This window comes from Equus caballus, chromosome 2, assembly GCF_041296265.1.
Source record: "Equus caballus isolate H_3958 breed thoroughbred chromosome 2, TB-T2T, whole genome shotgun sequence".
NCBI classification, from domain to species: domain Eukaryota; kingdom Metazoa; phylum Chordata; class Mammalia; order Perissodactyla; family Equidae; genus Equus; species Equus caballus.
The window spans coordinates 30,917,436-30,987,629 of NC_091685.1; the positions used below are offsets into that span (position 1 = coordinate 30,917,436).

General features: G+C 52.0%; 1 protein-coding gene and 1 long non-coding RNA gene across 3 annotated transcripts; one reads left to right on the forward strand and one right to left on the reverse strand.

The window, feature by feature from the left end:
• The first annotated feature begins 1,406 nt into the window (after positions 1–1,406).
• Positions 1,407–50,499, forward strand: MYOM3 (myomesin 3). The gene is made up of 37 exons (XM_001501292.6): positions 1,407–1,780; positions 5,146–5,324; positions 5,590–5,670; positions 6,377–6,536; positions 7,281–7,438; positions 11,413–11,508; positions 13,157–13,245; positions 15,201–15,245; positions 15,716–15,856; positions 17,311–17,472; positions 18,115–18,256; positions 19,369–19,568; positions 20,308–20,361; positions 20,762–20,889; positions 23,361–23,544; positions 26,318–26,492; positions 28,853–28,974; positions 29,376–29,563; positions 29,828–29,954; positions 31,078–31,256; positions 34,193–34,307; positions 35,302–35,458; positions 36,149–36,258; positions 37,217–37,261; positions 37,897–38,033; positions 39,635–39,779; positions 39,910–39,969; positions 40,300–40,367; positions 41,443–41,553; positions 43,515–43,602; positions 44,130–44,168; positions 44,415–44,523; positions 45,655–45,818; positions 45,998–46,034; positions 46,226–46,248; positions 47,931–47,986; positions 48,985–50,499. The coding sequence occupies exons 2-37, from the start codon at positions 5,164–5,166 to the stop codon at positions 49,243–49,245; spliced, it is 4,317 nt and encodes a 1,438-aa protein (XP_001501342.3). The 5' UTR covers positions 1,407–1,780; positions 5,146–5,163; the 3' UTR covers positions 49,246–50,499.
• A 240-nt stretch (positions 50,500–50,739) lies between these two features.
• Positions 50,740–53,795, reverse strand: LOC111772414 (uncharacterized). Of its 2 annotated transcripts, none has more exons than XR_002806259.2 (3): positions 53,602–53,795; positions 53,181–53,342; positions 50,740–50,826 (listed from the first exon to the last, which is right to left on the reverse strand). It is a non-coding gene; the product is annotated as an uncharacterized lncRNA (long non-coding RNA). The 2 variants fall into 2 exon arrangements; XR_002806260.2 differs by having other exon boundaries at positions 53,448–53,768.
• Positions 53,796–70,194: the final 16,399 nt, after the last annotated feature.

The following is a 70,194-nucleotide window of genomic DNA, read 5'->3' on the forward strand; positions in this document are numbered from 1 at the left end:
GTTGGGATTTAAGCCAAGGTTTGGATAGTTCCAAGTCATCTACCCTCTGCTCGGCCTCACGACCTGAGGTTGGCTGCATTCCCATTAAGGCGGGACAGGACCTCCCTGAGGAGAGGTCCTAGAGGGGAGTGAGGGCATCATGGGGGTTTGGTCAGCAAATGAGTGCATGGGGATCCCACACCCAGAAGGAGGGGTGAGAGGAAGCTCTCAGGTTCCCAGGGTCGTGCAGTTATCAGTGGCGCTCTCATTTAGCAAACGTCTGTTAGGCGCCAGGCTTCACTTTTCCCAACTGAATCTTTTCAATCAGACTGCAAGGCAGACATCATTGACCTCACTGTACAGATAATAAAACCAGAATGGTTAAGTGACTCGCCCAAGGTCATACAGCCAGGAAGTGGTGACACCTCCACCAGGCTGCCTTGGGGGGAAGGGGACTACAGGACCAGTTTAAATGTCTGTCTCCTGCTGAATTGGAAGCCCACACCCCTCTTTGCTGTATTTGCAGATTCACACTCACCCCTCGCAGTTAATGTATAAATGCGGGTGTTGGAAGCCCTTCTTGGGATGGGTCAGTACAAGATGGGGGAGAGCCATCAAGTGTTCTCTCCCAAAAGATGCTCTGAACACTGCAGCCAGGGAGAAAAGGGGAGAAGCAGGAGAGCCTAGACAGGGGGTTCAAATAGGGCAGGAGATCAAGGCTTTGGCTGAAGAGCTCCCTTACGTGTCCTCTCTCTCTCTCGCCAGTGAGTAGTCCCCCAGCAGTAGGAAGACTGGTGGGCGCGGTGTTGCTGGCCCCCTGAGGCCCCAGTAGGAGGCCAAGGAGGGAGCCGAGCTCTCTGCCCTGGCACTGGCACACCCCCCCCAGACCTGCTCATCCCCTGAGACCTGGCGCAGGTGTACCGTCCTGATCACTCCCTGTCTAGATTAGGACTTCTTCCGTGTCAGGGGTCTTATCTTATTCCCTTCTGCATCCTCAGTGCCCACCAGGCCTGGCAAAGAGCAGACGTGAATGAGCGTAAGGGGGAGGAACTGAGATAGGGGAGAGGGGTGTAGCAAAGATTGGGAGGAAGGACCCGCAGTGGCCACTCTGGAAGCCTGAGGAATATGGCCAGTGAAGAAAGAGATGGCTTCCTCGCTCCTCCCCTGCCTGTGCCACGTCCCCGTACACACATGACCATGGCCGGGTGGGGGCTGGGTCAGTAGCTGCTGGGGGAGTTAGAGAGACCAGAAGCAACATACTTCCATTTCAGCCAGGGATTTTTAGGTCTCGTTCCTTCCACTGTCTTCGTGAAGTCTGGGTGCCCAGTCTCACCGTCTCCATTTCTCAGAAAGGCACTCGGATCAGAGAAGATGGGTGTCTTCCCCAAGGCAACAGTCAGAACTCCCAGCAGCTGGGAAAACCTCCCTTTGCCTGCTTTCCACACAACCCGGCCTGAGCTTTTCCCTTCTGTCCACTTTAATGGTGGGCTAGAGTGGGCAGAAGGGAAGCTGGGGGAGGAGCAGCCTGTAGGAGGCTGGGGTGGGGGTGGGGACAGCTCCACCTGTCACTGCCGCCTGAGCAGTGCTGGACTGACCCACGGCCCCTCCCCCCGTCCTCCCCCCATAGTTCTCATCCATTGTCATTGCACTGTCTCAGTGCTGCTATATTTAAGGCCCGTGCAGGCTCCAGGATCACATTCTTCTCCCAGTCCTCGCTGAGTCCAGGGCAAGAAGAGACCAAGGACCCTCTCATCCTCTGGAATCTTCTCCCCAGGGACACCTAAGTAAACACTGCTGCTCTGTAAGTCACCTCCAAGAATCAAGGGTGGGGAGGGACACCTCCTGAAAGTGAGACCCTCAGTTTTCCGTTGGGAAGTGAGGGGTGTGTGTGTGTGTGTGTGTGTGTGTATGTTAGGAGAGGAGCCTGGGAGATTTGGAGAGAGAAAGTAGACATGTGCTGAGGCAGCACCCCAAGTGAAAATGGGAGGGAATCCTAGAAACCCCTGCCCCATCCCTCTGTTCTGTGTGGCCCTGGGTCTTTTGAGCTGAGCCCTCTGTGATGTGAAAGCGGCAAAAAAAGGCGTCTGGGGATGGCCCGGGAAGTGGAGGCTTTCCTGCGATGGAGCAGGAATTAGCAGGGACGGGGGTGAGCTGGCAGGTCCAGCAAACCCACAGCAGTGCTGGCCGGGCCCTGCTTGGCCGACCCAGCAGGCAGGGAAAGGGAACAAGCCCTCAGGGCCCCGGTCGCTGGACCGGCAGGGCGCTCCTCCAGCCTGGGTTCCCTGGCAGGAAACGGAGGCCTGGACAGGGATGGAGTTTCCTCAGACCCTCGGTGGCAGGGTCAGAACTCCAGCCTCTCGGAAGCTGATGGAGTGCTAAGAGCACAGGCAGGCTGTCTCTGCTTCCGCCCACAGGATCCCACTCTCTGCTGTCAGGCGTCTTCGAGTCACCCAGCTCTGTGCACTTCTCTGTCCCTCCTGAGGAAGGGGAGAACCTTCTGGCCCTTCTCACTAAGGGATACCTATCAGAGGGCCAGGTGGGAAAGCAGACTGAAGCTTGGGAGGGAAGTAGAGGCAGCTTGGGAAGGCCACAGGGCAGGACCCCTGGCCCAGGGCTTTGCACCCCCAGGAGAGGGCAAGGGGGGGGCAGTCTTCCCTCCTGGGCCACACCCCGCTGACCCCTCCCCAGCAAGCATACATGGCGTTCTGGAAAAAGGACAGAGGAGGCTGCACACTCGTCACTACTTAATCCCGAGCCTCAGTCAGCGCTTTAAAAAGAATCGATGGCTCATCTGCTGAAGCCAGGGGTCTGGTTGCGGGAGGCCCAGGAGGTCAGGGATGAGCGCCAGGCCCACCCGCTGTGCTAATCAGGAACAGAGCATCCGGGGAAGGGAGCCAGCGGCTGATGCCAGGGAACGTTAACCCTCAGCTGCTGGGGCCAGGGCCACGGTGTCCCAGGAAAGTTGAGCCGCGGAGCCTCCTTTACGTAGGGTGGTACCCAGCAGCTCTCCTCTTGAGCTGTGAGGAAGGAGCAGAATGAGCAGGGCCAGTCATTCTCTGAGTGCAGGCAGGCCCTTTTCCTAGGAAGGGGCCAGATGGGAAGCCCAAGGGGTACTGTCCCATGATGTTCAGCTGAGGTCATCCACAGGAGGCCAAGGAAGCTTTGGGGGCAGCCCTGGGTCCGGGCTAACACTCTGCAGTAGTCCAGGCACTCTTGGGTGTCCTTTGAGAACACCCAAAGGGAGCAAACATTTGGGAACTAAAAGGAGTAAATGCCCACTAAGATTGACCCTCAGCAGCCTGAGCCCCTGACACGCCGCCACAGGCCTTTCCAGGCCAAGGATCTCTGATGAGGCCAGCAGGCCCGCCTCCTGTGTCACCGACTTAGAGAAATGGTCACCCAGGTGCTGTGCTCACACCCAGGTCAGAACACAATTCACACACGCACACACACACACTCCATCACAGCCAGCAGGCCCCCCAGGCGAGGCGGGCGCCAGGGCAGACCTGGACCTCGTAGAAGCAGACAGGGCAGGGCTGAGGTGGTGGTCTCCTCTTCTGCATCCTTCTCCATGCCCGGGGTCTCATCAGGTCCAAGCCGGGCAAGGACCCGCCCAGGTCAGAGGTCTGCCCCAGAACTCCCAACTGGAGGAGGCACGAAAGCCACCCCAGTGAGTCCGCCAAGCAGCCTGCAGCTTCAGCATCACAGGGGCGCTCAGAGACCCGGTGGTGACACGGGGGCCCAGAGCTGGAAAGGACTTAGTGCAAGAACCCAAAGCCAGCTGGCTCGCAGGCCCCCTACTCTCCTTACCCGCCTCTCCAGATCCACAGATTCACTCCCTGGTCCCTGAGCCGCCTCAGACCAATCGGATCTAACCCTACTGGGTACCACCTGGGGGCCAAGAGCCAAGCCTAAGGAATGCAAATGCAAGAAGAATCCTCTGTTGTGATCCCCTTCTGAGAAGAAAGGCCGTGTGGCCCACTGTGTCCCCAGCCTCAGCCAAGAACTGGCCTTGAGTAGATGTGTGACAAAGGGGTCAAGAGAGCTCGGAGTGGGCAGACCTGGGAGCCAGTCGTGGCCCCACCACCAACCAGCCAGGTGACCCTGGCAAGCAATTTCCCTCCTCCTGAGTAAAATGGGATCAAATGGTGCTGTGCCATTTGGGTTGGCACCAGGGACAGAGCATTTGAAAACTCCTAACGTGGGGCCCGGCGCGCATTGAGCACCCACTGTTGTGACCTTCAATTCATTTACCTTCTCGTCGAAGAGACAAGTGCTTGGAGATGAAATAATTAAACAGGAAGGGGAGGCATTTTCTGAATCAGAGCTAAATTGTGGAGTGAAGAAAAAAATACAAAGGGGGTTAGAGGAGAGAAAGTTCTAGGTGGCGGTAGTTTTTCGTCAGAGCTTCTTAGAAATATCACGTCTCACGCTTATATAGTACTCACTACGCACCAGGCACTCATCTCACCTTCGCGACTACCCTGGGAGGTCAATAGACCCACTTTACAGGCGAGGAAACAAGTCACAGAGTCTTGCCCGAGGTCACACAGTTGTGAAGTGGAATGAGGAGCTGGGCTCCCACCGGGGGGTTGGACCAGTCTCCACGCTCCACCACAGCACTGGCCTAGCATTCTCAGCTGGGGCTTTGAAGCCTGGGGAGAGTTAAGCAGGCCGGGAGGAGGGGGAGGGCTCTCTCCATGAGGAGAGCAGCACAAGCAGAGGCTCAGAGACAGGACTGAGTGTGGCATCTGCAGGAAGCGCGAGGACACCAGCCCACCTGGAGTCGTAGAACAGCCCTGGACATCGCTGTGTTCAATCGCTCACCGTCTGGGAAACTGAGGCCCAAGGAAGGGAAGGCCTTGCCCCCAGGTCACACGGCAAGGCCAGGGCAGGGTTGCAGCTGGAAGCCGGGGGCTGCTCCCCCGTGTGGGTCTCTGCCTGCTCAGCTGGGGAGCGTGTGAGGTGGTGGAGAAGCCAGGCTCAGAGCTGGAAGCCTGCCTCTGCCACCTCGGCCGGGTTTCTCTCCCTCTCAGGCCTCTGTCCCCTGTCTGCCCACTGGAGAGAGAAGCCCCAGCCCCACAAACCTCCCAGAGATGCTGGGAGGACCACATGGGGCGGGATGGGCAGACACCTGGTGGATTGACTGTGCATTTGGCTTGGCAGGTTGTCACTCTCGCAGCCATGACTCTGCCTCACAGCCCTGGAAGTGGGGGGGAGCCCCGGCCCCCCAAGACCGTGGAGGTCCACAGGCTGGAGCACCGCCGGGAGGAGGAGCAGAAGGAGGAGCGCCAGCATAGCCTGCACATGGGCTCCTCGATGCGGAGGCACACCTTCCGCAGCAGGTGGGAACATCAGGGACCCCAGCCCGGCCACTGCCCCGCCCTTAGGGCCCCCAGTCTAGGAGGAGGCCCAGCCCTGCCCTATAAGAGTCCTGTCTGAGGGGGGAAGAATAGCCCTTCTTTCTGGAGACCCTGGTCTGAGGAGGGAGGCACAGCCGTGCATGAGTACCCTGAGGCTGAGGCGTGTAGATGCAGTCTGATCCCAGGGAGCCCCCAGCCAGATCCCAGCTGAACCCGCGGGAGCCACTCACTCTCTTTCCCGAGACAGCGAAGAGGAGTATGAATTCAGCGCTGAAGACTACGCCCTGGCGGCTGCGCTGGCTCTGACGGCCTCCTCAGAGACGTCTTGGTAAGTCAGATGACCTTTCCAGGGAGCCCTGGGCTGAGAAGGCGCCATGGTGTCCGGTCCCCTCCTCCCTACTGGGCTCGCACACCAAGCTTAAAGAACCACATCCAGAATAAGGGGCTAGACAGAGGTTTCAGCCCAGGGCTGTCTGACCGCAAAGCCCACCACGCCACCCTCTGAATGGGTCCACAGGCAGCAGGGAGTGACCATCCCCAAGGGAGAAAGTGGGGTTCCGCACTTCATCACCAGGCTTCAGATGGTGGGGGAGGGGGCTCCTGGGGAGAGGAGGAGTGAGTAAACCAGCCCCAAATTTCGGACACAAATCCCCAGACTGGAAGGCCCCCGAGCTTGAGAGCGTCAGGAGGCCGCATCCTGGTCCTGGCCTGAGGCAAGCTGCCAAGCCTCAAGTCCCTGACCTGTAAAATAGGGAGACTGCTGCCTGTCCCCCGGTGGTAGTGAAAACAAGAGGAACAATGGTTTGTGAAAGGACCTTGAGAACTGTATCAATAGTATTTATTATGCACCTACTGTAAGCAGGACACATTCAGGGTATTTTGGAGGCGAGAGGTTTAAAAGTTGCTCTTGTCCTCAAGAAGCTTAAATTGCAGCTGGCAAAGCTAGGTGTCGGGGTGGAGCTGGCCGGGATGTCCCCCACCCCGGGCCGTTGGGCCATTGGGCCATCGGATCCCGAAGGCCTCTGTCACCACAGGGAGGCCCAGCTGAGGCGCCAGACCTCTGCCGTGGAGCTGGAGGAGCGCGGGCAGAAGCGGGTGGGCTTCGGCAACGACTGGGAGAGGACGGAGATCGCCTTCCTGCGGACCCAGTGGCTGCTGCGCCAGAGACGGGACCGGAAGGCGCTGAGACGGCAGGTGAGGGGCGGGCGGGGGAGCCCCGGGGCCCTGGGACCTGTGGCCCATCTCATGCCTCCCTGCCCCCTTCTCAAGAGGCAGCTGGACATCCAGGGAAGAGCGGGGCCCTGGACATTAACCCAGGTTTAAAGCTGGTGCCCCCAGCCTCTAGCTGTGTGACCTTGGGCAAGCAAGTGAGTCTGCCTGAGCCTCAGTTTTTTCATCTGTAAAGTAGACGTATGTGGTTGTACCAACTCTCGGTGTTGAGACGGGAATTAAGAGAGACTGGGCTTGTAAAGTGACTTTCCCAGTGCCTAGAACACAGAAGGCCCTCAGAAAACACCATTCCTGACAAATGTCAGGCATCTCCATGCCCCCTCCCCCAGGCAGGAGAGCAATAGCTAAGACTCACACAGGCTGTCTCAGCGCCCACGTTTTTCACATATTAACTCATTTAATCCTCACTACAACCCATTGTGGGGGGGGGCTATTATCATCATCCCCATTTTACAGATAAGGAATCTGAGGACTTGCCTATGGTCTCACAGCTAGTAAGCGACAGAGTTTGGCATTGACCCCAGGCCAGCTCATTCCAAAGCCCACACTCTGCCCTCTGTGCCACACTGCCTCTCAGCTGCCGTGAGGGAGGCTCCAGCCCACGTGGGTCTGACTCCAGAACCTGGGTGTCAAGGGGAAGGTGACAGCAAAGATGCAGAGGAGATGGTGCCCTGGCTCCTAGGAGTCACAGACCCCTCCCGCCTCCAGATAGAGGAGAAAGTCCGGGAGGTCAAGGAGCTGAAGGAGCTGTGTTCCGGCCGGGGGCCCTGGTTCTGGATCCCACTGCGCTCCCACGCCGTCTGGGAGCACACCACGGTCCTGCTGACCTGCACTGTCCATGCCTCGCCTCCACCGCAGGTCACCTGGTAAGGCCCGGGGCAGGGGAGCAGGGTTCTCTGAGCCTCCGGGGTTGTGTGAGGGTGAGTTCCTCCCTTCCAGGGGCCTGGGCCCTCCCCTAGAAGTTCCTGCCGCCTTAGAGAAGCTGCAGACCCACAGACCCCGAGTTCTGCCCGTCCCCCAAACAGAGCAGCAGCTGCTGGCAGCTCAGGAGAAGTTATTCTTAGCCGCCTCGAGGCCAGCCTGGGGCTGGAAGACTGGACCACCGGTGAGCCAGCGCTTGTAAAAATATGACTGGAGTGGCATGAGAAGGCAGCTGCTCCGAGCTGGGCGTCTCCAGAGTTGGAGGATGATGGCAGGAGGCCCGGCAGGGGGCAGGGAGCAGGAGAGGAGGTGGCGAGGGCTGAGGCCCGTGAAACGAGCTCAGGCCTGGGGTGGGAGCCCTGTGCTCCAAGGCCTAGCTCGCTCTCCACTAACTCAGTGTGTGCTCTCGACGATGTCTACTAACCTCCGTGGTTCTGCCTCATTCTCCTGTTCTGTAAAATGGGTCGAGACCTCCTGTCCAGCTTGCAGGTGGTGAGGATTTAATGCCACGACAACATGGAAGCCCTCAGAACTTGAAAGGTGCTGGGAAAGCAGGAGACGCTCTTCCTGGGAGAGTAACCATAACAGAACCACAGAGTCTAGGCCTTGCTGGCGGAGCAGGGAGGCGGCAGGTGTCTCCTGAACGGGCACGGTGGAGATGGGGCAGGTGTGGCCGTGTCTGGGGTCTCAGTTCTACCACAGAGGGAGGCGTGTCGTTCACGCGGCTGAGCCCACGGTTGACTCTCCCTCGGTCTAAGGCCCATTGTCAGGCACGCTAGGGGACAAGGAAGGGACAAACAGTCACCAGGAGCGCCTTCTGTCCCAGACCCTGACTCAGGCACTGAGGCGTAGAATTGATCTAGACACAACGTCACCTCAAGGAAAGCTCAGCCCAGAAGAGAACATTCATGGGTGATATCTGAGGTGAAAGGGTGGAGGCCAAAAGGGGGTGTGGCTGCCTCTGCCTGGAAGATCCAGGAAGGCTTCTCAGAGGAGGTAACATATAAGCCAGATCTTGAGGGTAAACAGACCATGGTCCAGTTGGAGAGAGAAGATAAGGGCACAAATGACCAAGATCACAAAGGAAAGAACCACATCTGATACTTGAACCCGCTTGGCACTGACCCAGCGCTTTTCTCTTATTTGAGCCTCAGACTACCCCATGAGGGAGGGACAATTATCCCCATGTCACAGGTGAGGATATCATGACTCAGAGAGGTAGTGCAACTTGTCTAAGGTCACACAGCCAGTGTGAGCCAGGATTCAAACTCAGGCCTCTCGTCTCCCAGCCCATAGCTCTTTCTAGTGGCCTGGTGCTTCAAAAGCCAGGAAATAAAAAGCACGGAGGCCAGGAGCAACCAAGAAAGGCATCTTAAGGGAGGTGGCATTGGGGCTGGTCATTGCCAGATGGCATTTGCTCAAAAACTTGTGCCAGACACCACACTGGACACTGAAATTCATGGGGACTGAGGCAGACCCTGCCTGCAAGTCACTGGCCCAGTAGGAGGACTGCTCCCGACAGCTGGCCTGGGCTAAGTGGGGGTCAGCACCTCAGCTGGCCTGGCCTGGCAGCCAACCCCTGCCCCGCCCTGGCCCTGAGGCCCACATCTAGGGCATTCCGCCGGAGCGTCTCCGGAGGAGGACTCCTTTCCACCCCTGCCAGCCAGTTGCCACAACAGGGCATAGAGCATTCCTGTCAGTGGTGGAAGCCAAGGCCAGGCCCACCTCCAGCCAGAGGGAGCCAGGTGGCCCCTGGGGCTCCTGGCTTTGGGGACCTGGTTTTCCATCATCAGCCCCTCGAGCAGGCCTCACGTGGTCCTGGGACCGGCCTCCGCAGCTCTGCCAGGCCGTGGGACAGACGCAGCCCTGGGTTAGGAGGACAATGCTGGCTCACAGGGCTTGTCAGGCAAGTCCACTCATTCAGCAATTATTAAGCACCTTCTGAATGCAGGGGCAACAACAGGACGAGGTAGGCCAGGCCCACGTTTGCCATGTTTATACTGCAGAAGCAGGCCCTGATTCCACCTGGTGTCAGAATTCATCTCCCAGGCCAAGCAGCCTTAAAAAGCAAACTCTAACACCAAAATATGGGGGTGGAAATTAGACAAATCACAAAAATCTCTCTCTTTTATGAGGGCCTCTCAGAGGCAGTCTCTGGGCTGGGCCCCTCGCCTCGTTGTCTCATTGGACGCTGTTTCGTTACTGGTCGGCGCAGCCCCCATCCTCAGGGCGGCCGCAGAGGCAGGAGCCTGCAGCCCAGAGAGCCGGCAGGACAAGCGCCCAGCTCTCGGCCGTCCAGGTCGTGCCCAGAGCTGCAGCTGCTGCTTTTTCTGGGAAAGGCAGAGGCTGGCCAGGCTGAGGTGTCTGGAATGTTCCTGACAGGTGTGGGGCGCGGGGACCTGACCTTGGCCCCCAGGCCTGGGAGAGGCGGAGAGATTGGGCGCCCAGATCAGGCACCGCCCTCCCCGTGGAAGACTTAGTTGGGCTCATTTCAGAAGAGGGCGCAGCCTGGGGGCTGTGTGATGGGCGTGGGCCTGGGCTGTTTGGTTGCCATGGAGACAAACAGGGTGTGAAGGGAGCTGGGTCCAAGGAAGGCGATGCAGTGAGTCCCAGGCGCCCTCTCTCGGCCGAGGCCTCCTCTTCAACCTCAACCACCATGGGGCAGGCTGTGCATGCAATGGCCTCATGGACACAGAGGCCCCGAGAGGGGGACTGACTTGCCCAAGGTCACTCAGCAAGCTGTTTCAAGAAGCCAGACATCCTAACTTTCAGAGACTCACTCACCAGTCCGACTCCTCAGGCCTCCCGACCCTCTAACGCGCCGTGCACAAAGGCAAGGCCACCTCACTGTCTGGTGCCCAGGGCAGGGAGAACCAGACCCCAGAGTTCACAGAAACCAAACAGCGGTCACCAGGTGCACTGGGGTGATCTGCTGAGCCACCCTAGGAATCAACTGGGGAGTTAAAAAAATAATGCCCAAGTCCCACCCCCAGAAATTCTGATTTCATTGATCCGGGACGCAGCCTGGGCGTGGAGATTTTTTTAATGGCTTAAATAAGAGAGACGCTTATTTCCCTTCCGTGTAAGTGTCTGCTGTAGACTGGGGCGGGGCGGGGCTGCTCTGGCAGCTCGGCTCAGTGGTTCCTCAGGGACGCAGGCCAGTCCTCACGGCCATACTCTTGCGGCGGCAGGACAGAGGGAAAGACAACGCCAAAAGGGGCAGAAGCAGCCCTGTGAACTGGGACTTACTTTCTGTTGACAATACTCAGTCACGTGGCTACACCTGCAGAACGAGGGCTAGGAAACATGTTACGCGGTTAGCGGCTCAGGGAGAAATTCTGTTCCTTTCGAATAAGAGGAGAATAGCTATTGGAGAATGATTAGCAGTTTCTGATGCAAATTCCCAAAGGCTTCCGTTCAAAATTGGGGCCTGGAGATTTTAAAACCTTCCTCTGGTCATTCTAACGAGAGCCAAGAGAAGGAACTGCTGTCCTGAGGGGTCCACAGGGAGGCGGGGATGGGGTACTCTCCTTGGCAAGCCCCCTCATAGAGGACGGAAAAGCTGGTCCCTGGAGATACCCCTGTAGGGGGAGGAGCAGCACCCCTAATTACAGGCTCCCTCTTCTCTGCCCCCGAGAAGGGGAATGAACTCTTGAGTATCCATAATGTCCAGGTCGCCGGAAGAAAGCTTTACACATCTTATCCCATTAAATGGTCACAGCAGCCCTTCGAGGTCGGTGCTGTTATTACTCCCATTTCACGGATGAGGACAACTGAGGTTCAGAGCAGGGAAAGTGCTGCCCTGGGTCACATCAGCGAGTAAGCAGCACAAAGCCGAGCTTGGAATCCAGACTGAGAGGCTCCGGATCCTTCCCACTCGGAGCCACACTGCCTGCCACAGACCACTGTGTCTCCACAGGTACAAAAACGACATGCGAATCGACCCCCGCCTCTTTCCTCCTGGAAAGTACCGAATCACCAACAACTACGGGCTGCTGACCCTGGAGATTAGGAGGTGAGTCTGTGAGCCACGGACAGACCACAGCCCCCAGACCCCAAAACCACGGAGGCCAGAGCAGGATTCCTGAGCCTTCCTCAGAGCTGTTTCCCGAGTTGGCCTCATCTTCAGAAGTATCTGGGGGGCTTGTGAAAACATCGATTCATAGGATGGACCCTCCTCTCACTCCCGGAGATTCAGATTAAGAAGGTATGCAGCGGGGCCCCAGAGTTGGTATTTAACACACGCCCCCACGGGGTTCCAATGCCTTGGAATATACGGTGAGAAATTTGCACGCAGAGGCTAATAGCAAGGACTGAACGCTGAGCTAGGCACACTGGGAGAGCTCCTTGTGGGGGGAGAGAACACACAAATTCTTACACACACACACACGTGCATGCTCACACACGCACATGCAAAGGGAAGCAGTTGGAGGGGAGAGAGGCCTTTCAGAAGTTGGTGCGTCTCAAGCACGGTTTTGAAGGAAGAGGCCATGTGCGTGGAGGGAGGCCCCATGGGATGTGGAAGCACAGTTCTGTGCATTATCCCCATGAGCTGCCACGTGTTGAACACCTCTGGGTGCCAAGCCCTGTGCTAGGGGCTAGATGCTTTCAGTCGACAATGCCCACTGCCGTTCTTGCGGGGAAGCGTTGTCAGGCCCGTGTTACAAGTGAGGAAACAGGCTCCAAAAGGTTAAGGGTCTCACACAGCTTGTCCAGGGCAGGGCCTGGGTTTGAGCCATTCTCTCCATCCTAGTTCTTCCCAATACACGAGACCTTCCACCTCAACCAACGTGGGCTGCAGAGACACAGATATGGACAGGACGTTGATCCTGTCCTCCAGAGAAAGTGGGGACACACGACACAAATACTTGACTGTACAATGCCACAAAGGGAGGTGCCCCAGGGGCCGCGCAGTCGGGGAAGGCGTGCAGGGCCAGGCAAGCCTGTAGCGGCAGGTGGGGCTGGCCCTTGAAACAAGAGGGACTCCTGCTCCAAGCAGCCAGGGCAAGGGGGAGGGCACCAGGGGGTGCTCTCTTGCTGATGGGGCCAGATGTGCCACATCCTACCAACTACTCTCTTTGTCATCAAGATGCCCCTGGCATGGACCCAGCCCCAGTCTCCACTGGGAACACAACAGGGTTGGCCTGGAGGGTGGTGAGACCCGGCCGGAGACTGAGAACACCTGGGCATCCAGCCCAGTGCTGGCCCAGACTGGCAGGATGTCTTGGGCAAGTCTATGCCCTGCTCCTGCTCCAGGATTCTGATCTGGAGGTGTTGACAGGGCAGGAGGCCATGCCTGGGAGAGGACTTGTCACCTTGAAACCAAGTTGAATTCCAGTTGCTATGTGACTCTGGGCAAGTCCCTTAATCCCTCTGGTCCTGCAGAGTCAGTAATAGCAATCACATTTTCAAAGCACTTTCACCTGAGGTGGGTTAGGCTGACGTCATGTCCCTCGTTTTTCAGAGGTGGACACTGAGGCATGGGGAGGGGCAGTGCCCAGCCCAAAGGCACACAGCTTTTCAGAGGAGGGGCCTGAGTGGAGCCTGAAGTCTCCCCTCTGAGGCCTTCCTGTTAATCCCCGCCTTCCCCACCCGCAGACGGGGACTTGAGTTTCCCCTGGAGCCCAGCAGTCCTGGGGGGCATTTCCTTCTCTCCTTTTCAGATGCACCATTGAGGACGCAGCCACCTACACGGTGAAGGTGAAGAATGCCTACGGCCAGGCCTCCTCCTTCGCCAAAGTCCTTGTCCGCAGTAAGTGCTCCAACGCCGCAGGCCAGGTGGGCCCCTGCAAACCCGCGATGAGCAGAGGAGGATACAGGTCTGCGCTCAGACCCGAGGAAGGGCCCTGGCAGAGGGGCATTTGGCCTGGGATCAGGTGACCGGGGCAGCCACAGAGATTCTCACTCCCCTTGGGCCGTCAGAGCAAGTGAAAGTCGCTTCCCTCAGATGGCTGTTCAAGGGGTCCCCACCTGCCAGGCTCCAAAGAGTATGCTCATCCAGCAGGTTGGGCTTGGGTCCAGACCCAGCTCAGGGCCTTTGGGTGGGTGGTCTGGCCCTGCCAGCCTGGCTGAGGGGTCCTTGGGGGCAAAGACAGGGTTCTACCAACTCCCCTCCTGACCCCACTGCTTGATCTGGCTTCTGGTGTGTATTTCCCGGTTGGGCTCAGGCCCCTCCTGGAGGTGACCCTGAGAGCATCTGAAATCACAGCATAAAGCAGGGGAGATGCTCAGGAGTCAGCCACACCCGAGGTCATGCGCTGGCTCTGCCACTGACTGGCTATGTGAGCCTGGGCAAGCCTCTTCACTTCTCTGAGCCTCCTCATCTGTAAAGGGACTCCTACCGCCTCCCTCAGATGCTCCTGTCGATTAACTGAGATGGTATAGGTAAAGCTTGGCCGTAACAGGATCTTGGGAAGGGATAGCCCTCAGTCCCCACCCCCATGGGCCCCATGACCAGGGCAGAGCACAGCCCAGGAGGCCACAACTCCGAGCCCAGGAGAATGCTGTGCCTTGCTCTCAGGGCCCCTGCATGCACACACACAGACACACACACATACTCCCTGGGCAACAGCTAACCCCTCCTCCCCTCCTCTCATCAGATCTCCTTAAATCGTCCTTCGCAGTCTTCTCCACTCCCTGCCCTGTTCCTCAAATAGCTCTTGGGAGGCAGCTGTCCCTGCTGCCAGGCCAGACTCTCTGCGGAATTTGAGCCATCTCTATAGGCTGTGCCCAGAGTCAAGCCCAAGGTCGGGCATCAGGGCCCTGCCTCCCTCTGTCCACCCATCATTCCATCACTTCCTCCAGATCCCTGCCCCCAACTCTAGCAAGAACAGCAACTCCAGGATCCACCTGCCTTCCTCTTGGCCCCCAGGCTCCAGCAAGCCTCCTACTAAGAGCATCCGTTCACTGCCACTACCACCCTTCCCCGGCTCTCATCTCCATAGCAACCGCAGTGGTCCTAGTGGAAGGCCCTGGGCTGGGAAGCAGGAGCTCTGGGTTCTAATCCTACGTCTTCCACTGACTCTCTTCCACTGTGACCTTGGGCAGCCTCGTGGCCCTCTCTGGGCCTCGCTCAGGAAGGGCCTTTCCAGGGACCAGTGTCATGTCATGGCTTCAGGCTAGCTAAGTGAGTATGCCTCAGTTTCCTCATCTGTATGAGAGGATTCTAATGGCACCAACAGACAGGGCTGTCGTGAGGACTAATCAGGTTAATAAGCAGCACATGGCATGTGCTGTCTGGACAAAGCTGTTCTTACTGTTCTTTGGTGGTCTGTGTCATCATCATCTTGGATTTCACCCTTAAGCCCCCAGGTGGCTCTCTTAGCACTGCCCCTTCCCCTGCCGGCTCTCCCTGACCCCACCAGAAATCCCAGTCTGGCCAGCCTCAGCCTCTGTGAAGACAGCGTGTGATCCTGGCAGTGAGTGTGGGCAGAGGAAGGAAACCACCATTTATTAAGCACTGACATGTGTCAGGCTAAGGCTGAGGGCTTTGTTCATGTGAACTCACTTATTCAGAACCCACCACCGTCAGGTAGGGATCACTGTCCCCATTTTACCAACAAAGGAACTGAGGCACAGAGAGATGAAGCCAAAGGGGGAGCCATTAATAGACCAGGACTTGAACCCACACCCAAGCTCGTGCCTCTAAAATCTAGGAGGAACACGGGGTCTGAACCTTCTCAAACTCCATTTGCTCTGGGTTTTCAGCTTACCTGGGGAAGGATGCTGGCTTCGATTCGGAGATCTTTAAAAGTAAGGAGGCTGAGGGAGGGACGGGCCTTCGGGGAGGAGGGTGTCTGGTATTCCTCATCAGGTGTCCCCACAGCCCCCTTTAGAATATAGTCACCCATTGCCCACAAAGGGATATCCACGTGGGGTTTGCCTGTGAGCTATTAACACTTGCAGACCGGCTTCTGCGGGTCCCAAGGCACCGGAGAGCTGCCCCCAGCCCCTGAGCTGTGCAGTGGCCGAAACTGAGTGGGAAAGGCAAAGCCAAAAAGACAAATGGACATGACGTTTGGCTATTTGCTATTTTGGCTCATCTGGTCCCCACCTAGATGAATCTCTTCACCCACCCCCCAGGACCAGGCTCCTCTTCTCATTAAGCCCACCTTGGGAACTTTGACTTCTGACCCAGAGGAGTGGGGACACTCCCGTCTAAGCCCCAGGCTAGGCTGGCGGCCTCAGAAGACTTCTGCCCTAAATTTCTGTTCCCACTCCAGGACTAATGTTCGGGCCCAGTGTGGAATTCACATCGGTGCTGAAGCCAGTCTTTGCCCGTGAGAAGGAATCCTTCTCTCTGTCCTGCTTCTTTTCGGAAGATGTCTTGGATGCCGAGCAGAACATCCAGTGGTTCCGAGACGGTGAGGACCCAGTCCTGGCCCCCAGCCTTCAGAGGCAGAGGTGGAAGCCAGAGAGAGGTGGAAGCCAACCCTGGGACCCCCCCACCCCCTTTCACCAGCACAGCTGAGTTATGGATGCTGAAGAGGCAGAGGGACAGAGGGAAGCAGAGCATAGCCTGCTCAAGTCACCCTACAAAGGGTCACCAAGCACCCAGGTGTCAGGCCCTGTGCTGGGGGCGGGTAGGCATAGACATGCCTGAGCCTAAGGGGCTCTCCATCTGGGAGGAGGGAGGAAACCACAGCATGGTTGTAGCCGCTGCTCACTGCTGAGAGCCTGCAGTGGGCAGGCACTGGCTCGGCCCTTTGCATCTATGGGATCCTCATCACCCAAGGGGTGAGTGATGGCTTTCGAAGCAACGAGAACAGAGGCCAAGGCCAGGAGGCAGGACGGCACGAGGAGTGTCAGGGCAGGTTGTGACTGTTGCCTAGGGCTTTTCAGAGTCAGGAAGTGGGTGCAGGGGCATAACTGCTCCTGCTGAGTGGAAGGCCTCTGGGGAGGTCATGGGCAAGGCTGGAGAAGGCTGGTCAGCTCAGGCAGGAAGAGGCGGCCCAGCCAGGGAGAAGGACAGCTGGACCTCCCGCCCCATCCGTGACCAGGCCGGCAGCCAAGGGACAGGAGTATGCTCCTTGCTCGCCCGTGCCCCGCAGCTCTGAGCTGGGAGGCTGCACCTGCCGATGCGGAGTGGGGAGGCCCTGCGGAGCCAGAGAAACAGCTGCACTGTCGAGGCTGAGATGTTTTCCCAAAGCTGTCGATCTTCCAGAATAGAAGTGCTGACAGGAGGGAGGGGCCTTTGAGTGGACAAAGAGGGGGTGGCCCAACAGGGTGGCCCCGGGGCAGGGCCACTCCCTGAGCCCCAGAGCCCCTTCACTGAGTCCCCATCCCTCTCACTAAGGTCCCCTCGACTGAGTCTCCACTCTCCTCACTGACCCCTACCCCCTCAGTGAGCCCGCCGCCCTCCTCACTGACACCCCAACTCTCTCAATGAGCCCCTCACCCCTTTCCTGAGCCCCCACACCCCTCAACAAGCCCCTACCCCTTTCATTAAGCTCACAATCCCCACCCACTGAGCCCCCAGCCCCCCAACAGAACCTCTGACCCTCACACAGGGCCCCATCTCTCTTATTCCCACTTCCTCACAGAACCTCTAACTCCTCACTGAGCTGCCGACCATGTCCCTAGACCCTCATTGAGCCCCCGCCCCTTCCCTGGGCCCTGTCCCACTGACCAAGCTTCTGCAGACGAGAGTCCAGCGGCCACCTTGGCAAAGCCCTAGACGTCACCACCCCCACCCCAACTGCCCAGCTGAGCCCCAGGCCATAACCACACCAGCCACGCCTCTGTCTCGAGTGTCTGTGGGTTCCCAGGTGAGGCCAGGATCCCCCACAAGCTCATACCAGACCTCTTCCCTCCTCAGGGAGGCTCCTGAGGTCCTCAGAACGCCGGCAGACCCTCTATGCAGACCGCCAGGCATCCCTGAAGGTGTCCTGCGCCTACAAGGAGGACGAGGGACTCTACACGGTCCAGGTGCCTTCGCCCTTTGGGACCCGGGAGCAGAGCGCCTATGTGTTTGTGAGAGGTGAGAAGGTGGGGTGGGGATGGGGGCAGCTGGAACCCAGACACCGGGGCTCTGCCCTTGACCGATCTGCTGTGGGACCTTGGGCAAGTGCCCACTCCTTGGGGCCTCAGTTTCCCTGCTATAAATGGGGGTGTTGGATTAGAGTCTCTCTAGGAACGCCTGTGGCATCCTGTGACCCTCCCGAAGGACAGGCTGAGTCGCAGACTTGGTGAGGGCTAGGGAGGGAGGGCTGAACATGGGCTGAGGTGGCTCTGGTCCCTGGTTGATTTCTGCCTCCTGGTTTGCCACTCTACCAGCTGGGTGATCAGAGGCAAGTCACTTTTCCTCTATGAGACTCAGTTTTCCCTGCTACAAAGTGGAGGTTTGCTCTGGGGCTCCGAGATTCATTATGTCAATTGTTCAGGTGTGTGGTGTAGATGGGCTCCTAATAAATGGTACTCCCACCAGCCCCCAGATGCTGTTGTTTAAAAGGAGGAGGCTATTATTCAGGTCCTTGTCCTCAGATCTAAACTGAACCCCTGGAGGGTTAATGAGAAGAAGATGTTGGGCACGAGCAGGAGGGAGCTTGTTGCCAAGTGGACCCTGACGGGAAGAGCATCCTCATTCCCCTCGTCTCTCCCCACCCTCCACCCCACATTTTAGATGCTGCAGCTGAGAAGCCAGGGGCCCCAGGCTCCCCTCTGAATGTCCGATGCCTGGATGTGAACAGAGACTGCCTCATCCTGACATGGACCCCGCCCAGCGACACCCGGGGCAGCCCCATCACCGGCTACTCCATCGAGCTGTGAGTCCACCTCTTGAGAGGCAGAGCCCCTGTGAGTAGATGGCTCTGTGAAGACCACAGAGTGGGGACCACAGGAAAGAGGCGGCCCCATGCCTCTCTTCAAAACAGGGCAGGGGGTAGATTGTGCTGTATAATGTAGGGGTGATAGAAGGGCGTCCCCTGATACTTGGAGTTCCACCCCTGGAGTCAGCCATGGCCCTCTGGACGCTTTACAGCAAGAGCTGACCCTGGGAGGGCAAATAGTAAGTGCTTGAAACCTGAGCACATGTGATTTGCTGGCTACTTTCCTCCCTGAGTGACAACTGACCCCAGAGGGAGGGGCACACCAGGAAGAAGGGGGCCCTCCTCCTTCACGTGCTGCCAGCTCGAGGCCCTAGTTTGAGCTAACACCCAAGCCTGCCACTGATGGGGCTTGCAGCCTATGCACTGGAGCTGCATGCCTTGTCTCATTGAATGCCTACAACAACCCCTATCTAAGGGGGAGGGGAACTCTTAGTGCCCCATTCTGCAGATGAGGAAACTGAGGTACATGGGGCCATGACTTTGCCCAAAGTCACACTGCTCATTAGTGATGGAGTCAGGATTTGGATCCATATGTGACCAGCGCTCCATCCAGCCAGTAACACATATTGGGGTACTGCCTGAAGACAGCGGTACCCAGAGGGCACAGAGAGCCCAGACTCTGAGGGTCAATCTGGAATGCACGCCGACTTTGGGAGTGGACGGCCCTCCAGTGAAATCCCAGCTCTACTCCTGAGCCGTGTGACCTCGGGCGGCTCCTCTCACTGACCAAGCCGCAGACCCCCGTTTGTAGAGTGAAGGCAATCACACCTGACTCCAAGGACGGTTAGGATTAAAGGAGATGCTGGAAGGGAAGGGCACAGCACAGCTCCAGGCACACACAGAAGTTCCATGAAAGGCACTAGTATTTTGACTGGCATCGCAGTCACTGGAGGATGGCCCCCAACCTTCTGGAGCCCCGAGGGCAGGACTTTAATTGGCTGAGATGAGCTGGGCCTGCAGCCCAGGGTGGCAAATGGCCCAGGTGGAGGCTCAAACTGGGAAGGTGTGACTCACGGGCAGGGGCTGAAGCCAGGGCCTCTCTCCTACAGGTGCCAGGGCGAGTCTGAGCAATGGGTGCCCTGCCACGAGGCCCCCGGCGGGACCTGTCGGTGCCCAATCCAAGGCCTCGTTGAAGGCCAGAGCTATCGATTCCGGGTGAGAGCCATCAACAGAGCAGGCAGCAGCCTCCCCTCCAAGGCCTCAGAACCAGTTGTCATGGGCGACCACGATGAAGCTCGGAGGAAGACAGGTGGGCACAGAGGCCATAAAGGGACATTCTAGAATATCAGTCAGGACGCACTCAGGACTGCCTCACATAGGAGATAGGAGGCGCAGCCCCCATTCCAAGCCCTATTCCAAGGGGGAGACACAGGCCAGCCCCCAGGAACCCCTAGTATGATGGAGGAGACACAGCCTCAGGAACCCCCAGTCTGCTGGAGGGAATACAGCGCTGTCCTTAGGAACTCCTAGCCTGAAGAGGGGGTGGGGTACAGCTAGCCTGATGGAAGAAACACAAACATGACCACAGAAGATGCCAGTCTGAGGGAGGACCACCTTCTTCAGATGCTCTTAATCTGAAGGAGAAAAACAGCCCTGCCTCAGGAGCCCCCAGCCCCAGGGGGAAGGGAGGGGACACAACCCTCACAGCCCTTAGGAGTCAACCCAACTTGGGTTTGCCTCCCAGCTCCACTGCGCCTTAGGTACCTGACCCCAGGCACATCACTTCTCCTCTCTGTTCCCATTTGTCCCAAGAGGACAGAGCTTCACTCAGGGTCTGAGAGCAGCAGTGCTCCACTTCAGACTCCTGAGAATACCAGGGCCCAGAAAGGACCTGAGGATACGCAGCAAGGGGCCGAAAGGCCAGGACTGGGAACGGGGGAGGAACCAGCACCCAGAGTGGGGCCAGCCCTGCGCTGATCCTCCTGACCTGCCCTTCGCACACCCTGCACCCCTACTTTTCCCTCAACGTGCTCCATTCTCCACCCTAGAGATCCCGTTTGATCTGGGAAAGAAGATCACGGTCAGCACAGATGATTTTGAAGGTACATGTGAACCCCTGACACTTTGCCTCAAGACTCCAGACCCCTTGATGGTTCTGGAAACTCTGGGACTCGCACCGGCAAAGAACCAAAGCTGTCCATGTGCAGGTGTGGGGTGGTGATGGTGGGCGGAGTCTAGTCGGAGGAGGCCAGAGTACTCAGGTGACTGCAGCTCGTCTTGCTGTAACCCTCCTGGAGGAAGCACTTTGGGGAAAGTCTTGGGCAGGACATTGAGAGACCCGGGTTCTGGCCCCAGCTCTGCCCTGCCTTGCTGGGTGAACTGGAGCAAGTTCCTGCCCCTCTCTGGGCCCCAATTCCCTTCTCTATGAAATGAGGGGCTGAGATTAGGGGTCTCTGAGGGCCCACCCATCTCTGACTCTGACTCAGATGGCTCTGATTCTAGACTTCGTGACCATCCCCTCACCCCCAACCAATGTCCACGCCAGTGAGATCCGTGATGCCTACGTGGTTCTGAGCTGGGAGGAGCCGAAGCCCCGAGGCAAAGCCCCACTGACATACTCCCTGGAGAAGGTACAGAGACCCAGAGGACCCCAGCCCCAGGCTAGCCTGAGAAAAAGACGTGCTGTGGGCCAGGCCAAGGAAGCACTGAGAGACCCCGGGCAGTGTTCCCTACGGAGGCCTTCAGAGAACAGGAGAGAATTCCCTGCCTGGAAGGGCCTGAGCATGTCCCTGCTCGGAGGCTGGGGGATGGATTAAATGACCTTTTGAACTTAGCTCCAGCCCTGAGAGGCCAGTTACTCCTGGCAGTTCCTGAAGCTATTGATGGAAATACAGAAATTAACAGACACAACAACGACAGTAAGATCCACTGTTTCCTGGGTACCTCCCTGCCCCCGAAGTCTGGCTGGCATTGGGTCACACATCAAGTCAAGCACCTATTCTTGGCCAGGATGACGTTGGGAGGGAAGCTAGGCTGGTACCCACCAGCCAGGGTCATCACCCTGCAGCACTCACCGGCTTGGGTCAGGGGTTGCACCCAGAGGCAATTCTCACAAAGACAGAGTGGGGGCAGGTGTCTGGGGAGGAGTGGATTTCACAGTGGAGGGGAGGCATCAGCACAGTGCCTGGCACATAGTAGGTGAACAGGACAGGTTTAATAACTCCATGAATAAGAAAGCTCCAGGCAGGAGTCTCTGGCTCTGATTGTCCACCTGGGCCCCTCCTTACACACTCACAGGGGACCCTATTTCTCCGACACAGGAAAGCTATGGAAAACTGAGGACTTGTTCCGTGAGGCTGTAGAGTGTAATGGTGAAGACCTCGGAGTCAGACTGCCTGGGTTCAAATCTCATCTCTGCTACTTACTCGCTGTGTGACCTTAGACAAGACATTTAGTCTCCCTGTGCCTCAGTTTCTTCTTCCGTAAAATAGAGATAATAATTTACACACCTTACAAGGTTAATATGAGGATCAAATTAACTAAAGTACATCAAGACTGAGGACAGAAACTGGCAGTAGGCGCTCAGCAATGTTCACTGGCTTTTGTAACAATTTCTTGGCCTACCTGTGTTCCAGGCTCCTGACAGCTGGGTGGGCCCTGGGAAGGGAAAACACGGGGCGGGGGGGGCCAGTTGGTCCCCCTTGGGACTTCTAGGTCTTAACCCTCAATGCCCAGATTCAGCAGAACTATCCTCTGGGTTCCTAACTCACCTGCATCATCCTTTATCTGCCCACAGATGCAGGATTTGTGGCTGCTTTGGGGACCCCTGGCCCTGTGGAGAGTGAGCAGGTTTGGGGGCAGAGACACCTGAGCTTAAATACCAAGTCCACCAGTTACTAGATGCACAACTTTCAACCAAGTTAACAAAACTCCCTGACCTGAGTTTCCTCATCGGTGGGGAAATTAACACCTACTTTCTAGGGTAATTGTGAGAATTCATCCATTTACTCATTTATTCCTCCCGCAAACATAGATTGAGCACCTGCCACGTGCCAGTCCTGTTCTCAGGCCTGGGGCCTCGGCAGTGGATAAAACAGACAAACCCCTGCTTTGTGGAGCTGAGATTCCAGTAGGCTGTGGGGAGACCGATGATAAAGAAGATAAATAAGCAAAATATTTAGCACATTAGCTAGTGGTAGAGTAAGGAGAGAAACAGAAATCAAGAAGGGGATTTGAAGCGTCGGGAGGAGGGGTTAGATGCTGGGGGAGGCCTCCCCAGGAAGGTGAGTTTTGAATAAAGCCCTAAAGGAAATGAGGAGCCAGCCAGGAGATTTCTTGGGGAAGAACACTGCAGGCAAAGGGATTAGCGAGTGAAAGGCCTGGAGGTGGGAGTTGGGCCTGGCGCCATCTGGCGCAGCAGGGGCCACGGAGCATGGTGGGTGGACAAAGCGGGGCATGGAATGTGGCCAGAGAGGTAGCAGGGGGTCAGACCATGGAGAGGCTTTTGCTCTGAGAGAGACGAGGGTCGGGGAGGGTTCTGTGTAGACAGGGATGTGATCTGACTTGTGTTGTAAAAGGATCCCTCTGACCATCATTTGGAGGAAAGACTGAACCAGTTTAAAGGCAGAAGGAGGCAGACCAGTTAGGAGGCTATTAAAATAACTCAGATGAGAGATGCTGGTGGCTTGGATCAAGGTTGTGGCAGGGGACATGAGGATAGTAAGTCATGGTTGAATTCTGGATAAATTTTGAAGGGGGAGCCAACTGGATTTGTTGACGGAGCATATTTGGGGTGTGAGGGAAAGAGTCAAGGATGGCTCCAAGGATTTGGGGCTGAGCAGCTGGAAGGATGGGTACCACTAACCCCATGTGGGCAGGTGTTGGGGTGAGATCCACAGTCAGGCTCAGAACGTGTTGAATGTGAGCTCGCAGTAGGCCTTCAGGTAGCGATGTCAAGGAGGCAGGTGAATCCGGACCTCAGGTGTTCAGGGGCCGCCTGGGCCAGGGATGGAAGTTAATGAGAGCAGGTATGGGCACTGCCAGCCCAGAGCCAGGCCCAGGCAACTGCTTAACCAATGTGAGTTTCTCTCCTTTGTCACAGTCGGTCATAGGGAGTGGCACCTGGGAGGCCATCAACTCAGAAGCTCCTGTGAAATCCCCAAGATTCGCCCTTTTGGATCTGGAGAAAGGAAAGTCATATGTCTTCAGAGTGCGAGCGATGAACCAGTATGGCATGAGCGATCCCTCAGAGGCCAGCGAGCCCATCGCCTTGAGGGGGAAGCCAGGTACCTGTGTGATGCAGGACATGGGGGCACGCCATGCTGTCAGCATCCAGGGGTCAGCACCCCACGGCTGCAGGAACAGAGCCGTGCCCACTTCCCTATTCCTGACCCCTTCTACCTATCATGAAGCTGAGAAGCAACATGATCTCAGGCCTGCAAAGTTTTAGGACATCAGGAATCACATGTCTCTGGGTTCACGGAAGAACAGACATTTTTTCCAGATCAATAATTCACAGGTTGCGGATTCCAGCTGATCCAGCACAGGAGCTGATTGTGACCAAGTGGTCCCTCAGTTCTAAAGGTCTCTGACCGGCACCCGATCCTGCCTCATGCAGCCAGGAGTGAGCCTCCTGAGCAGGTCGCCTGCCCACTCCCTGGTTGGGGCTGAGCTGTCCTACTCTGAGCCATAGCTCAGCAAGTGGGGCGCTGTTCATGTGCAGCACACATGGGCCTGGGTGAGTCATTCCTGGAGTTCTCACCTGCCAAACCCATCGTTCTGAAGGCCTAGTTATTGCTCCCACTTCCAGCTCCTTCCTGAGTCTCTTAGCTGCAGCTCCATCCTGGTCCCAGGTTCCCAGAGTTCCCTCTCTCCTCTGAGGCCTCTGGATTCTGGGATTCTTCCCTTTTTGATAAGATCATGTGAGATCAGAAGGTTCCTTGCAGCTGCCATCACCAACTGGTCCTTTAAGGAACCCAGCTGCAGCATTCCCCATCCAAGAAAACCCTGATATTCTGGTCTGTTAACATCTAGGCTTGATTTGGGGGCCTGGCCAGTGAGCAGTTTGCAGTTGGATGTGGAAGTCTCTGGACCACAAGGCAGCCTTGGGGCAAGGTTCTGGTGCAGTTCAGAAAAGGAAAGGAAGAGGGAGGAGGGGAGGAAAAAAGAAAGGCATTTACTTGTATTATAAAAGTAAAATTATTATACAAAAATTGGAAAATACAAAAAAAGCAAGAGAGAAGGAAAGAAGGAGAGAAAGGAAAGAAGGGAGGCAAGCGGGGGGGGGGAGGGAAAAGAATGCCGCTACTCCCATGAGTCCACTGCCCAGGGGTAACCCACTCTGAGCATCCAGGTGCCTGGGCTTCTGGCCTTTTGACCACATGTATATCAAGGCATCTTTTTGAAAGTAAGATCAAACCATATGTAGAGCTTTGCATTCTACTTTTAAAAATTAACATTGTATCACAAACATTTCCCAGGTCATGAAATCCTCCTTGAAATCGTGATTTTAGTATCTGAGGACTACTCCACACCATGGATACCCTCAGCTCAAGCTCTTGCCCTTGGGTAGAATCAGGTCTCTCGGGCACATGGGGACCCTGAGTGGCTTCCTTCCGGTCTCTCCCCTCCACCCAGCCTTCATCCACTGTCACACTGTCTTCAACCTGAGAGGCTGAAGTTGCTGACAGAACCTTCCTGAGGCCACAACCTCAAGTCTGTTTTCAGCACATCCCCTGGGGCAAGAGCAGAGCCTGGCTCAGAGTAGGCACTCAATAGATACTGGATTACGTTGGATGGATGATGAGTTCAGCCTTTGCCTGTTGACGTTGAGGCCACCACCAGAACTCAAGAAGAGGTGTCCAGGGGGAAATGGAATATGATGCTCCAGAATTCAGGAGAGAGCAGGGCTGGAGGTAAAGCCTGGGGAGTCACCTGCAAAGAGGTGAGCGTTGAAGGCATGGGAATAAGCAGACCCTTGAAATGAGAAAACAGGAGAAAAATGGGGCAAGTCAAGGAAAAGAAGCTTGAAGGAGTTCCACATTTGGTGACAAAATGAAGACGAGGAGCCACTGAAGGAGGTATAAGGAGTTCAAGAAGTAAAAAGAGAACAAAGAAGATCCTGTACCTGCCATCCATCCATGCGTCCATCCATCCATCCATCCACTGATTCGTCCATTTGTCCATCCATCCATCTACCCATCCATTCATCCATCCATCTTTTCATCTGTCCATCTGTCTATCCATCCATCCATCCATATGTATAGACATACATTCGTATGTCCATCTGCTCATCTGTCCATCCGTCTATCCATCCATCCATCCATTTATCTGTCTGTTCATCATCCATTGATTCATCCACTTGTCCATCCTTCCATTCACCCATCCATCCATCTATCTGTTCATCCATCTGTCCATCTGTCCATCTATCCATCCATCTGTCCATTCATCAGTCCATCTATCTATCCATCCATCCATCCATCCATCCATCCATCCACCTGTCCATCTGTCCATCCATCCATTCATCCATGCATCCATGCATCCATCTATCCATCCATTTATCCATGCATCCATCCATTAGTCCATTCATCCATTCATCCATCCATATATCCACACATCCATCTGTCCATTTAACAAATCATGGCAGTCCCCACTTAAAGAGCATAGTCTCAGGGACCGATGAAAATCAATAGAGAAGTTTCAAGGAAAGAAAATCAAGTTTCCTAGAAATTGAAGATAAAAAACTAAGAGAAATTGTCAGATTTGGTGACTTCTAATAGAAAGAAAGGGATTATAAGCATTAATGAATGGGGATTTTCGAGAGGAAGTGAAGACGTTTAGAGGTAAGAGGGGAGAGGACTTTTAGAATACAAGAGTCTGGAGCATACGTCTGGGATGAGGAAAGAGCTGCACAAAGCCCCAGGGCATTTCTGGAATCCATGTTCCCCTCTGATTGCTGAGGGGCCTCCTCCCTGCCTCTCTCCCCAGCCCTCCCCCTCCCCAGCCTGCCAGCAGTGTGTAACTGAGCATCCTCACTCAACCCACATTTCTGTTTTTCAGCCACTCTCCCTCCTCCAGCTCAAGTTCAAGCTTTCCGAGACACGCAGACCTCTGTCTCCCTGACCTGGGATCCTGTGAAAGACAGCCCAGAGCTCCTGGGTTATTACATCTACTCCCGGCAGGCAGGATCCTCCGAGTGGCAAACCGTTAACAACAAACCCATCCAGGGCAACAAGTGAGTTTGCCGCACCCCTTCCTGCGCCAGGGCATCCTCAAAGGAGGGGCCATAATAATAACGAAGGCTGCAGTTCACGGTATGGTTGGGTACTGGGCACTGGGCACTATTCTAAGCTCTTTTCATATATTAGGTCATTTGGTTCTGACTGCAATCCTATGAGCTTAGGACTATTATTTTTATTACCATTTTATAGTTGAAGAAACCGAGGCACAGAATGGTTAAGTAGCTTGCCAAAACTCCCTTAGCTAGTAAGTAGAGGACTTGACCCAGATGGCCTCTTTTTCAGCCATCACTTGCTTGGGGCATGCGGTTTGCAGACAGAAGTGACTGACTAGGTCTCGTCCCTCCAGGAGCTTAGAGACAAAGGTAGAGGGTGCAGAGCAGCCAGCAGACTTTGGGCCCAGGGAGGCCTGGCTTCAGGCTCTGCACCCACCCTTCACCTGCCCGGTGTCCCTGCACAGAGACTCCCCTCTCTGAGCCTCAGCTCAGACTCCCGTCCTCTTGCCTTTCCAACTCCCAGCCCTCTGAGGTCCCTCCTCACTCGGTGGCCCTGGTCCTTGCAGGCACGGTGAGCCTCAAGGCTCCTGGGCTCATGACTTCTCTCAGGTGTGAGGCTCTGTCAGGTAAAGGGCTCAGGTGGTGGCACCCTCCCCTTCCTTTCCATTGGACGATGGGCCAGACCCTCAGCACACCTGGCTGGGCTCCCCTCACCCTGGGCCATGACCCCCAAGATCTTACCCAGAAGAAGGGACAGGACCTTGTGCACCACCAGTCTTTGATGCCATAGAGTCAGCTGAGCAGAGTCACGCATCATTTGTTAGTGCTAAAATTCCCAAGTTGGAGAAAAATCGGGTTTTTGACAAATTAGCTCAGAGTCCAGGTCATCCCTGGAATAACATCTCTCCCCTGACTTGCATTCGGTGTGCTTCCCCGAGTCGGGACAGAGGTTGAGGGAGAGTCACATGACGGGAGTGGCATACCCAGGGAACATGTCACATGTGGGGGGTGGCATGCTCTTGTGCTATGTCCAGAGAACTTGTCACACGTGTGCATGTTGTCTGTTGCATGTGTCACGACTGGAAAGAGGCCGAACACTGCTGCCCAGGAATGCTGCCTGGGCTGATGGTCTAAGGGGGCTCAGCTGGGCTGTGGTGGTCCGGTTCAATGCTGTATCATCGGGTCCTCTAGAACCTGGCTCACAGGAGATGCTCAAAAAATGTCTGAATGGATGGATGGATGGATGGATGGGTGGGTGGATAACGAATGGGCAGGTGCTGTGCTGGGACTCAGGAGACCTGGGCTCCAGTCCAGGCTGTATTCCTATTTGTATGCTCTTGGCACACCTCTTTCTTCCTGGGGGAGCAATTCCCTACCTGTAAAATGAAGAAACTGACAGTTTGACCCATAAGGGCCCCTCCAACATTCCAACATTCAACTTCATCCTCATCTCCGAAGCAGGGGTAAGCAACAGTGCCTTCCTCCGAGGGAGTTGTGGCGAGCGCCTGAGCTTACATAGAGTATATGGAAAGTGAGTGCTAGGCAAGCATGTGTGGTTGTCATCATCGTCGTCATCGTCATCCATTGTCAACAGGGGCCTGCTGGGGAGTCACCCCCAGCCTCACCTCTTCAGGTGCTGCCTGAGCACCATCCTCTCAGGCTCCATCCTTCTCACAAGGGCATGTTCCCCGTTAGATGTGCGTGTCCCTGAGTGGGGTGCTTGACGGGCCTTGATGCTGTGTCAGCCATCGACACCTGATTGAAGTCCTCGAGTCTCCTCGGGGTCCACTGGCTGAGAGAAGCTCCCTGTAGAGCAAGATTTGCTGCAGGAAAATGTGGAGAAGTGAAAAGAGAGAAAGAAGTCCACAGTTTGGGTCTTATCTAGAAGGGACAGGATGAGAAGGACATTTTTGTCTAATCAGAGTGTCCTTGTATGTCTCTGGGTGACAATTCTCTTTGAGGGTCTTTAAAAGGACTCTGTGTTTTAGAATCGCAGGATTTCCGCAGATAACAAGAGCCACTTGTTGTGTTTCAAGGACAAGGCCCAGAGTCCTGGAGATGTACCGTCTAGCACAGTCCAGGGTTGGCTCCCTGGGCCTTCAATTGGTACCTTTCCTGGTGTACTTGCATTTTAACACTGGCCTCTAGAGGAGCCACATTCCTTAAAGCTGTGAGGACTTCATCCCTGTGGTGTAGCCATCACTCTGAGGCCAGGGGCAATGTCTTTAGGTAAGAACTGGCCCAGAACCCTCAGATCCTACCATGCTGGTGGCCACTTATCCCACAAGCTTGTTCTAGAAAATTCAGGAATGTCCGTGAGCTGTTTGGCCATGTCTGAAGGCTGCACGTTTCTCTCCCAGATTTACAGTTCCAGGGCTGAAGACAGGGAAGGAGTATGAGTTTTGCATCAGGTCCGTCAGCGAGGCTGGCGTAGGCGAGAGCTCAGCCCCCACCGAACCCATCAGGGTCAAGCAGGCTCTGGGTAAGTTTGAAGGGGTAGGTCCAGCCACAGGCCTCTGGGGACAGCCCTGGGTTGGGCAGAGAGCCAGGGGGTTTATAGGCCACTTCTTAGAGAGTCCAATCCCAGAGGCCAATGGGGACAAGCCCTCTGAGGGGAACTGGAGCTGACCCTGACCAGTTTTGGGGGAGAAAACTAGGGAGGAAGAAACAATGGCCTGAGGCCATGTGGTGAAGCCTGACCAGCTCTGAGCCCCAGGTTCCCCCAGGGGGTGGAGTTAGTGTCACCAGCAGGTGCCACTAGCTAAATTAGTGCCCCTGGAGCAGTGGCACCCACTGGAGGAGGCTTGTTGGCTCCCACAGGCCCCACTGCCCTATCTGGTACCCCTAGGCAACAGCAGCCCTCGCCTCCTTGCCTCCCCATAGCTATACCATCTGCCCCATATGATTTCATCCTCCTGAACTGTGGGAAAAATGAAATGGTCATTGGGTGGAAACCCCCCAAGCGTCGTGGAGGTGGCAAGATCCTGGGCTACTTCCTGGATCAGCACGACTCAGAGGAGCTGGACTGGCACCCAGTCAACCAGCAGCCTGTCCCCACCCGGGTCTGCAAGGTAAGGCTGGAATATGGCCACCGGCCTGGTGGCCTGACTTGTGCAGGTGGAGACCAGAGGTCACTGTTGGAGCTTCTAAGGCTGAGAGAGGCCTGAGGTCCCCTTGCCTCGATAATCCAGCTCATTTTCAAGTGCAGACCCACTTGACCAGTCTGTTGAAAGCCCCCACAGACTTCCTGTTCTGACCCTGTCCCCCTGCGGCTGCACCTCTTCCCCTTTCCTCCCCAGCCTGGGCCTTCACAACCTGTGTTTCTGCTCTCCAAGGTCAGTGACCTTCAGGAAGGCCACTTCTATGAGTTCCGTGCCCGGGCAGTAAACTGGGCAGGTGTTGGCGAGATGTCGGCGCCCAGCAGCCTCTTTGAATGTAAAGAGTGGACAATGCCCCAGCCAGGTGAGCGGCCTGGAGAAGCCAAAGTCCAGCAGCTGCCTTTGCCTCCTACCTCCCCAAGCCTAACCGATGAGATGAATGCCGCTGAGCTCTCTGTGCATGCAAGCTTGCTCTGTTGCTCCTGGACCCCAGACTTCTGGCCCCTTCCACCAGCCGACCCTGTAATCTCCGACACAGATAGTGTTAAGCCTGCCTTAGAGGACCCCTGGCCTTGGCCATCGGCCGGCCCTGTACCCCTAGCACAAACTATCTTCCATTTCGACATACCATCTGAGCTCTGATTCTGGCCACAGACCCATCTCAAACCCCAAAAGCACACTGCTTGGCTGACCACTCATCCGAGTTTGCCCAGAACTTTCCTGGTTTTACTGCTAAAAGTCCCATGTCCCAGCCTTGGACAGACAGGGAGGGTTGGTCACCCTGCACACTGCTCCCACAACCCCATTAGCTTTCTCCCAAATGAGCCTCTCACCTTCCAACTAGAGAGGAAAGACCACAACCTTCCACCCTTCTGTTCAGCTCAGTTCCACTTTCTACACAAAACCGTTCCCTGAATGGCAGATCATTACTATGTGATGCTTTGGACAACGACAATTATAAACAACTAATATTCGCTGGGTACCGACGCTTTCCCTAAGTGATGTCACTAACGCCCACAGCAGCCCTCTACTACGAGAACTTCTTTACAGATGAGGAGACAGGAACATGGGGGCTAAGTAACTTGCCCAGAGGGCCCATGGCCTGAAAGGGTGGAGCTGGGACATGGACCCGGTGATCGGACTCTGGAGGTCGCACCTGCAGCCCCTACACTAAATGCTGAAGCAGCAAAGACAGCAGGATTGATGCTGTCTGGGACGGGATGGGATGGGAGGACGAAGGCTTCGGATGAGGCGATCCTAAGCACATTTTGAAGAGTTCACCCTACTTCAGGCCCAGACCAAGCTTTGTCCTGATGCCAAGGCCAGCCAGGTCCCCACTATGCCCAGGGCAGGTGCTTCCAGGCCTGGTTGTGACTGAAAGACAGACAAGCTTGCGACTGACCACCTGGCTCGCTGCCCGACTGCCCATTTGGCCATCGGGTTGGCTGCCTGGCTGCCCAGCTCCTTCTCCACCCCATCTCCCACAGGTCCCCCGTACGACGTGCAGGCGTTTGAGGTGCGGGCCACCTCCCTGATGCTGAAGTGGGAGCCGCCACTGTACATCGGCGCTGGGCCTGTCACAGGCTACCGCGTCAGTTTCCAGGAGGAAGGCGCTGAGGAATGGAAGCCAGTCACCCCAACCCCCATCTCTGACACCCACCTGAGGGTGAGTCCCTGCCCCCTTCGTCTTCTGACCCTCCCTGAGCATTCCCTGCCACTGGTCAGGACAGGACTACAGAACACCAGAGCTGGAACAACCCTCAGAGATCACTGCCCTCAGTTAATGGCAGCAAAGGACCAGAGAGGGGGAGTGACTTACCCAGAGTCACACAGTGAGTCGGTAGTAGGTCTGGCTGGCTAGTAGTCTTAACCTGCTCCACACTGGGCAGACTCCTCCCTAAAAACTCACTTATAATTAGTGAGATACATCAGCATTTGGATAAGCACATTCCTTGAGCCAGGAATTCTGCTTCTAGGATAGAACTGTAGAGAAATAATTAGGCAAGTGTGCAAAGACCTAAGGACACAGATGCTCATTGTAGCATTGTTCATAAAGGCAAAAGTGAAAAACAACTTAAATATCCATCAGTATGGGGTTTGCTTAAACAAATCATAGTGTATCCTTGAAGTGGAATCCTGTGCCAGGGGGTATAAAGACTAGGGGAGTTTAAAGAGTGGCAATAGTGTAAGAATGAGCTAGACCTCCATGTATGCATTGACATGGAAGCATATCCATCCTGAGTGGCTGAGAACAAAAAGCAGACTACGGAGCAGGATATTTCTATGTTAGAGAACATATAACATATGTATATCACATTATCCCTATTACACGTTAACAAACAGACATGCAGATACATGTTTCTTAATTTAAATGAGTGACAAACTCTAAACTCCTTGGATAAATAAGAAATCTAGCAGAAGCCTTGGTGGTGGTTGTTTTAACATCCGCACACCTAGGAGAAAGGAAAGCACAAAATCCTCTCCTGGCATAACACAGACAACTCACAACTGTTTGTATATGTCAGAAAACAAACGTTTCAACTGAAACACTCTTAGCCAACATGAATCACGACTCAGACGATCAATGAGAATCACAGACTCCAGGTCCCCGGGGCCACTTTCACAGGCCGCAGCATCGTCTCTGAAGCCAGCGTGTCTCATGGGCCTCCTCTGTTTAGGGAACCTTTGTAGGGACGGTTCCATAACCTGGATTATATTGTACTTTCTTCAGGTCTAGGGAGGGAGGGGACATTTTCTCCAGCTCCTTTTCCTGAGGTATCTCTCACCAGCAGACAGGACGGCGTGCAGTTTTCGAGGCCCCACATTAGAAATTCCATTAGTTAGCACCAAGAGAAAAGACAACAGGCTGAAAAAGACCAAAACAATGGGAAAGAAGAAGATACTAACAAACAGAATACGGCGCATGTCATGGTTCTACATGCTTTATGTGCATTTCAAAGTCTAAATGGATTTTTACAAAATTGTTAATTCTGGTCATCTCTGCAGCTAGGACTGCCAGGGGAGTTTTAACTCTTCATTTTATATTCTTTTCTGTTGCTTTAATATTTTCCCCAACAAGTGTGTATTTCTTTTGTAATCAGAAAAAATAAAAATATTTTCATTTTGAAAAAATAACCTTAAGGCCACCTAAGACAGAACCAGGGAGGACTAGCCCTGGCCAGGGCAATGCTCTGAGATTCTGCAGTTTCCGCCTCCAGGAGGCCAGCCTCCCTGCAGTAGAGTCAGGCAGGGCTGGACAGCCGGCCCGAGAGAGCCACTCAAAATGGATGGTCCCTCTGCCTCCCCACGTAGGTTGGCCCAGGTCAGGGCGGGGCTGGCCTCAGTGACTTGGCACCACTTCCGCGTGTGGATGGTTGGCCGGCATTCACTCACTCAGTCATTCACTTAACACTTCTTGACGCGTACTTAGTGCCAGATCTGGAACTAGATCCTGGATACAAAAAGCTAAATAAGTCACAGTTCTCGGGTAACAGGCAATTACAATACTGAGGATTATACAATTGAGGGGGCTCCAAGGGATTCTGGGAGCTCCAAGGAGGAAGGTCAGAGAGCCTCCCCGGAATCCTCATGTCTGCCTGTGCTGAGCAGTGAAGGATGAGGAGGAGGGGAGGGAGTTCCAGGCCGAGGGCTCAGCAAGGCAAAGGCAGAGAGGCGTGAAATGACGTGATGAGTATGGGGACCCCGAGGGATCGTGCAGTGAAGGGGGCATGTAGAGGAGGAAGAGGACGGAGAGCTGAGGCCGGATTAGGAAGATTTTACCCTGAAGGCCACTGAAAGATTTAAGCACGATCAGATTGGCATCTTGGAAAGGTTGGCAGAGGGAACGGCAGACCAGGGAAGAAGGGTCTAGAGGCAGAGACGCCGCTTAGCGAACTGTTGGACTAATCTAGGTGGCGAGAACTAAAGCTTCAGTCAAGGCCGCGGCCAGGACATGGACAGGAATGGCCACATTCAAGAAACCTTGGGGCCAGCCCCGGTGGCCTAGTGGTTAAGTTCAGTGCACTCCGCTTCAACAGGCCAGATTTGGTTCCCGGGTGCAGACCTACACCACTCTATTAGCTGTCGTGCTGGCAGCCCACATACTAAAAAACAGAGGGAGTTGGCACAGATGTTAGCTCAGGGTGAATCTTCCTCAGCAAAAAAAAAAGAAAGGAACGTTGCGGAAATAAATGGGTGGAACTTGGTGATTGGATGTGCAGGGCTCAAGAAAAAGATGTCGAAGCTGATGCCCACACTTCTCTCTGGAGTAGTGAACGGAGGAAAGACACGGGGTGCAGGAAGGAAAGGGGTGCAGGAAGGAAGGAGGTGCTCTTGTTGGGAGGCTGATGATGAGTTCAGCTCTGAGCAGGTGGAGTTCCAGGGGTCCCCGGGCGTGGGAGATAATCCCAAAGGAGAGGCCCACTAAAACTGGAACTCAGGAGAGCAATGTGTCCCTACGCTGTCCCCACCCCTAGTGCAGCCTGTGCCCTCCTGGGGTTCCACACATGCGTGGCTCCCTGCACCCCGTGGCCAGGGTTGCAAGAAGGGTGAGTCTTTGCCGCCCTCAGTGCTCACTCTTGCCTCCCACCTCTCCTCCCCCAGATTTCTGACCTGCAGCCGGGGAAGACTTACGTGTTCCAGGTACAGGCCGTGAACTCAGCTGGTCCAGGACAACCATCCATGCCCACGGACCCCATTCTCATGGAGGACAAGCCAGGTGGGGGCAGGTGGAGGGTGCCAGCACCCCGCTGCTGGGCTGTGCCATCGGGGATGAGTGGAGCTCAGAGGGGCGTCCGGAGAAGCAGGCAGATCTGCAGCTCTCTCCTCCCACTGCCTCCCACACTCCTCCTAGCTCCTCCTCCTTCTTGCCTGTTTCCCTCCCCATGCCCCACTGCTGTTTATTTCTCTGAGATCTCAAGATATGAACATATCTTTTCCTTAAAATTCGATGAGATCTTCCATTTGTTCGGAAGCCAGGTTCATAAACTCATACAACTCTTTGTGGATATCTAAAATGATACCCAGCCCCATTTCGGATACCACAGGTGGCTTTGTGTGTCTCGCAGTCACAACCCCTGAGGTCCCCTCCTGCCTCACACACCGGATGCAGGTCTTTACACTGCCCTGGCTTCCCGACAACCCTCGGAGGGGCCATGACTGTCCCCACTTTAGAACTGATTTTATTGTAGCTCAGAGAGGTTAAATGACCAGGTCACACAGTGTTAGTACATGACAGAATCACTCGTCTCCTAACTATAAAGCACGTTCTCTTTCCATTCTTTTAATTATTCACTCATTCGGCAAATATTTGGTGATGCCCACCTTGCCCTGGGTATACAGCCGTGGATGAGAGGCCAGGCACCTGTGCCAGTGCGGGGGAGGGGCACGTGGACGGCACTGAACAAGCAGACAAGTTCGTGAAGAAAAGGATTCAGGATGTGATAAGTGCTACAAAGGAAATGAAACAGTGATATGGCGGGATGGGGGTCCCTTTAGCCAGAGTGGTCAGAGAGGGCTTCTCTGCGGAGGTGATGTTTGAGCTGAGAAGCAGCCAGATCATGCAAGGCCTTCGAGACCACAGCAAGGAGTCTGGGGTTTATTAGTTTATTCAAATGTAACGAGCAGCCACTGGGAGGTTTAAGCAGGGGAGGGGCATGACCTGGGTCATTATTTACACATGCCCGGTACCCTCCGTTGGGTCCTGCCCGCAGATGCCCGGGAGATCAAAGTTGGTGTGGATGAAGAAGGCTTTATCTACTTGGCTTTCGAAGCCCCCGAGGCCCCCGACTCCTCAGAGTTTCAGTGGTCCAAGGATTATAAGGGCCCGCCGGACCCCCAGAGGGTCAGGATCGAAGAGGAAGTCAACAAGTAAGTGAGGGGAGAGGGGGCGGCACAGCCGGTCCATAGGTCCCAATGTTGTCAGACGAGTTCACAGAAACTCGCGGGTGAGACCACCTGGCTGGACTCACAGATAATGGGTCTGAGAGGGGCTGCTTGGTCTCGTAAAGGATGCTGGCTACCCCTTAGGGAGAAGTGAGGGGAGGGCACATAAGGGGCTCAAATGGCGACATTCACTTGAAGATCCTTCTTCTGGCGGGAAGCGCGTGTGCCTCTGCGTCAGTGCCTCCCAGGAGACACACCGGACTTGGTTCTAGCCTGGGCGCCAGTGACTTGCTCTCGCAAGTTCTCTGGGCTCAGTGTCCTCATCTGTAAGGGGCTGGAACCATCTGATGTCAAGGGCCCCTGTCAAACACCCTCTGGTCTCACTCCCCCATCCCTGGCAGCTCCTCTAGCAGGAGATAAAGCCATAGCTCGAGCCCTGGGAGGAGAGACAGGGCAGCGTGGCCAGTAAGAAGATCCTGTGCCAGAAACTGGCTAACGGGGGCCCTTGAAGGTGCCAGGCTAGAGCTGTTCTGGGCAGGGGATGCCAGTGGGGTGTAAGGTGGTGGCTGCCCCTGCTTCCCAGCTTGGCTGGGGTCCCGGTGGGGTGCAAGACATCCAGAGCTGACCGAGACTCTCCAGCTCCTCTCAGAGCCTCTGCCCTCCCCTCTCTGCCAGATCCAAGGTCATCCTGAAAGAGCCTGGCCTCGAGGATTTGGGCACCTACTCAGTGGTGGTCACTGATGCTGACGAAGACATCTCAGCGAGCCACACGCTGACCGAGGAAGGTAATGCCCTGCTCCACTGCCCCCTCCCCAGAGAGACAGGCCCAGACTGAGTCCCAACACAAATGCCCCCAGAAGCAAGCAGGAAGCAACAAAACTGAGTAAAGCAGCGATTTCCAGAGAAGTCAGCCCTCACCCACCCATTCAGTCAGTCAGGCAGTGAACAAACATCTACTGAGCACCTACCATATGCCAGAACCTGTCCTAGGCCCTGGGGATTATACCTGTGAGCTCAACAGGCAAAAAGCCCTGTCTGGTGGGGTTCACATTCTTTCTTATCTCTCTTTCCTCTTTCTATTTTTGATAAACGCAAAGGTACCAGAATTATTTTTCTTCCCTCCATAACCTAAGAAAAACAACAGTACAAGTGTAATGATAAATTACAAATGGCAGTTGGTCTGAGGAATGAAGAGGACAATAGGGAACAGTGGGGACTGTGGCAAACCAGAGAGTGGATACTAAGTCTAAAGGGTCATCCATGTTTGATGATTTAAACTGCACTGAAACCAGTGCTGATGACTGACAGTTCTGCTGTCTCCATAGCAACTGAGGACATAGCAACTGAGACCCTCGCATACTAGGACAGCATATTACAGGGTTGACAACGGGGCTCAGGAGCGGGTGGGCCTGGTGGACTTGGGAGGTGGACAGTGATGCTCACCCCACAGCATTGTGTGAGGACGAGTGAGATAATGCAGAGCCTGGCACATAGTAGGTGCTGCTCTCGGGAAGTGGCACTTGATCTCAGGGTGGTCTGCAGCAGCCCCCACAGTCCCCTTGGTGTCCCAGCACCAGAGCCCACAATGCTGGTCATCAACCGCTGGGTAGCCAAGTGACCCCAAGCTGAGGGGGGAGTGTCTTGGGACTTTCACCCAACATGGGCCCTAGGATGGCTCCCATGGACCCCACTGCCCCGGGTATTTCATTCTCTTTGGTTTCTTTCTCGTTCCTCCTGTCCCAGAGCTGGACAAGCTGAAGAAGTTGAGCCATGAGATCAGAAACCCAGGTAAGCTGCCCTGCCACCAGCCTCCAGCAGCTCCCCCTGGGGGGTCCTGAGGAGAGCTGAGTCAGGCGGAGAGCCAGAAACCAGACCAGGGGGCAGAGGCGGGGGCATCCGGTGCCGGAGGGCAGAGGCTCCAGCAGTCCACGAAGAGGAGGACAATCCGCGGGGCAGAAAGGGGGTGCAAGGGAGGGCAGAGCGGATGGCTGCTGCTTCCTGGATTCCGGATCATCGAACCCTCTGCTTCCCTCCATGGGCTAGTAGCACGCAATCCCCGGAGCAAGGGTCACAGACTTGGGTGCACATGGGAATTCCCCCCGGGAGCTTTGCAAAATCCCGAGGGCCCAGGACACACCCCAAAGAGCCCGGACGCTTGAGTTTTTGCAAGTCCTCTAGGATGGGTAGGGGTGGAGGGGTGACGGCCTCAGGGTCGTGGGGCGAGGAAAGGCTTGCCCGAGATGAATCCCATCTAGAGGGAGTGAATGCGGAAAACCCTCCTCAGACCCCCCACCCAGCGTCTCCTTCAGACTCTCAAGCACTTTGCACGTTAAATGCCAGCGAGGTGCTGCGGGTGGGGCTGGTCGGGAGTGGGGAGCGGAGAAGGTGCCCCACCCACCCCCTTCCCGGCCTCTGCCACCCAGTCATCAAGCTGATCTCCGGCTGGAACGTGGACATCCTCGAGCAAGGAGAGGTGCGGCTTTGGCTGGAAGTGGAAAAGTTATCTCCGGCCGCTGAGCTGCATCTAATCTTCAACCAGAAGGAGATCTTCAGCTCACCGGTAATGGGGGTCGCAATTCCGGAGGGAGGGTCCCCTGCCCCGGACGCGGCCTCTGGGGGCAGCGGTTCTCCGCAGCCCGGCACCGCCCCCTAGCGGACATTCCAGAAACGGCCACATGCTTGGCTGTCACAGCGATGGGGTGGGGGTGGGCACACCTGGCTCTGAGAACCTGGGGGGCGGGCGGCAGGCACGCTAGACGCTCACCAATGCGGGGGGGGGGGCACTCCCACAATCAAGGAATTTCCCAGGCCACCACCCCCCACAACTTTTGAATGTCCTGCTAGACGTTCTTAGCATGAAAAACCTACATTCATGCTTATAATTTTCCAAGCCTGGACCCTAACTCTGTTTTAGATGTATTTTCGCACAGTTCTAACATACACTGAACAGAGAGTTCTTATTCTACTAGACACTTCCCTATGTACTTTCATTCATTTTCCTGTTTCTCTTGTACAGAATAGCTTTGATCTTTTGCTTTTCTTCTCTCAAATTCAAACCAATTCGTTATAAATCAGGGCAACATGAGTGAGATGATGTCTGAGCATCTATGAGTGAAATAGTTATTACTTTTATTTCTTCATATTACAGTTGTGCTATGACGTTGCATTTTTTTAAACATCACGTGCGTAGATAGGTCGTATTAGATTGGACCATATGAGTTGTCCATATTCAACTGTTTTTACTTACAAACATGGCAATTTCAGTGTCATGAGAGAGTCAATCATGAGACTGAGTTATTTGTGAATCTCAGCTCCAGATGGCAAAGTGGTCATCAGAAAATCTGTGTTATAAGGAGGTGATGCTGGTTCTGACCCAGGAGAAAGAGCCTGGGGCTGGATGTCAGAAGACTCACATCCACCCCCCGTGGGTTATGTGCCCTTGGGCAGGCTTCTTCACCTCTCTGTGCCTCAGTTTCTGCATCTGTACAATGGGGCTAGTTGCCCAGAATCGGGAGGAGCAAATGAGAAAATAGATTTGACAGTTCTTCATAAAGATTAAGCATGACCTTGGCCCATGGGAGAGGAAGCATTACAAAGTCTGGACTCCAGTACACAGTACTGCCACTATCAGTTGCTCTTATAGAAAAATAAAATAAAACTAGATACCTCCCTTAAATCATACATGCAAATAAAGCCAGAGGGAATAAGGTCCCAAATGTGGAAAATAAAACTTTTAAAAACTGTTAGAATATGACAAATTGTAAATGAGTGTCAATTCTGGATACCAAGTATACAGGACGTTTTTATATTATCCTTACACTTTTATGGGGATTTTTTTTATTAAGTTGTAAAAGAAGTAGAAAATAACAAAAAACGTGGCACAGAGCCGTTGGGGGCTTGTTATTAACTGCAATTAATTCAAGCCCCTGAGCCTTTCCTATGCCTGCCGGGCCCCGGGGGTGCGCTCAGGGGCCGCGTGTGGGGAGAGCCGTTGCGTAGAAGCCGGAGAGCATTATCCAGGGCCCCTCCCCGCTCTCTGAAGGCTTCCAGCTCTGCACATCTCACCCCCAAGCCCAACGAGGCCCTGATGGGTGCCCCACAACACAAATTCCCTGGGATAGGAAAAGGGCCAAAAGTACTCTTGGGGTTTGTTCTTTCCAGAACCGCAAAATCAATTTCGACCGAGAGAAGGGCCTGGTGGAAGTGATCATCCAGAACCTGTCTGAGGACGACAAAGGGTCCTATACTGCTCAGCTCCAAGATGGAAAAGCCAAAAACCAGATCACGCTGGCGCTGGTGGACGACGGTCAGCCCTGCCCCACGCCTGCCCTGCCCCTTGCCCCGGCCTCAGCCCTCAGGTCTTCCGTCCCCCTGATGGCCCCCTCCGCCCCTGCGATCCTCTTGGCTCATGCCGCTTCCTCCTTGTGTGTTCCCAGATTTTGACAAACTTCTGAGGCAGGCAGATGCTAAGAGAAGAGACTGGAAGAGAAAACAGGGTAAGAGCTGCCCGGGGCGAGTCCGAAAGCCTGGGCCGCCAGGCCAGTGGTCAGTCCTGGGGAACTGCTGGGCTCGTGGGTTCATAGACCCCTCGGCCCCGCGGGGCCCCCGAGGGGCAGCCACCGCAATTCAATCCAGGTCCGTCCCGGAGCCAGAACGCAACAGCCCTTGCCCAGACGGAGAGAGAGCCCCTCCTTAAATGCGGCGCCCCGAGGGGCAGAATGGGAGCCCAGGGCCCCTCCCCAGCTGGCTTCCCCGTCTCGCCACCAGGGGGCGCCCTGGCCGAGCCTGGCGCTCTGACGGCGGGCGTGTTTGCTTCTCCCTCGCAGGTCCCTATTTCGAGGAGCCCTTGCAGTGGAAGGTCACGGAGGACTGCCAAGTGCTGCTGACGTGCAAGGCAAATCCCCGCCCCCGCCTCCAGCCCTGCCCCCAGGCCCAGCAGGGCGAGACCTGTGGCTTGTCCCCAAGCCCCGTGGCTGTCCTTGCCCCACTCCCCCACATTCCGTGCCCTGTGCTTGGCTGACCTCACACCTGGGATCGGCCCCAGGGAGCTGCATTTAACTGAAAAACAAAGCCCCCTCTCCCTCCCCGGGGAGCGGGATCGGTGTGAGCTGGCTCAGCCTTGAGTCTCCCTCTGCTCTGGGAAGCGGGTCTCAGGGGCCAGAGGATCTGGGAGCAAGTAAGAGGTCCCTACGTGCAGGGGGTCCGCCGGCGTCTGTTGGTAGCCTTGCCAGACGCTGTGCTCAGTGCTTCAGAGCATTCCTTTCTTTCGTGGGCCTCGCAATCATCTGTGAGAGGGGCGTTATTACCCCACTTTATAGATGAGAAAACAGGTGGGGAGGCAGCTCAAGACCACACGGTAAGACGTAGAGCCCAGAGCCTGCCGACTCCAAAGCTGGCCCTCCTTCTCGGCGCCCTGCAGCCTCTTCAGACTCCTGGGGAAGGCGAGGTCAGAGAGGGCCTCTCCCAGAAGCATAGCCATTCAGCAAACTCAAAGTGCCCACTATGCGCCAGATGTTCTGCCAGGCCCTGGCCATACAGGATGAAGAAGTGGGCTCCTTAGGCCTCTGGGGGCCCATGGTCTGAAGCAGGGTTATGGAAAGACAACACATCTCCTGCTGTGATCAAGAAGGGTGCAGTAAATTGGTGAATTATGATGGGGGGTGCTCTGGGGTGCTTCAAGGAAAGCTTCCTGGAGGAGGTGACATCCAACTTGACTCTTTTAAGATGCACAGGTATTTACAAGGAAAAATAGAGTAGGGAAGGGATCAAGAGGCAGAGGGAACACCGTTAGCAAAAGCCCAGAGTTCGGAAGGCAGCGGAGGAGATCCATGTGAGGAAGGAGTTGGCCGAGACTTAGCAAGAGGTGGGGGATGGGGGAGGTCATGTTTGTAAAAAACGTCCTGATGAGCTGAGTTTTCATTTAAAAAGAGAAAGCCTGATGGAGTCTCCTCATCCTCCACCTGCCTCAGGCGACCAACACCAAGAAGGAAACCTGCTTCCAGTGGTTCTTCCAGAAGAGAGAGGCGCCGGCCGGTCAGTACGACCCGCAGACTGGAGAAGGGCGTCTCTGCATCGAGGAGGTGAGCGCAGCCGCGGCGCCGGGGCTCATGGGCTCGGAGGCAGGAGCAGCGCTGGGACCAGGCGGAGGCAAGGGAGGCGCTCATCCCAGGCTCAGAATTTCAGAGGGCCCATGAGAACTCAGCAATCAAGATAAATAATATTTCATGCAATATTTTAAAAAATCAAAATTGATGCCCCAAAAAAGATGAAGGGAAAACAATACCAAATTTTAAAGAAAGAGAGGGTCAGTATTACTGATCTTTCCTTTTGTTTGCACCCCAGTCTTGGCCCTGCCACTGACTGTGCAGCCTTGGGCTGATCACTGTCCCTCTCTGAGCTCAGTTTTTATCTGTAACATGAGCAGTTTGGAAGGGATGCTCTCTTAAAGGTTCCTCCTTCCCCCTGCCCCCGACAGTCTAGGATTTGAGACAGGAAGGCTGGCTCCATGTGAGGCAGGTCTGGGCAGAGTAAAGCAGGCCTGGGACCCAGGCCTCCCACCCACGTCCTCCCTGTGGCCTTCAGAGGGGTGTGTCCTGGTTAAGATAGAAACGCAAGGCTTGTTCTCAAACACTCAAAGTTTTCCTGCCCAGCTGCTGATTTCTGTGGCCTCACTGGGTGCCCGGGAGGACTGGAGCAAACACAGGTTTGCTGACTTGGAAGGAAATAATGATTTCAGAGTCTTCCAAATCCTGACCAGGACGATGCCATGCTGGCCTTTGTCACCCGGGTGCAGGCTCCTGGCACAGGGCGTGGCATCCAGTAGGTGCTTAATAGCTACTGTGTCTTGTTATAACCATCCATCCCATTGGTGAATTTTCTGGCTTCCAAAGGGTTGCCTCCCTCGATCCTCACAGCAGCTGTAGCACGTAGCCAGGGCGAGGATGATGCCCCCATTTTACAGATGAGTAAACTGAGGCTCCGGGGGTTATGTACAAAGGCACAAGGCCAGAGGGTGGGTGCAGAAGTCACTCCCTTCACCCTCCCCGGGGTTTGGCTGGGACTTCAGAGCCTTCACTTAGGAAGGAGGGAGAGGATATAGGAGGGGGCTGTTGGGGTTCAGCCCTTCAACCCCCAGGCTCGAGATGCCTCTGCTTGGGTCCTGCCTCAAAGCACGCTATGCAGAGGTCGGGCAGGAGGCAGAGTGTACTCCCCAGGCCCTGAAGGAGGTGCTGTGGAGCAAGAGGCCACTTGGGACTTCAGGACTTGGCTTTAAAAACACAACCCAATGGGCCCGCCCGGTGGCGCAGCGATTACGTGCACACGTTCCGCTTTGGCGGCCCGGGGTTCACCAGTTTGGATCCCGGGTATGGACATAGCACCACTTGGCAAGCCATGCTGTGGCAGGCATCCCACATATAAAGTAGAGGAAGATGGGCACAGATGTTACCTCCGGGCCAGTCTTCCTCAGCAAAAAGAGAAGGATTGGCAGCTAGCTCAGGGCTAATCTTCCTCAAAAAAAAAAAAAAACATAACCCAAGTTCTGGCTCTGCTAAGTGCTGGCTCAGGCATCATTTGGGGTTTACAATCATGAGGCAGAAAGGACCCCTTGTCCTGGGTGGAAGGAGAAACCCACTTCCTTCTGGAGAAGCGCAGAGGGATCCCCCCAGCGAGGGCCCCCAGGGAGCCGGGCAGCTCGGATGGTGACCTGCCAGGCTCAGACAAGCTCTGCAAGGCGGGCTTGCTGTGCTCTGCTCCCCGCAGCTCCCGCGACTCCACATGCAGGCGTTGGGTTCTGCCCTCGCTCCCCCCAGCCCAGCCCACCTCCAGCCCAGCCAAGCCCTGAGCTTGGAAAGGCTCTGGAGCTGGAAGGAGCCTTAAGATCACCCGTTCCAGATGGGTAAACTGAGGCCCAGGGAGGAGAAAGGCCTTGCCTGAGGTCACACAGAGCATTAGGGGCAGGCCTGGAGCCCAGGCTGATCTTCCGTCCATGGCTCCTTCTGGAACCCATGCTGACACTGCCTCCACTCATCCTTCTTTCCAGCTGGCCAAAGAGGACAAGGGAATTTATAGAGCGACAGTGTCTGACAATCGAGGGGAGGACGACACCATGCTGGACCTCACAGGTGAAGGTAGGAGCTGACGATGTTAGAGATGGGCCAGCAGGGCCACGGGGAGATCCCACTGAGCCAAGAGACTGTGATATGACCTGCAGGGTAAAATTTATGGGACCCCTGTGTCACTTGGGGCAGATGAGGCACAGGGAGGTTAAGCATCCTGCCCAAGGCTGCACAGCTAGTCAGTGGCAGGGGCCTGGTCTGTGTGCTGCTGCTCCCCATGTTCACTGCAGTATACCGCAGCGAGCCCAGGCTTCAAGACCCGAAGCCTGAGGGCTCCTCATCGGGCTGGTTGGCTCAGCCTCCAAGAAAATTGTCAAGTCAGCCCATTTGTCTTCCATCCACGGTGCCCTCCCTGTCCCATCAATCACGGAGTACCCCAGACCCGCTACACCCCCAGGGCATGGGAGTCATCCTACTGAGCTCCCTGTGCCCCGAGGGCTGCTCATGAGCTCCATCAGCCTTTTCCAAGGGTGTCCCCATCCTGGCACATCCGTAGGGCTGCCCTACGTCAGCTGACCAGTCTCTCTGTCTCCCTCCAGTCCTGGATGCCATCCTCACTGAGCTGGGCAGGATCGGTGGTAAGCAAGCCCCACTCTTTGTCCAACCCTGCCCTGATGCCAAATAGCCTCCAGGAGACCTCCCACCAGCCTTGGCTACCAGGGGTGGGTTTAGTTTCCAACCTCAAAGACAGGGGAGAAGTTCCTGCCTCCACACAACACTGCCTTCCCCCACGGCACCCCCAGAGCAGGGGTGAGCTGGCTGGCCCCAAAATGTGCTGTGCAAAGGGCCTTGGGACAGACCTACTCTCATCCTCTGCTGCCTAGCCCTCTCTGCGACCCCACTAAAAATCCAGGGGACCGAGGAGGGGATCCGGATCTTCAGCAAGGTCAAGTACTACAACGTGGAGTACATGAAGACTGCCTGGTTCCACAAGTAGGTCGGCCTGACCCCAGGGCCCTCGCCAGGCTGGAGGGAGCTCAGCACCTGCCCCAGAGCCCAGTCCCAAGGGGTTGGCAGAGACAGGGTCTCCCCCAGTCCTGCTGTCCACAGAGGGAGTCGAGGATAGGGGTTCCCCAGGGGAGGTGGGAACCCTGGTGGTAGGACCATTTTTCCAGAATATTCATGGCCACAGAAGGATGTTAGAGCAGCATCTGGGAATTGGGGGAGGGAAGGATGTAGGAACGAGGGACAACCAGATGGTCAGGTGGGTCATGGTGCCCTTGTGGGTCTTTGCAGCTTTTGCAAACTCAGGCAGCCAGGCTGAGGGGAGAGGTGCACACAGAGGGACCTGTGGGGCTGACAGCTAACTGAGGGCCAGGGCTTGAAGGCAGGATAGATGAGGTATTAGAGACTCAGCCGGGAACGAAGTGACCCCAGATAGTTTGAGAGCAGAGTTTTCCCAGTGCTTCTTCTCATTGGCACGCCTCAGCCTTGTGGAGCAGACGTTGCCACACCTATTCTGTGGAAAAGGCTAAACTGACTTGGTCAAGTTTGTCATATGAGCGAGAGCCAAGGCCAAGCTGAATTCCAGGACAATGAGCTCCTTCTCTAGCCAGAGGTTCTGAGCCCTGTGACTAAGCCCAGAGGTGTCATTTCTGCAGCACAATACTGGGGACAGGGGCTGGTGTCTCCAGGAATGAAATTTAAGTAAAGAAGGGAAGGAGTTTATACGGTTTCTAAGGGCTAGAGGAGAGTGATTGTGGGAAGAAACCCTGGGAGGGTTTAAGATAAGGAGCATGAAGAGGTGAGGAAGAGTGGAGGAGGTGGTGGTCACTGGCCCTCGAGCACGTCAGAGGCTCAGTCTGCAGGACACATCACAAACACAGGCTCAGCACTGGCACATAGTGGACGACGTGCCACAACTTTTGAGGAATGGATGATTGAATGATGAATGATGGATGGATGAGTGGATAGATGTTTATGGAATGTCTCATGGACGGTCACCACCTTCAGCCCACGAATCTGGAAACAAATCCCAGGGGAGGAGTTCGGGTCGTGGGGTGTGTGTAGACCGCAGATAGCCAGGCTGAGCCGTGTTCACCGTTTCTTTGCCCTCACATTCAGAGAGAAACGCCTGGAGAGTGGTGACCGGGTGAGGGCTGGCACCACCCTGGATGAGATCTGGCTCCACATCCTGGACCCCAAAGATTCAGACAAGGGCAAATACACTCTGGAGATAGCTGCCGGGAAGGAAGTCCGGCAGCTTTTTACTGACCTCTCGGGGCAAGGTGAGCCGCCCACCTGCCGGTCCGCAGTGAAACCTGCTAGAAAACCCCATGGTCTTTTGGGAGGACTCCCATCTCCCCACCCAGTCCTGGCATTGGCCCAAGAAAATGCTGGAATGGGAGGCAAGCATGGAGGAACAGCCAGTGCTAAGCCCCTCTGTTCCCACTTTCTCTCCTCGCAGCTTTTGAAGACGCCATGGCTGAGCACCAGAGACTGAAGTGAGTTCCCTCTGCGTTTCTCAGTGTGAATCAGTGGCCCCTCTGGGGTGTGGCATGAGCTGTGCACAGGACCCCTTCCTGGGAGCCCTGGCCAGCTCCACCATTCCCTTGTCACCCCCTTGCCCCCACCAGGGCAGGACTGTCCTTTAACAAATGGAACCCTGAGCCTTTTCCTTGTTTCTGTTTTTCAGAGCCTTGGCCATCATCGAGAAGAGTGAGTCCACCGATATTTCTGTGTTTTCGTTTCTGAGTTTCAGGTGGCTTCCCAGGAGCTCCCACCTCCTGGCAGGCTGCTGAAGTCCCAGCTCCCTTTGGGGTGTCTGTGGCTCTGGGCTGTCACGGAGCTGCCAGAGCAGTGGCAGCACAAGGACAGACAGACAAGGAGTCTGAGGATACCTGAGACCACGGATGGGAGCCGGAAGGCCGGGGACAGACAGTAATGAGGCCAGCCTTTCCCAGTGAGGTGTGGGGAGGGGACGACTTTAAAGCTGAAGCTGGTTCTGGCTGTCAGGGCTCTGGAGCTCCATCTAATCTATGGCACAGCCCCAAATCCAGAGAGAGGCTTGACCTCTGAGTAGCCGGGGCGCCACCCCTGAGTCCACACGCTCGATCTGCATCAGGTGTCCCCCGGCTGGTTCTAAACGGCCCCGTTCTAGGATCTGGCTTTCTGGTCTCACTGACCCGGCAGGTCAGAAGTGGGAATTTCCACGGGGGGAAGAATTCTCGCAGCGGAGCAAAGCAGCCCCTGACAACCTGACAGCAAGGAGGGAAACTGAACGCCTGTGAGAAACAGAGGAGAGATAAAACGCCGCTAGCCCGGGGCCGTTTGTGGGAGGGCATAATTCCCCCTACATGGCATCGCTGTTCTTGAGTGTCCACATCTGGCAGGAGGCGCAGACTTTGGCCTTCATAACTGTAATCTGGAAGGGGGCAGAGGGGGTGTAAGTGGCCCTGCATGAGAAGCCCTTGCAGGGGGGCCCCCTTGGGAGGAGGAGCGCGGCCCAGGACCGGCCTCAGCCCGTGCCCTGCGGAGGAGCCCCGCCTCACGGGGGCTCACACCACCCGTCTAATCACATCCCCAGCTAACGCCCCCTCCCGTCCTGGGATGCTATGTCCCTGGAGAGGATGCCCCTTCCAGGACCCTGACAGAGGGAAGCTGAATTCACCATGTATGGTTGCTGGGGCTTGTGGAATGAAGAGTCAAGGGGAGTGAATCATTTCGCCCGCTGTGAAGGGCCTGTGAACACTGCTGTCCGCGGCAGCCTCCATCTCTGGGGTTACCGCCTCCGAATCCAGGGTCCTGCTCTCCTTACGTCCACTGGACACACACAAGCTACTTTGAGCTCTTTGCACTTCCCAGATCCATGGTCCAAGGTCCGTGCTGCCCGCTCCTGTTCCCGCAGCCTCGACTGAAGCATAGGGAATGTACTGGCTTTCTGCTTAGGGATTTACAACCACATTCTCTTCCTGCCCACCCACAATGGCCACCAGGTCCCTTGACCAGAGTCAGTGTCCCAAAAGCTCCATCCCACTTTCCCTGCCCCCCCTCCTCGTTCACTCCCTTGGCTGGTTCATCACACCTGCCGTGTGCATTTTGCCCACTTAAGGCTCAGAGCAGTCTTACTCACCTTCTTTTCCAGTTCCCTCACTGTCCCCGCCACGTACCACCAATCATGACGATGACCTCAAGTCAATGAGAGAAACACATGGTGTCCCCTATCTTCTATTTATGACGTCAAGGAAATATAATACAAATTTAAAGATTTCCACCCAAAATGATGAAATAGAAAAAAAGAAGCATTGCTTAAAAATAAACCTCAGCTCTGTGGAAACCTGCTTCTGGGAAGCAACCTGCAGGAAAACATCATCACTTGGGGTCTCGTTTTTCCCTTCCAGATCGCGCCAAAGTGGTGAGGGGCCTGCCAGACGTGGCCACAATCATGGAAGATAAGGTACTGACTGTCCCCAGCCCCCGGCAGACGGTCCCACACTGTGTTCTGTCTGTAGCATATCCATCAAAGATCATGGATTGTAGCACCGTGGATTCCAGGGCCAGAGGGGCTGGATCCGCCAGAATCTGGCCAAGTGACCACACCTGACTGATTGCGAACAGTGTAGTATAAAGGACAGACATGGAGCCCGGTGTCAGGCCGATGGGCTTCCTGCCCCAGCTCTACCCCACCTCTCGAGGGCACCCGGGGCATCATGACTTCTGTCTGTGAACTTCAGTTTCCACAGGAGTTGAACTAGACGATCCCTAAACGCTCTTCCAGAGCTGAAATTACGCAAGTCTAGTGTTCCAGAAAATGATAGCCAACATCTTTATGGTGCTTACTTTGTGCCAGGCTTTATTCCCTGTGTGTACATCTTTTAGCTTGTTTAACCATCAGGGCAACCACATGAAATGGGGTGTTATCACTAGTCACACTTTATAGCTGAGGAAACTGAGGCCCAGAGAGGTTAAGGGACTTACCTACGGTCACACAGCTTGAAGGGGCGAGCTGAGGTTCACACTCAGACTCTGAGTGCTTGACTGTTGCACCATAGTGCTCTGCGTTAGAGCTTATTCAAGAATTTTCAAAGTCAATTCATAAATCTTTATATGAAAGCAATTTAGCTTTATTTGCATGGTAAAGTCATCATGACTTACATATGACAAAAAGCAATGAAGCAAAGTTCAGGCCATTCTGTGGCAGATAATTGCTAGAGTCATAATGGTCTGAGATTCTAACTAGTAAGAATTCCCATAGAAAAGTTGAGGATGCAGGATGTGGGGTTAAAATAAAATGTCTCTCCCTTTATGTCATCCCTTTATGGGTTACAATAAAACACGTGTGATGAGCACATCACCAGGAGCAGTTTGTCCTGGGAGCTGTCTGGGGGAGTGAAGGTGAAGGCCAAGGCTTCTTACAAGGAGGTGAGGCTGAGGGTTCCCTTCTTGTCCTTTCAGACTCTGTGCCTGACCTGCGTCATCTCAGGAGACCCCACCCCTGAAATCTCTTGGCTGAAGAATGACAAGCCTGTCACCTTCCTTGACCGCTACCACATGGAGGTGAGGGGCTCAGAGGTCACCATCACCATCGAGAAGGTCAACAGTGAGGACAGCGGACGCTATGGCGTCTTCGTCAAGAACAAGTATGGCTCCGAGACGGGCCAGGTCACCATCAGCGTGTTCAAGCACGGGGAGGAGCCCAAGGAGCTGCAGATGTGACGGGCATGTTCAGGCACAGCCTGGGGTCTAGTCTGCATGGACCAGTAGGGTCAACCAGTGGGTCGCAGCCTGGTATAGGCCACCAGGGTACAACAGGGGGGACGGGGACAGGGTGGAACCTGGGGATATGGGAGTAGGGGTGGAGTGGACACACCAAAGTAGAGAAGTAAAGACCTTGTTGGGGTCCCGAGAGACCTCTGGGATAGCAAGATCAGCACTGGACTTGGAATGGAGGACCTACGTGCCAGACTTGGTTTCACCTTTAAACCCTCCATGAACCTTGCCTTTCTCATCTATCACATGAGAATTCCTTCTCCTAGGAATCGTTTATGAAAATCCTTTATAAACCATATACCAGTGGTTCTCAATAGGAAGCAATTTTGTCCCCCAGGGGACATTTGGCAATGTCCAAATTTTGGGTTGTCACAACTGGGGGTGTCTACTGGCATCTGGTATATAGAGGCCAGGGATGCTGCTAAACACCACAGCTCCCCACCGCATAGAATTATCTGACCCCAGATGTCAGTAGTGCCGAGGTTGATGCCATAAACTGATATATCACAATATGTCTTTTTTAGGATACTTATTTTCGGTTCACTTAAGTTCAGCAAACATTCATTTGAAGTCTAGCATGTGCCAGGCTGAGGATGGCATTGGGAGCACAAAGATAAATAATATGCAGGCCCTGCCCCCAAGGAGGCCTCAGCCCAGTAGGAGAGACAGACCTGGGTGCAAATGATCCACGACAAGGCAGATGATAGGATAACAAGGCAGGTCCACATGGAGTGCCAGTAGAAGTGTCAGAGAAGGGAGGTAGATGTTTGTCCCAACTGGGGAAGGTGGGCTTTAAAACGCCTTCAAGGAACTAGCATAATTGGTGTCAGACCCTGAAAAATGAGTCCGATTTGGCGATGGTAACGGGAGGAGGAGATTTCAGGAGCAGGGTATGGTGAGGGGTGAGGAGGTGGGGTGAGGCTGCCAGGGCGGCCTTGGACGCCAGGCTGGAGAATTGGATGACCTTCAGAACCTCTTCCAGCTCGGGGCCTCTGCCTGGCGTGACCGACCCTGGTTGACCTTGCTTGATGGATCTCCATACAGAGCTGGGCATTTCACTGCCCTCCAATTTCCTTCTGTTTTAAAATAAGATGTGGAGGAGGTGGGGTTTATAAAGTTATAGATGTTTGTTGTAAAATTTTAGAAAACTCTGAAAATTCTAAAGGAGAAAATAAATACTCCCAACACGGGAAGATAGTACCCGTGTCTGATTTCTGACATGACTTCTGAACTTAAGGATAAAATGAGTCACTCCTACATCCACCGCCTACACAGGCAGCAAGGCACCCTGGGTAACTTACATCCCCAGCCGCTCGTGTTGCAGGCCACATGGTGTAGTCGGGCCAGGTGTGCAGTGAGGGCATGGGGGCCGGGGGACCTGACCGTGCCCTGACCGAGAGTGAGTATGGGGAATTGTGCAGGTGTTGGAGGCAAACACACCTGGGTTTGAAGCCACACACTCGCTGTGTGATTGCGAGCGATTCTTGTCCTTGCTCTGGGCCTCACTTTCCCATCTGTAAAAGAAGGCTGAAAGATTGTGTTTGAGGGCCATTCCAGCTGACATTGAGATTTTTATTACCTCTCAGAATTTGATTCTCCTTTGCTTTGCTTTTCTCCTGATGATGTGGTAAAGAGAAAGGCTAGACCCCAGCCTACCCTCCCACTCTCATACTTGGAATCTCAGACGAGAGAGTTGGCTTCTCTCATACGTCAATGAAAAACATCACCAATTTCAAAGAAGTCAGAAAGTGCGGTATCCGTGCACTTTCTCCTTAAAACCAGAACAGCCTCAAGCATGCTTATGTGTGCCCTTCGTGTTCACACAAGGCAGTTTCCCTTCTCCTTCACCTGATTATCACCACAACACAGGGAGGTAGGCAGAGGACGTGATGATGGCAATAAATCACGTGGGCACTACATTTAAAAGGTTATGAAGCATCAAATGGGACAGTATCATTGGCCCCATTTTTACAGATATGCAGTTGAGAACCCGAGGGTAATTGGTAGAGTCAAGACAGGACCAAGAGTCCCCAGGTCCTGGCTCAGAGGATGCTCTGCTCTGCCACACTGCCCCTGAGCACGGGGCACGGGAGCTCGGAGCCCAGAGGTGAACCACGCCTAAGTTCTCAGTAACCACTTGAGAATTGCCAAAGTAATGAGCGAGCAAATCAGCGAGTGGTTGGGCTAATGGAGGTGGCTTCTTGGCCCCATTGTCCAGAGGGTAAAATTTTCTCCACGGGAAGAGTGGGAGGGGAGTGATAACACAGCAATTTGTCGTGAACTCTTCCCTGAGAAGCATCCATCCGTCTCATTGGCCCTGATGGAGCATGGCCTGGGCGCCCCCTGTTGGTGGGGAGTGGGTTTGCACTCTAAGAAGCGGCTCAGAAGCAGTGCATTATGGGGCTAAAGATGCTGCAACTCCGTGATTTGGTGACTTGTAGTCAGCTGCGGAGCCGAAGGTCGTTCCTGCTCTGCTGCATATGGACAGTTTCTCTTTGGCCAGTCTCCCCAGATAGAGTCCCCAGGGCAGCATCCTCGAGCAGCCTTCCTTGAAGACCCTTGTTTGCTCTGCTGTCTTTTCCCTGCTCCCACCTCCCAGACGCCCCGTCTCGGCTGGTTTCTCGATTAGGGTCCTACCTAGGAGGACTGTGGACAGGGCCGATCCCAGGAATGGGGCAGTGGGGATGGACGTCCCTGAGAACTTCCATTGTTCTCTCTCTCTCAGCTCTTCCCACTTAATCCCAATGAAACCTCAAGTAGCCCACAGGTGAGAGAAAGTGGGGGGAACCTTGCTAAAGGATGTTGTGATATAATAAAAAATAAATATTTGGTCTTTCTCCCTGGTTTCTGACACACACCTCCTAAAACCCTCGGAACCTCCAGAGGGATAAGTGTCTTTTGTATGCTAATAAGATGACTGGTGACTGGGGGCTCTCAGATGGGTCCGGATGGGTGCTGGTCACCAGAAAGACCAAAACCTGATTAAAGAGTTGGAACTTTCTGTCCAGCTCCTGACCTCTGGGGAGGGGAGGGAGCTGGAGATTGAGTTAATCACCAATGGTCAATGATTTAATCAATCATGCCTAAGTGATGAAACCTCCATTAAAAACCCCTAAACAACGGAATTGGAAGGCTTCCGGGTCTGTGGACACATCGAGGCGCTGGGAGGGTGGTGCACTGAGAAGGCATGGAAGCTCCATACTTGCCCACATTCCTTGCCCTTATGTATGTCTTCACTTGGCTGTTCATTTGCATCTTTTATAATATTCTTTATAATAAACCAGTAAACGTAAGGAAGATGTTTCTCTGAGTTTTGTGAGCCATTCTAGCAAATTATCGAATCTGAGGAGAGAGTATGGGAACCCTCCATTTATAGCCAGTTGGTCAGAAGTATAGGTGGTAACCTGGGGCTTGAGACTGGTCTTGTAAGCAAGGGCAGTCTTGTGGGACTGAGCCCTTAAACCCGTGGAATCTGACACTTAATTCTAGGTAATTAGTGTCGCAATTGAATTGAACCATAGGACACCTAGTCAGCATCTGGAGATTTGGAGAACTGGTTATTGGTGTGGAAAAAACCCACACATTTGGTGTCAGAAGCGATGCGAGCCAAAACAGCTGAGTTAGGACTCAACCACCTCCCCATGGGGTCTTTTCCATGTTCATCTATTCCATATTTCCTTAGCCCAGGGTAGGTGGCAATGGCGTGCCATCATCCAATGAAGCCAGGCTCACCAGCCTGACCCCTTCACACTCTGCAGTCTGAACCACTGGCCTTGACCTTACTCTCCCCTTCCCGACCTGTTCCCAGTGGCCTCCACCCCTGACCCTGGCCTGGGCTACTCCCAGCATCATGCCTACTGGACCCTCTGGTTCTTCCTTACCTACAATTCCCACTTGCTCTTTGTGGTATTCTTCTACTGGCTCGTCCTGAGGAAGATCTCAGTTGGTCTAGCATGATCCCTGTATCCTGCGTGGGGGTACCAGGAACTCTGTCTCTCTTATCTGGTGGAGCCCATCAGCAAACACAGGACCCTGGGGACCCTCTGCAGGGTGTGCAGGTTGAAGAAAGAACAGCCAGTCAGTGGGTTCCCCCTTTGTCACACCACCTACCACCCCTCCCCCACTGCATCCTGCCACCTTTCACATACCAACCCTGGGTGCAATCCTTGGCCTACGGCATTGAGAGCAGTAAACAGGAAGGGCATAGGGAGCAGGCCCTCTGATGGGAATGATTGGCCTGTGTAATAATTAACCTCTACCCACTCAGCCTCAGCCACCGCACTAGTCAGATGCTTTCAATACCTTAAAATGCTCGAATCGCTTCAAGCAACTTGGGTGACATTTTCATGCCAAAAATAGTTTCTCCCCACTCCCCAGATGTCTCTAGCTAGAGGAAGCCAGATATTTTATTTTTGGCATTTGAGAAAAGTATAAGTCCTAAGGCCGGAGGAGTTTCAGCAAAGGAGCGCCCAGGGTTGACAGCAAAAACAAATTGCACAGCCGGCGAGAAACGTGCCCCTCCTCTCCCGGGCCTGGGCTGATTTTTCTATCATCGCTTCCTGTGCTAGCAGATCTAAAGAAAGAGAAACACACGAAAGCCTTTTCATTCCAATTATAGAAATGTTCATGGTGAAATGAGTCTTTGGGTTTGCTTTAAAATACTTTAGTTTAAAAAAAAAGTGGGAGGGAGGAAGGAAGACAAATGAAAAAGTTAGCAAAATATTGATGATGCTTGAAGCCGGGTGATGGCTACACGGGAGTTCATACCATCATTCTCTCTACTTTCATATGTGTTTGGAATTTTTTCATAATAAGAAATTTTAAAGACCCCACAGGAAACAAATCCTCGGCTGTCTTTTCATCTGGAGTCATATTAGGTATTTATCCAGCAATTAGTCAAGGATATTAGATACAAGCAAGGGAGCACAGAGTTCTTCTCTTGCAGGCAATTTATACAGCCTGTTATTTTTCAATCGCACTAATTAAAATTAATGGTCACACAGATGCACTACAAGAAATAATTATCAAGTGATGGCTGTAGTTAAAAAAAATTACACATGCAAATGATTCGTCGACTCTGCATTTGTTCAACACAACCTTTATTGAGCGTGCTATGGGGCAGGAACAGACAAAATTAAAGGCTGGTGCTATAATCTGAGATCCGGCTTTGCTGTACTCAATGTGTACTTTAACCAAGTTATTTAACCTTGGTGCGTTGCGTCTTTAGAAGGAGGATGACTGTAAGAATTAACTGAGGGGACGTTTGCCACAGTGTCTGATAGGAGAGAAACAAATGACGGATTTCCCCACTTGCTCATTCCATGCGGGGAGGGGAGAGTCACCGTCTACTGGGGAACATAGCCGGGTTAATCCAGCTCCCACAGAATTCAACCATTCTGCACATTTTTGGATGATGACGGTACAGACGCTTCCAGAGACTGGAGCCCACAACCTCACAAGGGATTTTTTAAATAGCATTTGTTGTATTTTTTCAATGAGAGAAATTACAATGCTTAGTGTAGAAAAATTGGATGAGACAGAAAAGAACCAAGAGGAAAAGTAAAAATATCCGTAAGCCCACCAACCAGAAATAAGCACAGTGGAAGACACTGTTTCTTAACTAACCTAAGAGATATTCCCACCCCTTTCCCGTTGCTGCCTCCACTCTAGAGATGGGAAAGATACTCACTTTCCCAGGCTTTCTTGTAGGCAGGGCAGCCACAGGACACGTTTCTTGTCAGAGACCTAAGCAGAAATCTGCTGGGGCACCATGGTAGACTCTTGATGTTTCTGATAAAAGGGGCAGACACTGCAGGCACCATGCTACTCCATTTCCTCCCTCCTGTCTCAAATGTGGACATGATGCCTGGAGCTGCAGCAGCCATCTTGTGACCATAAAGAAAAGAGAATCACAGAGATGCCAGCCCTGACATCACCAAGCTGCTGACGCCAGGCCCTAATACTCTCAGAAAACTTACGAGTGAAAAACAAACTCCTATATGTTTAAGGCACCCTAAGTCAAGTTTTCAGTTTCTTGGAGCTGAAAGCATTCTCAACTCACAAACCACTTTTTAACATTTTTTTGGTGTATTTCCTGCCAGCCTTAACAGAGTTGGGAAATCGGACATGTAATTTTACACTCTTGGTTTTTCACATGCCATTGAATCATAAGATTTTCTCACATCACCAAAAAGCATTCCAAACCCCCATATTCGTGTTTCTCTATCATGTAATTACATATCATTTCCGTGTTGCTAGAAATGGTTTCCAATTTTTTCACTATTGTAAATGAAACTGGGATGGACATCCTTGTATGTAAATCTTTACTCGCATCTCTGGAAAATTCTCGGGATAGATTCTAGAAGGGTCAAAGGGCATGAATTACTAGACCGAAAACAGACTAGCTACATAGCAAAAATGGAAGTCAGCAATGAGTGATGGTACCCTGGGCCTTCCCCTCAGGGACACAGGTCAGAAATTAGTTGATCGGCCAACACACATTTATTGAGTAGCTATTTCACTCCAGGCGCTATGCTAGGCATTGTCGATACAATGAAGACCAGAACAGACATGGGCTCCCACATGGGAAACGCCGTTTATCAGATGGCTACCCAGAGAATGGCGGCTGGGTTTTATTGGACTATACCCAACGGATGAAAGGGCAAGCTCACTGTAAAGTTAAAAATAAAAGCCGAGAAAAATACTTGTGATCTGTATGGAAAATATGAGGTTAATATACTTAATATAGAATTACAATCCAGTCATAGCATGAGCGGTATGCCGTCATCAAAAATGATGCTGCAAAAAAATATTTAGCGGCATGGAAAGATGTTCAGGATGGGTTTTAAAAATCAAAAGGCAGATTTCAAACAGAATATAGACTGTGATCTTATTTTATTAAAATAAAAATTGTGTGTATGTTAGTAAGCTGGAAGAATAAATATCGAAATGTTAACAGTGAATTCTCTGTGTGGTAGGATCCCAACTGATGTTTGCTTCCTTATCAATATTTTCAAAATCTCTATAATAAAATTGCGTTATATTTTAAACAGGAACAAGACTTGTTTAAAAGAAACAAGACTGTTGAATGTTCTAAAAGCTACCACACATATCTGCCCCATTTCTGCCAAACTTCCCTCTCCTTATTCTCTGTGTTCCTGGTTCCAAAACCCTATTTTGCTTTCATAAACCTTTTGTCAATGGTCCCTGGCACCCTCGCTTCATGATCTTTTGAGATCTAGTGACTTTTTAAAATTTCAGATATTGTATTTTATAGTTTTGGAATTTCCATTTGGTTCTTTTTTATAGTTTCCACTCCTCTATCAAAATTTTCTATCTTCTCCTTCATTACAAACTTATTTTCCTTTTCAGCAAAAAGCATTGCTATAATCCTTGCTTTAAAATTATGTGGTCATCCCAGGGTCAGTCTCTGTGGAGTCTCTTTTCTCTTAAAAATGGATCACATTTTCCTTCTCTTCATGTGTCAAATAATTTGGGACTGCATCGTGAAAGTTATGTTCTGGAGACTCTGGATTCTGCTATATTCCTCTAAAAAGCACTGATTCTTGTTGGTTTGTCAGGTAATTAACTTGGTCGGACTCAAAACACAACTTCATCTTTGCGCCAGCAGCTCAAACATCAGTTCATTTCTTTCGTCCTTGGCGGACCTGCTTGTAGTCTGTGCCCTATGTGTGTGACCTGGAGGCCAGCCAGGGATTTAGACAGAGTTTGTAAAGAACCTGTGGCTCCTCTTCTCTCTGACTCTCGCCTTCCCGGGATTTCCCCCTCACTTTCCAGTGGCTGTGGTTGCCCTCGACTCTGCCCTCTGGGTTTTCAGGCCACAAATACTGCAAGTTTTCTATTGGAGGGTTAGACACTCTCAAATGCTCCTGACTGCCATGGGCTGAAAGCTACGAAAAAACGAGAAACCCATCTGGTGCCATTCTCGTCTTCAAAGGGTTGACTCCCCTCCAAAATCTGCCTGCTTTTTTCATTCTCCAGTGCTTTGGGTAAATTTTGTGTGTGTGTGTGCAGAGGTTAATAGCTACCGTCTGCAGGAGGATCAGCCTAGTTGGAGCTTACCCAGGCTCGCCATAAATGGAACTCCTCATTGTGACTTACTCTCTTGGCTTCAATCTTCGGTAGCCCCTTGTAGGTGAGGAGTTTGCAGGACCAAGAAGGCACGCCACTCAGAGCAGCCGTTCCTTCTGGGAAATGCCCTGGGGCTTTCTGGCATCTGCTTTCTGACCTGTCACGCGGTTTTTAGATAGGGCTTGGGCACCCTTTGCCTTGGCACTCCAGAAACTGCTTAGCAGGTTTGACTCACACACAACTGAACAGTCAGAACTCAAGGTACATCCCTTAGAATCATCTCAGTGGTTGCAAATCATTGGGATAGGAGGATGAGTTTATTTTCAAAAGCTCTTTAAAAAAGCACTTGGAGAAGGCCCGGCCTGGGGGAGCAGCGGTTAAGTGAGCACGTTCCACTTCGGTGGCCTGGGGTTCGCTGGTTCGGATCCCAGGTGCGGACCTATGCACTGCTTGGCAAGCCATGCTGTGGTAGGCGTCCCACATAGAAAGTAGAGGAAGATGGGCATGGATGTTAGCTCAGGGCCAGTCTTCCTTAGCAAAAAGAGGAGGATTGGCAGCAGATGTTAGCTAAGGGCTAATCTTCCTAAAAAAAAAAAACACTTGGAGGAAAACAGTATTGGCCTTAGACCCAGGCAAGAGGGACTTCTTCTCTGGGTTCCATGCTTTAGTGGGCATAATGACCCTTTGCTGGCTGCACCCCTCTCCGTGGGCCAAGGAGTCCTTGGAGCCAGGGGAACATGGCCACATGAGCCTGTGAAACCTTCCTTTTCTAAATTATGCACCCAGTGCCCAGAACAGAGAATTCCCCCACCAAATGACCTCAAACTCAATTCCAGGACCTACATGGACCTCTTTCCCAGATGTGGAAGGCAGAATAATGGAAGGCCAAAGATATCCATTTAAAATAAATTTTAATAGTTGGGCAACAAAGACGTGGTCCAAATGTAAAGAAACAGATCAATATTCAGAATGAACAGGAAGCTAGAATGGATTAGGAATGTGGTGAAGATGGCATATGTCTCTTCTTGAGAAGAGTCTAGTGGTTAAGCACTTGGATACAGGAGCCTGGCCGCCCTGATGGAATCCAGCACCACCACTTAACCTCTTTGTGGTTCTGTTTCCTCATCCATAGGATGAGGATGCTGTTGTACCTTCCTCTTTGGGTAGCTGTAAGGATTAAATTAATTTTTACGTGTAAAGAACTTAGTTATGAGCTCAGCATGTGCTAATTACTCAAAAAGAGTTTAGCAATTTTTATTCGCCACTCCCAACAAGAAAATAGAAGCTCGGGAATGCCAGGGGGAGAAATGGTATGGGATAGATATAATTCAAAACTAAAACATCCTGATTTTAAACAATTGGTGGTGTTTACAAAGAAGAATCCATTTGAAATTGACTCTGGGGACACTCTCCTTTGAGCAACACTGAACTGGTAGAGAAGGAAATGCCATCCTAGGACGCGACTTGGCTCTCCTTGCGAGATGATAATATGGAAACTGTTTATCGGCGGTCAAAAGATAACTGGAAAGCTGATGGGAGAGGAAAGAGGTTTATGAAGCTAACAGGCATATAAAATATCAAAATTAGAACAGGAAGAGAGGAAAAGGAAGTTGTATAACCCACAGCAGGAAGTCAATAGAAATGTCTAAAATCGATACATTGAGAAATAACCACACAAACTATCTTTAGAGGTGTATCGACCACTACAAGAACTAAAATTGGAACCATTTAAAGCGGTAGGCTCCAGATTGCTTTTTGAGGATGGGAAGGCAACTAACAGCACTTAGTTTATTTAATATGTCTCTAATAACCAAGTCTCTGGTCCCTAAAGCAGCTTCAAGGTCAGGCTGCGTGGGTTCAAACCTCAGCTCATTTATCTTGGCCTAATCACTCAACCTCTCCAGAACTCAGTATTTTCACGTGTCACGTGGGGATAACGAACGTGCCTACCTACCCAGGCAAGCGTGAGCCTCTCCCTTATCAGAGGATTGGTTGGAGCGGGGCCTTGAGGCAATTCAGCTCCCAGCAGAGCCTCTCCCTGTCTAATCCTGAGTCAGAAATTGAAGTGAGTGTTAACATGGCAGATTACAAAAGCATGCCACTCGCCGGCCAAAGAGCCCAGATTCCCTGGCAGTGGTCACTCTCGGCAGCCGTCGGCTGGGGTGGAGCCCAGTGGGCAGAGGGCCTGGCGGCTCGGCAAGATTTGCTCCCTCTGACTTTGGCCAGATGAGCTGGCTTTCCCAACATCCTGTGACATCTTTAGTTGCTTCCCAATTGCTTTTGTACTGATTTCACAGGATACTAAAGATACTTAATAAAGTTGTCTCATTATCCATCTGGTGTTCACCACATGATAATATTCCCACATCATTTGTATTCGAGGAAAGTAAACATAACACTTTGAGTACCAGATGCTATACCAGCAAATCATTTTTATACCAACATATATATTTACATACATGTACGTATATATTTTATATATGCTGCTCAACTGATCTTTACAATTGCCCTTTGGTAGCTGTAAAGCAATTAAGGAGAAGAAGATCGAGGAGCTTAAATGATGAGCCAGAGTCTACACAGCTGGTCAACAGTTGAACCAAGATCCAAAACCCAGCCGCCAACTCTCTCTTTTTTTTTTTTTTTGAGGAAGATTAGCCCTGAGCTAACTACTGCCAGTCCTCCTCTTTTTTGCTGAGGAAGCCTGGCCCTGAGCCAACATCATGCCCATCTTCCTCTACTTTATACGTGGGACGCCTACCACAGCATGGCGTGCCAAGCAGTGCCACGTCTGCACCCAGGATCCGAACCAGCGAACCCCAGGCCGCCGAGAAGTGGAACATGTGAACTTAACTGCTGTACCACCAGGCCGGCCCCCAACTCTCTCTTTTGACACTATACCATGATGCCTATGTAACGCCTTTCACATTCTTCAATATTTCCCCTGAAAATTTGACACATTAATCATTAAGTTCAAAAAGCTAGCTGGTCCCGGACGATACAGCAACCACTAGCCACATGTGGCTGTTAAACACTTGAAATGGGGCTGGTCCAAACTGAGATGTGCTGAAGTATAAAGTAAACACCAATTTCTAAGACTTAGTACAATGAGAAGATTTATAAAATAGTTCATTAATAATTTTTATATTGATTACATGATGAAATGATAATATTTCAGATATATTAGTTTAAATAAAATATGTTATTAAAATTAATTTTGCCTGTTTCTTTTTATTTTTTTAACATAGCTGCTAGAAATTTTAAAATTCTATATATATGGCTCCTGTTCTATTTCTATTGGACAGAGCCAAGCTAGACTATTCAATGAATAGAGATATCTGTGGTTCAATGGAAAAAACACTGGTGGAGCAGTTGGGGGACCCAAGTTCAAGTCCTAGCTTTGACGTTATCTAGCTGTGGGGCCTCAAGCAAACCACTTACGTTCTCTGAGTCTCAACTTGCCCCTATAAAATGAGGGACTGGATCAGATCATTTCAATGAGCCCTTCTACTCTGTCTAGGTTTGTACCAGTAACTGCTTCAGCGCTCAGCACTCGCTTACACCTTTGTCTTGTGGAATTTTCTCAGCCAGGAGTTCTATCTGCCCCTTCCAGATCGTAACTCCTTGAGGACAAAACAGTAGTCAGTTATCTCCCCTCTGACCCCAACCCCACTCTCACCGTGCTGTAGCAAGCACACAGTCGGCACTTAAAGATAACTTGCCGGTGGTTTGATACTTGTTTAAAATCTATTATTAACAGCCCCTGCTTCCTTTTCCTTCATCTCTCCATTTCTCCCCAGGATTTCCCCCTAAAAAGATTCACAAATTATAATTCCAAGGAGTATGAAATGAGAGGGGATGTTGGCCAAAGCTTAAGCGACTTCCCAGGGACCTGATATGCAACAGGTGGAGTGAAAAGCCGAAGGGTGGGTGTCCTCTAGCCCAGGCCTTCGGATCCTGCTTGGATCATCAGAAGTAGCAGAAGAATAGAAACAAGTGGACGGCTTTCTGTTCTGGGTCTGTTTCCACCCATTTTGAATAGTCCTCCCAAGTCACATTGTCAGTTGTGAAACTAATTTGATTAAAATTAAAACCCTAGTGAATTCACTCCATGAACAGTTCCTCTAGTGTCCGCTTTTAAGACCACGTTCTGAATTCAACTAGATTTTGAATCGCCTGAGGACAGGCGCAGGGCCTTGGTCATCTTGATGTTTTGAGCCCTCGTGGCATTGGGCAAATTGGAGAACGTCAAAAAAATCTTTGCTGGCAATAGAAAGATAAATAGAAGCCAAAAAAGCATTATCAACCTCAGGAGCTTTGGGTGAAGCGTTCATTTGGAGCTAACAGACTGATTCATGAGCAGGTGCGAGGGCCCGGTGCTGCGGCATGAGCGACTGCATCGAATCCTCTCATAGCTCTGTGAGGCAGGTTGCTATTTTAATACCTTGTTCAGCTTACCTGAGAAATTCGTTCATTTCAAAAATATGTGTTGAGCTCCTACTGTGAGTCAGGCGCTATTCTAGGTGTGGCGGGGGAGGGGTCTGTATTCTAGTGGAAGGAAGATGACAAACAAGTAAACAAATAAACAATATCATCAATTCCACTCCCAGTTATATACGCAGAAAAACAGAAAACAAGGTCTCAAAAAGATACTTGTACGCCTCATAGAAACACTATTCACCAACAGCCAAAAACTAGAAGCAACCCAAATGTCCATCGACAAATGAACGGGTAAGCAAAATGGAGTATATACATACAATTAATATTACCCAGCCTGTGAGAGGAATAAAATTCTGACGTATGCTATAACATAGATGATTCTTGTAAGCCAGACACAAAAGGACAAATATTGTATGATTCTACTTATATGAGGAACCTAGAATAGGCAAATTCATGGAGACCAAAAATAGGTTAGAGGTTCCCAGGGGTCAGGAGGAGGGAATGGGAAGTTAGTGTTTATTGGGTGTGGAGTTTCTGTTTGCGATGACGAAAAAGTTCTGGAAATAGACAGTGGTGATGGTTACACAACATTGTGAATGTACAATGCCACTAAACCGTACACTTAAAAATGGTTAAAATGGTAAATTTTACATTACGTAGGTTTTACCACAGTAAAAAAGATCAGTTAAAAAACACACAACAATTTCAGAGAGTAGCATGTGAATGAGGTGAGGCGATAGACACTAAGGGTGAGGCTGGAGCTATTTTAAGTTGCATTATCAAGGCAAGTCTCTTTGAGAAGGTGACATATGAACTGAGACTTGAAAGATGAGAGAGGGCCAGCCACGTAGAGAATGTCCCCGGGGAAGGATACTGCAGGCGGGGACAGGAGCCGGGGGCTCTCTGGCAAGTGAAGGAGCCCAGCATAGCAGGGGCATTACCAAACAAGGGGACAAGTACTAGGAGTCGAGCCCAAGAAGTCACCAGGGGCCAGCTCACATAGGGCCTTGTTTGCCATGGCAAGGATTTTGTATATTACTCTAAGCGTGATGGCAAGCCAGGCAAAGTTTCAAACAGTGATGTCATGCTGTATGGAGAGTGAGTTGTGGAGAGGTCAAGGGCTCTGAAGCCAGAAGACCAGTTAGGAGGGCACTGCAATGGTCCAAGCTCTTCTCTTTTCTATCAGTGCCCTCTCCCCAGATTATAACTTCCAAGTTCCATGGCCTTAAGCTGCATTTACGTGCTGATGTTATCCGACTTCTGTCTCCCATAAATCAGATTCACGTGAATCATAGATCCTACTCAGGACCAAAATCTACTGATCCGAAGGATACCGGCAATCAAAAGACAGGTGAAACACTCCTTCCTTGGAGAAGTCTGAGACCGTCAACACAGCTCCCCTTAAATCCTCCTCCCGCATAGAACACATTCGGACTTGGATTAACACGAGAGGTCTGAGGAATTCTCCCCAACAGCACTTGCACAAGGAAGCCGTAGTGCTCACGGAGCATCTTCTTCTTGTCTTCCATTAATTATACAGCTCGTGTAACGTTTTCCGGAAAGCTGTGGCCTATAAGTCCGTAAATTCCAAGTTTATTTACCATAAGCCATCTAGGCAGACCGAGTATATACTGCTAAATGCATTTTACAGATAAAGGCTCACCAGTACCTTTCTACTAGTTAGCATCATTATTTTACTGACCAGAGCTCTGGTTACGAGAGTGTTGGCAGGGGCTCTGAGTGGGGAACCCTTTCTTTCCCCCAAGGATCCTTGGTGAAACGAAGGGATAGGTTACAGGCCTGCTGCCAAAACTTCCTTCTGTGGGAAGTGACTATGTTCTTGCTGTAAAAATTCAAACAGCACAAAAATACCTAAAATAAAAAACAGAATTCACTCCTTCCCTCCCCCTCCTCAGTGTCACACACACTCACTGACCGACCTTCCCAGAGGTAACCTCTGTTAACCATTTGGAGCGTATCCTTCCAGTCCTTCTTTTGTACATTCATATATATATCTATGTATACCCGTGTGTACATTTATTTTTATATAAATAGAATCATGCTATGCAATATTATTCTTCTACTTGTTTTTTGAACATAGTAAATGTTGAAGATTTTTAATGACCATTCATCATCCTTTTTAACTGATGTATAGTATTTTATACCATGTACTACATGGTGTTTAATGACTGCTCTATCAATGGACATTTAGGCAGTTTCCTACTTTTCCTCACTAAAGATAGTGATAGATGTTCTACGTGACCCTTGTTCACATACTGTTGGGCTCATGTGGAATACTTCTGAGGAATAGAGTATTTGTGTAGGATAAAGCGTTTCTGTGGGATAAATAACCAGAAGTGGAACTGCTGTGTGAATGGTAGGCGTATTTAGATTTTTGATAGATAATGCTACATTGCCCTCCAAGCAAGACTGTACTACCTATACCCCCCCTACACTGAGTACAGGAAGTACCTATACCCCCCCTACACTGAGTACAGGAAGTACCTATACCCCCCTACACTGAGTACAGGAAGTACCTATACCCCCCCTACACTGAGTACAGGAAGTACCTATACCCCCCTACACTGAGTACAGGAAGTACCTATACCCCCACACCAGTAACCAACACTTGTTATTATCAAACTTTATAATAGTTCAGTAGTCTAATGAGCTAAAAATGACATCTCAATCATTAATGAGTTTGTTCTACAAATACTTTTTCAGTAACTACTATGTGCTGGTCTCTAGTCTGCTGTGAGTACAGGACAGAGAAGAGGGAGAGGGGCCGATGATTAAAAGACACCCCGGGGGGGATAACAGAAAGATCCAAGGCACAGAGATGGGCCAATACACAGCACGAGTAGGGGTCAATGAGGAAACAGTGATGGCTGAAGTTGAGAATGGGGTGGGGAGTGTTGGGAGCAAAGTTAGGTGGCCAATTACAAATGGCGCCCAACACCAGGGAGCAGAGCTTGAACCTTACTCAGTAGATGGCAAGGAGTCAATATAGCTTCTCGAGTGGCAGAGTGACAAGACCAGAACAGCGTTTGTCCTAGTTTGAGTTCTTCCAAAGGCAGACCCTGAGACAAGAATTTGTGTGTAAGTGGTTTATTGGAGAGGAGCTCCCAGGAAACACCAGCAGGGGAGGGGCCAAGTGACACAGGGAAGGGGAGGACGCTGAGAGAACGTGTTTTAATGAGCAGGTTACTGTTGTGGGCAACTGAGGCCCCATCCCACTGGGGACCCTCTGAGAGTCTGTATAGAACACAGTTATCCACCCGAGGGGCAAAGAAGCTGGGGTGTTATCCCCAACTCCATCCCTCATTGATTAGGGCAGCCCTCATCTGGGGCATTAACTCTCCAACATTTCTAGTATTCCTTTGCACAAGACAAGCAAGTTCCTATGGCCTGAGACACCTTCAGGCAGGGAGAAACAAGAAGCCATTCTGCAGGTCATCTCCAGGGTGGTCCTAGGGAGCATGAGCTGGCACTCACAGCATCTGCGACAGAGCTCTAGGAACCACTGATTGGTCTTGGTACCATGAGTAACAGTATGTCTAGTGGTAAAGGAAATACGTTGGGAATGTATTGTGGTTTAACCTAACCAGCAACTTGACATCTGAAGTCTAACCTAATCATGAACCACAGTGGTTAAGACACAAGTGGAAAAGTAACTCAGATTACCTTTTCATAAAACACAATGAACTACTAGTCATTAACCCTTTTCATTTACCAATTGTCCCTTAATTAATAATTTTCCATGTGCCTTAGGAGATCCCACACTCAGTATACATAACCTCAGATTCTCCACGAAGGCATAAAGTTTCTTCCCAACTTTACCAACTTCCCTCTACCTTCTGGGTCCAGAATGGCTTTCAGTGGAATACAGCAAGTACACAAGCAAGAAAACTTGGACAATTACCTACAAATTCATGGTAAGCTTAACATTGTAGATCCTGATGCTAGACTGGTTTTTGAGCAGAGTATTAAGATCAAGTTGGAAAAGTCACCTGGCCTTTGTTGTTTCCTGGAAAAATTATCCCAGCCAGGAGGTTGATATGAGGGTCCTTAGAATAAATCATGGGTGGTGAGGGAAGGGTTAGTGGAAAGTATATTGGGACTAAAAGTCGGGAGTCCTAGATCTTAAGGCTGTCACTTACTTGATGCATGACCATGAACAAGTTACTTAATTATTCATCTATTTCATTAATTCATTCAAAAATCATTTTTCTGAGCATCCACTCTGTGTTAGACCCTCTACTAGGCACTAAGAATACACAAAGTAACGGTGTTTGGGGGGAAAAGCATATGATCATCTCAATGAATGCAGCAAATGCATTTGGTAAAGGTCAACATCCTTTCACAGTAAAGATTCTTAGCAGATTATGATAGAAGGCAATATCTGATCATAGATATTTATTTTAGAACAAAAACCTACAGCATCCAGCATATGCAATGGTGAAATGTTTGAGATCAAGAGTAAGACCAAGATGCCCAGTGTCGCCATTTCTTCTCAACATTGTACTGACAGTCCTAGCTAATGCAATAAGCCAGTAAGGCAAAACAGAGAAATAAAAGGTATAAGGATTGGAAATTGTCAACATTGTTATATATCAAGTGTCCATAAAAGTTTAGGCCTGTTTCCGGGCTCCCTAATCTGTTCCATTGGTCTATTAGTCTGCATATTATATTAATGTATACATAGAAAATCCAGTTAAAGTTCAGAAAGTTTAGCAGGGCTTCTGGACATAAAATACGTATATAAAAGTCCATTTTATTCCTTTGCACAGTTGCATAACAGAAAATGAAAATTTACAAAAAGATGTCACTTACGTATCATTAAAAATATGAGGTACCTGAGGAAAAAAATCTGACCCAAGTCTGTGGAGGAATTACAAAGCCTTATTGAGAGACGTTAGAGAAGATCTAAATAAATATAGAGATATACCATGTTCATGGGTTGGAAGCTCACCGTTGTAAAAGGTCAGTTCTCCCCCAAATTGATGTATTCGATGCAATGCCAATCAAGACTTGTGTGGAACTGACAATCTAATTCTAGAATGTATATGGAAGTCCAAAGGACCAAGAAGAGCCAAGGAAATCTTAAGGAAGAAGAATGAGTGGAAGCACTTGCTCTACCAAATTTCAAGATATGTTTCATGTTGTAGTAATTAGCACAGTATGGTATTAGCACAGGAATAGACAAGTAGATCAACGGAACAGAGTAGAGAGCCTGGAAACAGACAAACTTCTACAGACCTTTGATATTTGACAGAGTGACATGACACATCGGTGAGAGAAGGAGGATCTTTCAATAAATGGTGCTAGATAATTGGATATCCATACACTATTCATAAAAAACCTAAATGTGAAAAGTAAAAACTAGGAAGGATTTCTTGTGAGGAAGGATTTCTTAAACAAGATACAAAAAGCAAAATTGTAGGGGGCCGGCCCGGTGGCGCAGCGGTTAAGTTCACACGTTCCGCTTTTCGGCTGCCCGGGGTTTGCTGGTTCAGATCCCGGGTGCGGGCATGGCACCGCTTGGCACGCCATGCTGTGGCAGGCATCCCATGTATAAAGTAGAGGAAGATGGGCACGGATGTTAGCTCAGGGCGGGCTTCCTCAGCAAAAAAAACAAGAGAGAAGACGAGGACTGGCAGTAGTTAGCTCAGGGCTAATCTTCCTCAAAAAGCAAAATTGTAAAGAAAAAGATTGATGCATCTGTTAACACTAAAATTTAAAACTTCTGGGGGCCGGCCCCGTGGCCAAGTGGTTAAGTTCACACACTCTGCTTCGGCAGCCCAGGGTTTCACCAGTTCGAATCCTGGGAGCAGACATGGCACCGCTCATCAGGCCATGCTGAGGTGGCGTCCCACATGCCACAACTAGAAGGACCCACAACTAAAAATACACCTGTACCAGGGGACTTGGGGAGAAAAAGGAAAAATAAAATCTTTAAAGGAAAAAATTTCTGTTAGTCAAATGATATAATAGAATGAAAAGGCAAGCCACAGGGTGAAAAAAGCGTTTGGAATACATAAAGCCACCAAAGACTAGCATACAGAATATATGAGGAACTATCAATATGACAATGACAGACAACACCAATAGAAAAACAGGCAAGAGATTTTAACACAGCATCACAAGAAAAGCAATACAAATAGCCAATAAACATATTAAAGGATCTCAGTCTCATTAGTAATCAGATAAATGCCACACGATCATGATGAGATACCATCGCACGTCCTCCATACTGGCCAAAACAACCCAATAAGTTTTAATCCGATAACAAGTGTTAGGGTGATTGGAGAACAGGAGGAATGTCATCCTTTATTTTTTTTGGTAAGAACGTAAATTGGTGCAACCACTTTGGAAAACAGAGATTATCTTGTGAAGTTGAAGATTATCCATATCCTTTGATCTCGCCATTCCGCTTATCGGTATGTACTATAGAAAACCTTTCCCAGTTATACCTGGAGAGCTGTTCAGAAATACGCACAGTTGCATGGTTCCTAATAGCTAAAAACTGTGAACCACTCTCTTGTCCATCACCAGGAAAATGGATAAACTATATATTCTGTATTCACACAATGAAATACTATACAGCAATGTAACAAATCAGTCAGAGCTATACACAATGACACGGGGCAAATCTCACAGGCGTAAGTTACAAACGAACACAGCCAGTAAGACTGAATTTATGTAGAATTAAAAATATACACAATTACATTGTCTGAGGTTGTATACCTATGTACTAAAACTATAAAGAAAAGCAAGGTTGGTATTACTATAAAAGCTAGGATAGTAGTCACCTGGAGTGGGAGGAGAGGAGGCAAACATAGAATTGTGACTGCAGAGGGGGCATGCTGGATTTCAGGGTGCTTGCAATGTTCTACTTCTTGACCTTGGGGTGGGAGGATACATAAGTGTTCTTCTTATAATTATTAATTAAATTATGCATATGTGTACTTGTTGTATAAGTGAGAATCTGGAGAAAGCTATGTGACAAACATATAACATAGTATTAAGACTCAGAATATACAAAGAATTACTAAAAATCAATAATGTATTAGTCAGTGTCCAGTCAAGAAACAGAAACCACACAGTAATTTGAACAGGGAAAGCTTAATGTAAAGAATCATTAACTGGGGCCGGCCCAGTGGCACAGCGGTTAAGTATGCATGTTCCGCTTCGGGGGCCTGGGGTTCGTCAGTTCGGATCCCAGGTGTGGACATTTTCATATTGATGGTTCCTAATATATTCTGTATGCTAGTCCTTGGTGGCTTTATGTATTCCAAATGCTTTTTTCACCTTGTGGCTTGCCTTTTCATTCTCTGTATTATATCATTTGACTAACAGAGGGACCCAAAACATGGCACCACTTGGCAAGCCATGCTGTGGTAGGTGTCCCATATATAAAGTAGAGGAAGACGGGCATGGATGTTAGCTCAGGGCCAGTCTTCCTCAGCAAAAACAGGAGGACTGGCAGCAGATGTTAGCTCAGGGCTAATCTTCCTCAAAAAAAATAATAACAAAATAAAAGAAAGAAAGAATCATTAGCTAATAACAGGAGATTAACTACCAAGGGGTAAAAACTACTCAAAAGAATGAAGCCAGAGCTGACACAGGGTCCAGCTTCCATATCACAAAGCAGGGCTTTCATGCTGAGACACAATAAATGGTTAACTGAAACAATAACACAGACTATCCTTGGAAGGCTAGAACAGAAACTGGTAAAACATCTATGTCCAGGGAGGGCAGGGTAAAGGTGCTTTCCAAGGGCAGACCCCAAAGGGACTGCCAGGTATGAGATGCCCAAAAAGAAATCCGCCCAGGGAAGCTTCCTGCCCGAAGCCAGGTGACATCAGAGAGAAAGAGGCTGGATACTGGACCATCAAACACAAAAGCCAAGATGGAGCGGCCAGCCAGAGGAAGCATCCTCCACTCTGAAACTGCAGGTGGAGGTCCCCAGTAAGAAGACCTCCAAAAGACCCACGAAATCACCTTCCCCACGAAATCACCTTCCTGAGACAGTCTTGTGTGCACTTGCACCACACCCAGAGGCACCAGCACCAGATTACTACTGAAGACACCAAGGAAGACCTTCCCCTCCCACTGCTCTAACCCTTGAGGGACCCAAAACAGCAGCGGGTGAGTGCGGAGGAAATGAAAGGAGATAAAGAGAAGATGCCTACCATGACATCCTCCCCACCAAGCCTGGGGAAAGAGAAAGTTTTGGGGGTTTGGGGGTTTTATTTTTTTTTTAGTGAGGAAGATTGGCCCTGAGCTAACATCTGTTGCCAATCTTTCTCTTTTTGCTTAAGGAAGATTGTTGCTGAGCTAACATCCATGCCAATCCTCCTCTAT

Excerpts from the sequence above, each read along its gene's own strand:
- MYOM3 (XM_001501292.6), top strand. The coding sequence starts at position 5,164 with ATGACTCTGCCTCACAGCCCTGGAAGTGGGGGGGAGCCCCGGCCCCCC. Across the intron at positions 7,439-11,412 it reads CCTCCACCGCAGGTCACCTG|GTACAAAAACGACATGCGAA; the intron begins GTAAGGCCCGGG and ends GTGTCTCCACAG. Across the intron at positions 26,493-28,852 it reads AAACCCATCCAGGGCAACAA|ATTTACAGTTCCAGGGCTGA; the intron begins GTGAGTTTGCCG and ends TTTCTCTCCCAG.